Source organism: Hyperolius riggenbachi, chromosome 6 (assembly GCF_040937935.1).
Source record: "Hyperolius riggenbachi isolate aHypRig1 chromosome 6, aHypRig1.pri, whole genome shotgun sequence".
In the NCBI taxonomy this organism is placed as follows: Eukaryota; Metazoa; Chordata; class Amphibia; order Anura; family Hyperoliidae; genus Hyperolius; species Hyperolius riggenbachi.
The window spans coordinates 150,050,924-150,123,012 of NC_090651.1; positions in this window are offsets into that span (position 1 = coordinate 150,050,924).

A 72,089-nucleotide genomic window follows, 5' to 3' on the forward strand; every position below is an offset into this window, starting at 1 on the left:
ATAGTAAGATGGCAGCCAGCCAGCCACCATGATACAGAGAAAATACATACTGCAGCCCTGACCAACAAGGAAAGAGGAAACTGATTGTTAGTTAACCTCCCTGGCGGTACGCAGATGCATTGGCTGCGTCCGCGGAAGGGTTTTTTTTAATTCGAAGTGTTTTTTGTTAATGTTAGCTAGCACTAGGCTAGCTAACTAACTGTGGCCCCCAAGTCCCCCGACACCGGTCTCACCCCCCCCCCCCCCCCCCTCCGATCGCCTCCGGCAACACTCACCCGCCCGCGATCCCGCGAGAGCCGCAACTTCCCAATTCGCTTCACTCGTCGCTATGGCGACGATCGGACATGTCGCCATGACGTCATCGACGTCATGACGACGTGCGCAGTTCCGATCCTCCCCATAGCGAAGCCGAGTGCTGATTGGGAGGCTGCCTCATCGCGGGATCCCTGGGGGTACGTATACCGGCGGCGATCGGCGGCGATCAGAGGGGACCGGAGGCACTTGGGGGACATGGTTAGCTAGCCAAGTGCTAGCTTAACCAAATGAAGCCATTTTTATTTTTTTTTAAATCCTCCCGGGGCCATGCGATCCCCTACAGCGGCTAGCCCTACACTGTGTCGGGCTTATCGCCAGGGAGGTTAAACAGTATTATTAAAATATGTAGAACACGGCAGGAATTAGATCAGGGGAAGGAAAGTCCAAGGTTGCTTTAAATATACGTATCACCGTGATGTTGTGCTCAGTCTCTGATATCCTTATTCTCTTTTAATGCCGGCTGCTGACTATATATGAGGACAAGTCTCAGATAATTTTCAACCAGGTTAGCCGCGCCAGACGTCCATACACAGGCAATCCAAATGGAATGACCTGAAAAATAAAAACACAGCAAGAGTTATGCTCTCATAGTGAGCACTGCCTCCACAGTTCACCCTTGTGCAAGACACACACTGTCTGAGTGACTGGCAAGACCAGAATGTTTCTGGCCATGTTGGTGCCCCAGGCCACCATAATCTTGTTAATAAGAGAATCATATCCTTATTTGATTCATCTAACCAGTGTCCAGACCCATGTTTGGGTTCCAGAATCTGGCCACTGCACCAGTCCAAAATGTACACCCTCTGAGTTGATCTTTTGGAATGAACACCATCAGTTTGAAGTCCTTACTGTGGGCTTCACGCTAATACCTTGACACTTTGAGGTGTTGCCTGTGTGTGGTCTAACCTTGCTGTCACTGGCTTGGCGGTTCTTTTCACATACAATAGATCCAAGGTTTTCAAAACATAGTATGGTTACCCCTGAGGGTACTTTAGTTGGTATCAGGTGGTACTATAACATATCATACTCAATATGATATACCAAGTTTTGAGATCTAAATAATGATGAATCAAATATTAGTTAATTGTGTTTAAATGCTTTTCAAACATTTATTGACACATATGCTGCACATATAATCAATATGTATGTGTCCAGGGATGTTTGAGGGAGAAGATGGATGAGACAAGCAACAGAGTTTACGATGGACTAGAGGGATTCAACCTGGTTAACTGATAGGCCACAGAGGCTGATAAAATAGTCTGTTTGGAATATGATGAGGGCAGGGCATGCACTGATATTTCAGTTGCTTCATGAATCGGGAAGGAATGGATCTGTGAATTGTGTTGCACAAAAATATGTCATAGATTTATTTTCATTAAAGGTAAAATTTTACTTTAAATCTGAATTCTCTATTTAGTCTTAAGAATGTTGAAGAAACAAAATAATACACGTTTTACAGCATCTATTTGAATTTTATGTATGGTTGAGCTTGTTTATATAGATAAAACGCAGCAATTATGATTCTTATTGACTAAAGAATTTGAAAATAATGAGTAAATGTTAACATGTTATGTTAAACACATTCAAATTAGAGCATATCAAATGTAAGGAGCATAGAAAAAAGAGATGAGAAGAATATAACTAAAGGGATGATGATAATGCACACATTCAAAATCATACAACACAATGCTCAGCAAGATGAATAGAAACAAATATCGCCCTCTAGTGGATATTCTAAACACACGCAATTCCTTTCAAAACACATGGGTGGAAGAAAAGAAAGAGAGAAAGCCTCTCAATCAATGAGTCTACACAGAAAACATTCTAAAGCACTTTTTATATCCCAGTGAAAGCCCCTCCCCCCAAAAAAAAAAATTGGGGTGCGTCCATTATTATTAATTAATGCAATAAAATATTGCATTAAAGCTGTGAGTTAATGAAGAGTTGTTGAAGCCCCCGCAATTCCCTGAGGTGGACAGATTCACAGGCTGTTACCTTTGCCTAAGGACAAGCACACACTGAATCTTCAAGACGAACAGAAATCCCATGATATGCTAATTATTTGAAAGCCATTATACACGTGGACCTTACAGCTGTAAACTATAACAATATAGAATCATGATGAAAAATGAGAAAAAAACGCAGGTCAAACGTAATGCCATTAAAATAGATGTAAAGGTGGGCACTAATGATCGAATTTCTAGCGAAAAAATAATGGAGATTATTTACAAACAATTCAATCAGAATTTCTGATTGCTCAAACAATTTTTCGCTAGAAATTGGACTGTTATTGGGCACCGACTAACCAGCAAGCTCATGGTGACCCAGAACTCATTGGGGTGTGTAAGGGACTACAATGGTCCTAAAAGCCCCCTTACTAAGATGTTAAGAAAAACAAAAGTTTGCTTTCCTAAAACAGAAAGAATTTGCGATAATTCAGGTTGGAGTGAGCTCAAGATGTCTCCCAGGCACCACTGCTGAATATATGCAAATTAACCATTGTACCCTTAGAAGCTAAACACACCTCCAGAACCGCTGGAATGCAATGATGTGTCAGCTTGTTAATATGTACAGAGCCATAATAATCCAACATGCATACAGACTGTTTCGGATTGTTTGATCCTCATCAGTGCATGGCATGGATTAATTTGGCTCTATGGAGTAGGGCTTGTAAATCCGAGAGGCACAGACTAACCAGCAAGCTCATGGTGACCCAGAACTCATTGGGGTGTGTAAGGGACTACAATGGTCCTAAAAGCCCCCTTACTAAGATGTTAAGAAAAACACCTTAAGCCTTAAGACAAATGCAAAATCGCAATTCCACATGATGCACAAAAATTCAAAGAAGTCTGAATAGCCCCAATAGTTTGACAGAACATTAGAGATAAAAGAGGGATGAGGGATTGGGCTCCTAAAGACAAATAAGGGCTGGTTCACGTGGGTGATTGGGAGTCGCTTCCCACTAGTGTGGCACTTGTTGTTAAAGCAATGCCCATTAGAGTGAAGAGGCAGCACCTGTACCATAGTTTGCTGCCATTTACCGTTCTTTGCGCAAGCGCAGCATTCCGATTCCGATTTTTCCCGTCCTTTTAGCCGACCCTGGAAGCATGCAGGGTCACTTACCACCACACCTCTATGTCCTCCTGTGGGGAGGAAAACCGCGGAAACACACCGGCAGACACCAGTGTAAACCGGCCCTTAAGGCCCATTCCCACTACGAAATTTTTGAGACATTTTTTTTGATGACCGGCAATTTTTTGAGTGACAAGCAAATGTTTCCACGATCTTGCTACATGGGTACAGGTGCACAATTAGGTAAACAATATTAAGCGAGACATGGCAATAAGGAATGTCACGGCAGAGCGGGTCCTTTAAGATCCCCAACGACTCCACGCAAAGTACTGTGATTGCTTGACTTCTCAATCGCACGTGTTGTAAGCTGTTGCGTGACGTCGCGTGTACCTGCCAGCCGGAAGATGGACTGTGGAACACTCGTCGTCTGGGGGACGTTGCTGGATCCATCTTCCTCATTGGGTGGTGAATATTCAGCTTTAGAGAAATAATCAGGAACTATGTACAGTACATTAGGAAGTTAGTGACAGTTGTTAACGTATTTAATCATATGAATTTTCTCATTTCTTCCTGGTAATTGAGTAAGTATATTTTGACACCAGTTATATAAATCCGGTAAAGATCAGCAGCTACTATCAGAACAAACTGAATATGACCCTGTGTTTTCTACAGTGTTTGCAGTACTTATCATGAGTCAGAGGAAGCATTTAAGTCACATTCCAGCACAAGTTGCTCACGTTGTATGTGAATCTGTGGGTATAATGAGATGGATCTGAGACATACTGTATACTAGAAGTTTATATTGTTCTGAGATGAAATAACCCTGAGGCTTTTAAGTTCAAATCAGGACAGCCTGACCGAAATTGGAAACACACCCTGCCCTGTGAGTATGCTCATAGCTGTTGGTGTATGATGCATTATTTTACTATTTACTTTTCTGATTGGCTACAGATCATTTTATTGGCTTCTGAGTTACTCCTTTTCAGGTATACAGCAGATGAGCACACAGCATAAAAGTTACATCTAAACATACACACTGGGGGAAAGGGATGAGTGAAAAAGAATGAAATGCCAAGCAGTAGCTACTAGAGCTAGAAAAAAAAATCACAAATTCTTATTTATACATCAAACACAATTATAACCCTATAAGGCTGCTTCTAAAGCATAAGACATAACTTGTAGGGGCAGGACCTAGTGCATAAAAGGTCTCCTTGGCTGAGTGTGGATTTACCACTGAGACCTTGGTCGTTGTACCCTCGACTAACAAATGCTGATATTTAAATTAAAACAGCCCACCTACTCCGACCAATAATGTAAATATCAGCATTTGTTAGTCGAGGGTACAGTGACCAAGGCCTCAGTAGTAAATCCACACTCAGCCAAGGACACCTTTTACGTACTAGGTTTTGCCCCCGTTTTGTTATTGCAATCAATGAGTGTGTGTAGCTCTATTTTAATAAAGTCAATAAAAGTTATGTGTTATGCTTTAGGAGCTACTAGAGCTAGTAAGATACATTCTAATAGTAAAAGTTTAAGTGGCACAGGTTAAAATGGGGAGACATCTTATCTCTGTATAAAGCTATGATCCAATTTTGAAAAACAGAGTAACCAAGCTTTTGTTCATTTATAACTGAATTATTGCAAATTTCCTTCTGTTTTAAGAAGGCAATTACACCAAATTTTGAAAAAAACTGTTATATTTTGGACACAAAAACATGGAATTATAAAACATGAATTGATAGCAGCATACAGCAACCCTTTAGGGTTAAAAAGACATTGAGGAGTAAACAACAACAAAACGTTTGTAAAGCGCTTTTCTCCTGTGGGACCCAAAGTGTCTATAAATCAAAACTAATAACGCAGGCGTTTCCAGAACCCACACTTCTGCCTTAGGTGTTGCTATACGTCCATGCTTGACCTGTTACCAGGTCTTATTAGCTTGACCACATGGGGTTTCTTTCTATGCAAAAAGAGTATTTTGGGGAGAAGCATTTACTTATTAATCCAACACAAGTCGCAAACCAGCTTATGCACAGTGTAAGTGCATGGAAGGAGGCCTTCACCCAGGGCCATTTGTGTGTCCTTCCTTGTTAAGCTTTCCCTCCCTGTGTGCTCCTGGAACCTCCTTCCACACTGCGTCCCATCTGCTCCAATTCTACTAATGCCCTTAGCATCCTGTGCACATAATCATGGGACCAGAACAGAAAGATCAAAGTAAGGCTTTTTAGTGGCAGAAAAACAATTACTTTGCAGCGCTGTGCATTTCGCTACAGGGAATGCAAGGCAATCATTTTAGTGACAATAAATTAGCAACAGTAGTTCCACTTTAAAAGATGACGCAACACAAAAAATAATACTACGGGCAATAAGTTTGTGTTTCTATTGCACAATGCAGCAGCAGCAAGCTAAGCCATGAGATGTCTGAGGTTTGTACAGTCCACTCTAAATTGGATGTCCCTTTTTTCCTGTTTTTTTAAAAGAGACTATGGCCTCAATTCACTAAGCTTATCTCCTGTCTTTAATAACTCTTCTAGAGTTGTTACCATGGTGATAAGGCATGTAGTATTCAGGAAACATTTTACCTCAGGCAAACCTAAAGTTAACTCTTCTGTCTTTAAGTTAACTCTTCAATCCTTAAAATAACTCCAGAGTTAAAGACAGGCTGTTTATTAACTGCATGTGAAAATAACTACAGAGGAGGTAAACTAACTACAGAGGAGGTAAAATAACTACAGAGGAGGTAACTTAACTACAGAGGAGGTAACGTAAGGAATGAAGAGATAAGATAACTCTCTCTTATGTGGAGGTAAGTTTTCTCTTGCCTTATTATCTCCAGCATGATCTTAGTGAATTGAGGCCAATGGCTCCTTAGTTTTCTCTAAGTTGATATTTTCACACTTTGTCAATAAACTGCCAGCAAGCAAGAAAATGCAAAATATTAATATGATAGTACTTTTTTTTTACTATTTCTGGAATTTTTTAATTATGAAACGCTGAAGAGTCACTGTAAAGGGAGTCTGGAGGGAAAATAAAAATAAAAAACCAGATACTCACCTAAGTAGAGGGAAGGCTCTGGGTCCTATAGAGCCTTCCTGTTCTCCTCCCGGTTTTCACATTCCCCTGCAGACTCCCGTGTTAGCAGTCTAAGACCGTTCAGTTGTAGACTGCTGTCTTCCTGGTTGGGCTGGCTTTGGCAGTCTACGGAAGATGGGCTGCTCCATACTGAGCATGCACAAGCACCCTCTCTCATGCCCTCGTACATATGCAGTACAGAGCGCCGGTCTCCGGGAGCCTGAGTGCTTCCGAAGACTGGCAAAGTCTCCCCGGGCAGGAGATTGAGGAGCCTGCGGGGGAACAAGAAAAAAAGTGAATTGCGTATGGCCGACTGTAATGAGAGGGATATAGACACTGCCATATGTATTTCCTTTTAAAGGGAACCTGAGGTTAGAGGTATATGGAGACTGCCATATTTATTTCCTTTTAATCAATACCAGTTGTCTGGAAGTCCTCTTCCTGATCATATATCTCTAATACATTTAGCCATAGACCCTGAACAAGCATGCAGCAGATCAGGTACGTTGACTCAGCTGACTCAGGTTTTAGTGAATTAGCCAAATGCTTGTTCCAGGGTTTGACTCAGACACTACTTATGCCAGAAGATCAACAGGGCTGCCAAGCAACTGGCATTGTATACAAGGAAATAAATATGGAAGCCTCTGTATCCCTCTCATCTCGGGTTCCTTTAAAAAAAAAGCCAATTGCCTGGCCATCCTGCTGATCTATTTGGCTGCAGTAGTGTCTGAACCATATTCCTGAAATAAGCATGCGGCTAATATGGCCAGACTGTAATCGCAGCACCTGATGTACATCATTCTTCAGGATCTGTGGTTGAATGTATTAGAGATGGATGTATTGTATTGGAGATACAGGATCAGCAGGACAGCCAGGAATTGGCAGAGTTTAAAAGAAAAAAGGACAGCCTTCACATCGTTCTCACTACAATGTCCCTTTAAGCATGCAGCTATTGATACAGGAAGTGATAGGAAACTCTTTGAAGCTATTCTTTGTGTGTTGAATGTCTAACCTGTCTCATCCATCATCTTCATCTGAGTTCACCTGTTCTTAATATCCCAGCAGCCTCCTGGGTTTTTGTAGATCTGCTCTATCTATAAATGGCTGCTGGAACATTTTGTCTGCATTTAACATTTTGAACTTCTGATCCATTATCTTGTACCTTACCTAGTAGTGCTCATGACAGATCAGTTCATTCAATAGCACCAGGGAAAGGAAGTAGACATTTTTATGTCACATTCTCTGATGAGTTTAAAGGAAACCAGAGCTCACTAAAAGCAAAAGATTTATACATGCCTGGGGTTTCCTCCAGCCCCATCCGCTCAGATCACTCCCACGCCGCTGTCCTCCGATGTCTGCAGCTCCGGTACCAGGTCCTTGCACTTCTGTCAGTCTAAGCCAGTCTACGCAGGTGAAGTGCGCTCCAGCAGCTGCTGGAAAGAGACGTAGAGGTGCGTCTCTTACGCCAGACTGTCTCCAACTGACGGAAGTGCAGGGACCCGGTACCGGAGCTGCAGACATCGGAGGACAGCGGCGTGGGAGTGATCCGAGTGGATGGGGCTGGAGGAAACCCTAGGCATGTATAAATATTTTGCTTTTAGTGAGCTCTGGTACACTTTAAGCTTCTACGACTGAAGCATTCTTAGAAATCCCTTGAGCACCACCTATGGAAGAAATTTGTGGTCTGCATAAAGTGCTGCTGCCAGGTGCATAACTATAAATCCTGGAGCCTGCCTCCCAGTAAGACTTTGGTGGGGCCCAACCCCTTCCCGCTCATAACAAAATTTCCCCCAAATTGGTCTTAGATTATGTAAGAGATATTACACTATGGCTGTGGTAGGAACCTTTGATTGTAGGCTTCTAAGCGGATCTGAGATGAAAAACTAACTATAACAAGTAACATGTCTATATATCTTATCTAAAGTTTAGATCGTTTACACAGCAAATCTAACTGCAAACAGCTTCAATAGAATATGATTATTTCTTCCTGTGATACAAGGACAGCAGCCATGTTATTTGTAAACATTACACACAGGCAAGCTTATCTGCATCTTCAGCACTTAGCCTGTGAAAAAAAAACCTAATCCCCCCTCCTCCTCCCTCCTCCCCTCTGCCTCTGGAATCTCTGGCTAGTAATACCTCCCCCTATTCCTGCCAAGACTAAGCTCCCATGAGCCCTTGCTACTGTCTGAAAATGCCAAGGCTCTCTGAAAAACTGTGGGTGAGGCTTGTTTAGTTTATAGTGAAATAGAGTATTAAAAAAAAAGTATTTGGCTTGAGGAATGCCCTATAAACAATAGGAAAGGAACACAAATATGCAATGAGTAAAAGTTCATCTCGGATCCACTTTAAGGTAGGTACACAAAGTGCTCAATGAACTCTGTACGTGAGGTTGGTGGGGATGGGTTTGGGAGGGTTGTGGGAAAGTTGTACAATGGTTTATATACAGTACATGTGTAAGGTTGTATGAACAAAATAAAACTTATTTGTTAAAAAAAGAGCTCTGTAAAGCACAGAGAAAGTTAACTCTCTGTATATGCATAATAATAATAATTGAAAGAAGCCAAATGCCTGACATCAGAGGGGAAATGCCCACACCTATGATGTGTAATATAACAAGACCTATAAAGACACAGCTGGCTTACTTTATTAAACAGCTTTCACGGACATGTTTGTAAAGTCACAGCCAAAGCAGATTTTTTTTTTCCATTGTTCAAATGTGGATGTAAGGAACTTACCTTCTTTTCGAGCCCACGGTGAGTCTGTATCATCCAGGAGCCGTCCCGAGCAGCCAGCTTCTGTGTCGGACTGGCATGACATTCCCAGGAGCCGTGCACATGTGTCTGCCTACACGGCTCTGAGTGGCTATAGAGTGACACAGGTGTGTGGCTCTTACCTCTTCATATGGTCTCAGATGGAGCCATTAGTGGCCAAACAGGGGTACTGCAGGCACAATGATTATTGCTATTTATCAGCCAATTGGATGCTGGTATTTGTGGTTTCATTATGCTTTCTGCCTATTTAAGTCTGCTCTGTTCTTTGTGTCATTGCCAGGACCAGATTTACCATAAGGCACTGTAGGCGCCTGATGATGAAAAGACAGCTCACTCCCCTCCCCTCCCTTCTTCCTTATGCAGAGTCCTGATAAAAGTGTAAATGAGAGGTTAACCACCCAACTCTCGGCATTCCACTGACGAGATCTGCCTTCAGTCAGGGGCACATCTAGCTACTTAATACTGAGGTTCCTCTAGCTACCGAATACCTGGGGTATGTCTATTTACTTAATATTGAGGGTACTTCTGGTTACCTAATACTAAGGGGCACCTGTAGCTACCCTTGATAGGCAAGGGAAGTAAGGAAGAGGTGACAGCTGGGCCACCCAGCGCACTTGTGGTGCAGTTTAATGGGGGTTTGTAGGTCCATGGACGGCAAAGTCTAGGGTGCCAGGATATCTGTGCCTTTAGGCTCCTGTGATATAAATCCGGGCTTGGTCTTTGCCTGTGATAGTGATGGCCGCCTTATGGGTGCGATATTACCTGTGAAACTGCTGTGTATGACCTTGCTTGCCTCTTCTTGACCTTGTTATTGTAGTGCTGCTTGGACCAACCTTGGAACTGTATTGACCTGATAATGCCCGATCCTGTGGTGCCATGTTATTCTAGTTCCAAAAAGTTTTTATTGGCAGAATCTTAATATACAAATATGTATGCATATGTATCAAAACATATAATGTTATTCTGATCCACCGTGTATGACCCCTGGGGTGTTCCTGGATTGGCTTACGTTTTGAGAATCCGTACCATGCTATTCTGATTATCTGTTGCTGGCCTGGACTGTCTGAACTCCCTACCTGTACCTGTCTAGTGTGGTTCTTTTGGTACCTCTGTCTTGCTCGCTTTAGTTCCTATAACTTGCGCATATCAAGGCCTGGGTGTAACCGGGTGTTGGGACAATGCACTTGTCATCCCTCGGCTGACCAGGGATGTGCCACACAAGGTGAAGACTGCGGAGGAGATTGGGGCATAGGAACTGAAATAAAAGAGTAGATTCAGCAGGCTTCACAGTAAATTTATATCAATGCTTCCACATTATGCAACAAGGAAACTGGAAAGGTAAGGAGAAGATTTAGGGCTGGTTCAGACGGACGCTTGCAGAGCGTTTACTGCCAGCGTTCGGGGCTTGGCGTTAAACGCTCCCATTCAAGTGAATGGGAGAGTTTGTACCAAGCTTTTACGCGCGTTTGCACGAACGCGGCGTTCGGGTCCCGATTTTCACTGGCGTTCAAGGAGCCCCTGGAAGCTACATGTTGCTTCCAGGGGCGGTTAACCGCGACGGGTAATGTCCCCCTAGGGGAAGAAAAAACGCGACCGCATCCGAACGCAATGCAAACGCTGCTGAAAGCCCGAACGCATTGCCGCCGCGACGCCAATGAACGCTACGCCTCCAAACGTCCGTCTGAACCAGCCCTTAGCCACTCAGCAAGCACCTTGTTACATTAATACTAACTGACCAACAAGATGTTGTTGCAACAAGATGGAATGTGCCCTCCCAACAATCAGTAACACATTGAGTTACCAGAAGATCTTTGTGTAAGATGGCAGCATCTGTTATCCAGAGAGCAGTACTATTAAGCCTGAAATGTCAAAATATTAAGAAGAAAATATTAACACCTTGGGACCTTTCAAATGTGTGATATAATAAAAAATACAAAGAGAAGAATTAATAGGATCAGAAACCACTAAAGAAAACATTGTGGGATGACATATCCAAGTTGTAGTATAAAATAATCCACCCTAAGTGCTGTATAAGTGACTGACGTTCCCAGAAGTGTAATAAAAGAATATTTTTATTTAAATAAGTTATCTGTGCCAATTATACTGAAATCTATGTGAAAAACATGCATCCTGCCAGCAAAATATGTCACATTTAATTGCCTCTGATGGTTCTCCTTAATTTCTAGACATTCCCCAGCCTGACTCACTGATTGCCATAGATGAGTGAGAATGCATTCTGCTGCAGTGCCATCAAGATTGTACAGCATTATACAGATTTTAATGTCCTCCTGTGGTGCCTAATATTACCTGGAAGGTAATGTTTGGCACTGATAGAATGCCTGATGACTTAGGGAGTGTTGACATCGCTAGAGGTCAAGGAGCTGAAGAGCACCAGAGAAGACATTTGGCATAGCCAAAAGCCAAAGGGCAAAAGGGCAGGCAATATACCTTGCTCCCCCACTTTCTTGTTCTAGTACTGGTGCACTGTTTTCCTCGTAGTGATAAGTGAAGATCGTAATGTGCTAATTACGATCACACGAAATTTCACATAATTTATAAATTCATAAAATATGGTACAACTTCTACGCCATATCTCAAGTTGCATGATATTTTGGCCCATGATAAAGTTGCCATGTGCATGGAGTGCACTGTAATTTTTCTGTTAATTACAGTGGCAAGGGAGTTTGCATTGCACAATTAGCCTCCACAGTATGCAACAAGGAAGCTGTAAAGGTAACAAGACATTTTAGACAATTAGTAGGCACCTTGTTACACTACCTACTTAACACAAACTGGACATACTGTATATACACATATGTATATACACATCCAGTTTGTGCCTCTGTCATGCAAACAGCACATAGAGGTTTATCCTGTCAATCCACTTGTTCACAGCGGGACTTATTCGGCAGGAATTGGTGAATGGGAACATCTGTTCCCAAAGCTAATCAAAATGCCTTTGAATACATAAATTCAATTGATCAAAACCAAAGTTAGAGGGGAAAAACACTACTCTTTTTAAGAACACAGGATTAAGTTTGTATTGCTATCTAGTGGACAAAAAGAAAAATTTAAATAAAAATACATTACAGAATACATCCCACCTATTTTTATTAACCCATTCTTCTCCCTTTTCCTCCCCCATAAATACCAAAATAAAACACTTAAAAAGCCAAAGTGACAGCATTTAAAGATATTAAAAAAAATAGTTATCTTTGGGACTCAACTTTTTTTAATATGTATGTCATGGGGGTATTTTAGTATTAGTATAGCAAATAAGGGTTTGTAACTATTGATAGGATACAGAAAACACAAAACAGAAAAAAATGCACCTTTATTTCCAAATAATATATTGTCACCATACATTTTACTGGGAACATAATTTAAATGTTGTGATAGCTGGGGCAAAAGGGCACATAAAATGTGGGGGGTTTTATCTATAGTAGCGATGTTTACTTTAAAACTATAGGTGATAGAATTGGAGAAATTGTGTATTTTTTCATTTTTTTCCTTGTTTTTACCTTTAAAATGCATGGAAAATAAATTAATTACTGAAAGCAAGTGTCACCCACTAATAGACTCATTTGTTTCGTGTGTACTGTTTGTACTAAACAATTATTTGTACAAGAATGCATTTTAGCTCTATACAGAAATTACAACCTTACAAAGAGAGGATTCAGCAGTGGCAGCCTGCAGATGAATCCAAGCTCCTGATCGTTTGTCAGATATGGCCACCATCACTTATCTTTTGGTGCAGTAAGTGCCATGTTAAGATGCCCTTCAGTGATACCATCTCAATTGTACTATCTTTTTTATCGCATCTATTTGGTAGCTTTCAACATTCACCACACTTACAACGGGAATGGATTCATAAGTCAATAAAAGTTATTGTGCCTATACCTAACCCAATCTGTATATATTAATGAAGTCTTTGAAGAAGCGAAGTCTCAAAATATATGTCAGCCTTTTTTAATTGTTAATCATATCATGGCAATGTCAACGTGACAACTGCTAAAATATTGTGCAAGCAAGTAGAGAGGCAGCCGGCATCTTTTCTACAGATCCTTTCCATTTTCCTTTGTTTATAAAGAATAAAGTAGATACTGAAAAACTCCTGTGAGGAGATGGACTAGTCCAAAACCTGTCAGATTTTAACTGTGTATTGTAAGTGACAGCAACATAGGAGAAAAATGATTTATGGTGCATATTACTCTGGGAGAAATGTGCTTCTTATAAATATGTATTTTCCATTTTAGCAATAGTGGTCCTTTAATTTAGCAGGACCTTTGAGAAAAAGGAGGTACAATGGGCAGTGCAGCAGCTGTCGAGAGCAACAATCCGATTTCAGCTTTAAGATAGTTTTCTACTATCAGCAAAATAAGAATTCTGATTGGCGGTGCTACTGGTCCAGTTTTGCTTCAGCTTGAAATGAACTAGACTTTGATAAATCACTCAAACTAAAACATAGCAAGGATTTCCTGTTGAACAGTAAGTCAGCAGGCAACGTGTTAACATATAATCAGTACAGGCTGCCTCCCCCAGACTGACCGCTTTGAACACATCGTTCTGTGCATTCGCTCATGCAGACATAACTTAGGAAGTACTTTCTGGTTATTCCCTGCGGAAGTCACAAGATTTTTATCTTCTCGTACGTGAAAAATGAAATGAACTGAAATAGGTCAGCCAGAAAGAGAAGTGTCCTGATACACTCACTTTAGTGTTTGTCTTTGTCTGTCCTGATATTTGCTTGCCTGTCCTGATACGACCTGATTTGTCCTGATAAACCTGTTTGTCTTTTTTATCATTTGGCACATTTTAATCTGTATAATGTTTAGTGGGTCTCAGTGAACAGCGATGCATTGTTTCTAGTGTTCTGGGAATAAGTAGCCCTTTCAATCATTTCTTATGTTTGATATTTTATTGACATTATCTGGGGAAGATGGTCAGTAGAACTCTTTGGTATAGCTAATGTAAACCTCTCAGATATCTGCTGTAAAATGAAGAAGTGTGAATGACGCACATCTATTCTTGTCACCATCAGTACTGGGTTTAGACCGCTGCATCCCAAAATAAGGTTTAATGATGGAAATAATGTAGAATGTCAATGTTATTCCTAGCAATGAATAAAAACAATCTCCTAATATTCTAATTATGCCCACCCAGGAGGTTGAAAAAATTGAAATTAGCAGATGAAAGCATCATCTATTTAACCATCTGCTGTATATCTCATTCAGTAGATTAATAGCCATGAGTTCTTTTTAAGTGATGCTGACTAGTATTTTAGGACATTTTTCTCATTCTTATTAAAATAATGACTACTGATGGGATGATCTTTTGGGTGAAATTGATTTTGCAATATAAAATGTGATTTCTCCTTCATGAAATTGTGGAAATACACCACTTATAATTTGGGTACGGGAGAGTGTGATCATCTACAAGATAGCCTGGGGAGATGCCTAGAGTACCCCTTTAGTATTAGAAGTCTGGCCGTTTCTTCCTGCGGTAATCCTCTATAGATGCTTTCCGTACCAAAAAATGTCATCAGGCAAGCAGGTTGAGCCTTAGCTGGCACCTTGCCTAGGGTCTCATTTCACCTCAATGAATCACTACAGCAGAGATAGGTATAATGGTGGCCATACATGGTACAATTTTTAATCCAATCTTACCATTTCTATGTAATATAAGGGAACTGCCTAAATTATCCTTTCAGTATCTTCACTTAATTTACCCTTATACTACATAGAAATGGTAAGATTGGATGAAAAAATTGTACCATGTATGGCCACCATAAGGGTAGTCTGAAGTAAACCAACCTTCTATTCATCAGTACAGTTTTAAAAATGGTAGGCAGTGTCCGGGATTCTCTGGACAGGTCATTGTCTTTTTTAACCTCCTTAGCGGTAATCCTGAGTCAGGCTCGGGATGGAAATCCGCAGCTCAGAGCGGTAATCACGTGCCTGAGTAAATTTTCTGAATTTGCCACCAGACCTTCCTATTGGTCAGAAGCAGGAAAAAAAGGGCGCCGGCGGCTAGTGGATGAAAAGGGCACTGCCTTAGACTCTAATGCAATTATCGTTAATACAGTAAAAAAAAAGCAGAAAAAAGGGTGCCCAGTAAATACTGTTAACAACATTAGAATATTAAAGTTTTTAAAATATATTATTGTTTTAGAAGCTTGCTACAATATAGTTTTTGTCATATTATTTTGTTTGTATGTACAGAATTCGCATGATCAAAGATATTATGATTTCTATGTGTAAAATGGTGTTTCTGCAGGGGGAGTGGTTAGGGTTAGGCACCACCCAGGGGGCAGTTAGGGTTAGGCAGCACCGGGAGGAGTGGTTAGGGTTAGGCACCACCAGGGGGTGGTTAGGGTTAGGCACCACCGGGGGGTGGTTAGGGTTAAGCACCAACAGGTGGTGATTAGGGTTAGGCACCACCAGGGGAGTGTTTAGTTTTAGGCACCACCAGGGGAGGGTTCTGTGTGAGAGTAGGGTTGGGCTAAGCTGTATTTTTGAATTACATTACGATTTTTAACGTTAATATATTTTCGTTATCAACTCCCGTCTGTTTTAAAACCATATTTATCGTTTACCAATTTCGTTAACTATGTTTATTGTTACTGAGATTTCGTTATCCATAGAGTTGGGCCGAACCTCCGATTTTAGGTTCGCGAACCGGGTTCGCGAACTTTCGCGGAAGGTTCGGTTCGCGTTAAAGTTCGCGAACCGCAATAGACTTCAATGGGGATGCGAACTTTGAAAAAAAAAAAAAATTATGCTGGCCACAAAAGTGATGGAAAAGATGTTTCAAGGGGTCTAACACCTGGAGGGGGGCATGGCGGAGTGGGATACACGCCAAAAGTCACCGGGAAAAATCTGGATTTGACGCAAAGCAGCGTTTTAAGGGCAGAAATCACATTGAATGCTAAATGACAGGCCTAAAGTGCTTTAAAACATCTTGCATGTGTATACATCAATCAGGGAGTGTAATTAAGGTACTGCTTCACACTGACACACCAAACTCCACTGAACAGAACAGGTATGCAGTGGCGGGTTCACTGAACAGAACAGGTATGCAGTGGCGGGTCCACTGAACAGGTATACAGTGGCGGGTCCACTGAACAGAACAGGTATGCAGTGGCGGGTTCACTAAACAGGTATACAGTGGCGGGTCCACTGAACAGAACAGGTATGCAGTGGTGGGTTCACAGAACAGGTATGCAGTGGCAGGATCAATGAACAGGTATGCAGTGGCAGGATCACTGAACAGGTATGCAGTGGCAGGATCAATGAACAGGTATGCAGTGGCAGGATCAATGAACAGGTATGCAGTGGCAGGATCAATGAACAGGTATGCAGTGGCAGGATCAATGAACAGGTATGCAGTGGCAGGATCAATGAACAGGTATGCAGTGGCAGGATCAATGAACAGGTATGCAGTGGCAGGATCAATGAACAGGTATGCAGCCAGGGACAAGCTAAGGCTAACTAATCTTTCCCTATGAGAGACTGCAGTAGCTCGCCCTACTCTAACTAATGCAGGCACACGAGTGGCCACGGCCGCCGCTGCCTGCCTATATAAGGGGGGGTGGGGCTCCAGGGGCTAGTGTAGCCTAATTGGCTACACTGGGCCTGCTGACTGTGATGTAGAGGGTCAAAGTTGACCCTCAGTGCATTATGGGGCGAACCGCAATGGGGCGAACTTTTCCGCAATAAAGTTCGCGTGCGGTACCCGCACGCGAACCACCTAGGTTCGCGCGAACCAGGTTCGCCGGCGAACCGTTCGGCCCAACTCTAGTTATCCACTGGCGCCATTTCGTTATCCAGATGGGCCCTTTTATCCTGGTGCCCTTTTTTCATGCACGCCTGTTGGTCTATGCACTCACCAATGCGACTCCTTCCTGTGAGGGACCCCATTAATCAATGAATGGTCCAATAGAAAACCTTAGCAGCAAGTTTAAGAAAGCCTTTTCTGGTAAATTTAACCACTTCAGAATCACAAGTTTTTCCCTTAAAAACCAAAACAATTTTCACATTTCAGTGCTCCTACCATTCATTCAACGAGAACTTTATTGTTACTTATCACACTCAAATGATCTATATAGTTCTTTTTCACCACAAATTAGGCTTTCTTTGGGTGGTACGTTTTATTAAGAATTATTTTATTTTATATGCATTGTAAAGGGAATAATAAGAATTAAAAAAAAAATCATTATTTCTCAGTTTTCAGCCATTATAATTTGAAAATAAAATGTGCCTCGATACATAAAACCCACATGTTTTCTTTGCCCATTTGTCCCGGTTATTACAACGTTTAAATTGTATCCCTAGTACAATGTATGATGATAATATATCATCTGGAATTAAAGGTGTATTTTTTTCGTTTAGCGATTCTTAACCTCTTGAGGACTGCAGGACTAAATCCCCCTAGTGACCAGGCCATTTTTAGTACAATTGGCCACTGCAGCTTTAAGGCCAAGCTGCAGTGGCCGCACAACACAGCACATAAGTGATTCCCCCCCCCCCCCCTTTTCTCCCCACCAACAGAGCTCTCTGTTGGTGGGGTCTGATCGCTCCACCCATGTTTATTTTTTTTTAAATAAATATTATTGTTCGTGTTTTGTTTGTTTTTTACCCCGTCTCTTTAAAACCCTTCCCTCCCTCCCCACAGCCGGCCAATTACGGCGATCGGCTGTCATAGGCTTCTGCCTATGAGAGCCGATCGCTCTCTTGTCCCCAGTGCAGCGCTGCTGCTGATTGCAGCACTGCACAGTGTAAATAGACGGCGATCACGCCATCTATTAGTCTCCCGAGCGGAAATAGCCGCTCAGAGACTGAAGAGGGGGCAGAGCTCCGCCCTCCGAGCATGAGATGCGCGCGCAGCGTGCGCGCGATCTCATGCAAATTACAGCCCCAGGACTTTACGCCAATCGGCGTTAGGTGGTCCTGGGGCTGCCGTCACGGCCATGCCCATCCCCGTGACGTGGCCGGAAACAGGTTAATACTATTTCACTTATTACAAGACTTTATTTGTAAAATTAACAGTAATATACGCTCATGACATACATATTAAAAAAGTCCCTAAGGTAACAATTTATGTAAAACATTTTTAAATGATGTAATTTTTTTCATTTTTTGTAACAAGTGCTTTATTTTGGTAACGCTGGAGCAGGGTTGGAAGGGGTTAAAAATGATAAAATACAAAAACTAATAATACATTTTCTATGTAAAATAGTATAGTGGCATAATTGGGTGTATTTTTACTTTTTGACCACAAGATGGTGTTACTGAGACTGTGTTCTATTAATAGAAACATGGAAGTGTCGGGTCTGTTTGGAATGAGAGCTTGTGTCTCATTTCTGTAAGCTCTCTGAAGTCACAGGCATGGTGATCGGGGTTGAGAATAGATGATTCTCATATCCCGATCACAGAGAGAAGGGGCTGCAATGGTAAAGCGAATGACAATGGCGTAAGGATTGTAAACGCGGCGTTAAGTTAGCAGTATGCATATCTACACCCCTGATCCGCATGTGAAGTATACATGGATGTAGATATGCGTACCAGGGATCCTGAAGTGGTTAACACTGTGGCAATAGCAGATAGAAGAGGGCCCTGATATGACGCATCACTGAATTTGCTGCCAAGACCCCACACTGAATTTTGAAGAATACTCAGGGAATATTCTTCCAATCAATTGACCAATCAGGATCCCTAATAAGAGATTTAATGCTTTTGCAGGGTTCCTCTCTCAGTATTGTGGTGCTGTTTGGCTGTCTGACTAGAGTTGGGCCGAACCTCCGATTTTAGGTTCGCGAACCGGGTTCGCGAACTTTCGCGGAACGTTCGGTTCGCGTTAAAGTTCGCGAACCGCAATAGACTTCAATGGGGATGCGAACTTTGAAAAAAAAAAATAATTATGCTGGCCACAAAAGTGATGGAAACGATGTTTCAAGGGGTCTAACACCTGGAGGGGGGCATGGCGGAGTAGGATACACGCCAAAAGTCCCCGGGAAAAATCTGGATTTGACGCAAAGCAGCGTTTTAAGGGCAGAAATCACATTGAATGCTAAATGACAGGCCTAAAGTGCTTTAAAACATCTTGCATGTGTATACATCAATCAGGTAGTGTAATTAAGGTACTGCTTCACACTGACACACCAAACTCACCGTGTAACGCACCGCAAACAGCTGTTTGTACTAGTGACGGCCGTGCTGGACTGGTGCGCACCATGGCGAGAGTGCAGGTTTTGGTGGCTTTACAGCCCATATGGTCGGCCTGGCTGATGTAGCTGAATGACAGAACAGTGACTGTCCAGCTGATCAAATTTGGTCTGACCACAATGAAGCAACGACCTTATTATCTTTTGTGTGCCCCCCGAGACACTCATCTAGGCGCCGGTCATTGCTTCATTGTGATACGCAAGCCCCTTCACCACGGCAAGGTAATGATCACGAAGGGGAATGGGCGCATGTACATGCCTTTTCTTTTGTTGTTGCAGCTGCCCTCAGTGCAGCCAGAAAAATTAGGCAGTCATGTACACGCACCATAAAAATTATTACAGCGGCCGCTGCTAGCAGCGGCCTAAAAAATTCAGCAATCCGCCTGGAGTCCCGGACCCTGTTGGTGGTGGCGGAGAAGGTAGTGAAGCGGCCTGCAGGCAGACATGCTGTGTGGAGGGACTGGGAGCGACTTAGTCTTTTTGGGGCAGGCCAGGCAGCCAGTCACACGGCGTGCAGGCAGAGATGCTGTGTGTGCGGGGACTGACTTAGTCTTGGGGCGGGCAGCAGCCCTCCGGGATCCATGCCTCATTCATTTTGATAAAGGTGAGGTACTTAACACTTTTGTGACTTAGGCGACTTCTCTTCTCTGTGACAATGCCTCCAGCTGCGCTGAAGGTCCTTTCTGAGAGGACGCTTGCGGCAGGGCAGGAGAGAAGTTGGATGGCAAATTGGGACAGCTCTGGCCACAGGTCAAGCCTGCGCACCCAGTAGTTCAAGGGTTCCTCATCGCTGTTCACAGCAGTGTCTACATCCACACTTAAGGCCAGGTAGTCGGCTACCTGCCGGTCGAGGCGTTGGTGGAGGGTGGATCCGGAAGGGCTACGGCGAGGCGTTGGACTAAAGAACGTCCGCATGTCCGACATCACCATGAGATCGCTGGAGCGTCCTGTCTTTGACTGCGTGGACACGGGAGGAGGATTAGTGGCAGTGGTACCTTGCTGGCGTTGTGCTGTCACATCACCCTTAAAGGCATTGTAAAGCATAGTTGACAGCTGGTTCTGCATGTGCTGCATCCTTTCCACCTTCCGGTGAGTTGGTAACAGGTCCGCCACTTTGTGCCTGTACCGAGGGTCTAGTAGTGTGGCCACCCAGTACAGCTCATTCCCCTTGAGGTTTTTTATACGGGGGTCCCTCAACAGGCAGGACAGCATAAAAGACGACATCTGCACAAAGTCGGATCCAGTACCCTCCATCTCCTCTTGCTCTTCCTCAGTGACGTCAGGTAAGTCAACCTCCTCCCCCCAGCCGCGAACAATACCACGGGAAGGTTGAGCAGCACAAGCCCCCTGCGACGTCTGCTGCGGTTGTTCTCCTGCCGCTGTCCCCTCCTCCTCCTCCTCCTCCTCCCCCAAAGAAACACCTTGCTCATCATCCTCTGAGTCTGACTCGTCTTCTGCACACGACCTCTCTTCTTCCTCCTCCTCCCCCCTCTGTGCTGCCGCAGGTGTTGAGGAAACAGCTGGGTCTGATGAAAATTGGTCACATGCCTGTTCCTGCCGTAACGGTTCCTGGTCACGCTCATTCGCAGCTTCATCCGCCACTCTACGCACAGCACGCTCCAAGAAGTACGCGTAGGGAATTAAGTCGCTGATGGTGCCCTCACTGCGGCTCACCAGGTTGGTCACCTCCTCAAACGGCCGCATGAGCCTGCATGCATTTTTCATCAGTGTCCAGTTGTCGGGCCAGAACATCCCCATCTTCCCAGACTGTTTCGTTCTACTCCAGTTGTAGAGGTACTGGGTGACGGCTTTCTTCTGTTCTAGCAGGCGGGAGAACATGAGCAGGGTCGAGTTCCAGCGAGTGGGGCTATCGCAAATGAGGCGTCTCACCGGCATGTTGTTTTTACGCTGAATTTCTGCAAATCGTGCCATGGCTGTGTAAGAGCGCCTCAAATGCCCACAGAACTTCCTGGCCTGCTTCAGGACATCCGCTAAGCCAGGGTACTTTGCCACAAATCTTCGAACCACTAGATTCATGACATGTGCCATGCAGGGTATGTGTGTCAGCTTCCCCATATGCAAAGCGGCAAGCAGATTGCTGCCGTTGTCGCACACCACGTTGCCTATCTCCAGGTGGTGCGGGGTCAGCCACTCATCCACCTGTTTCTTAAGAGCAGCCAGGAGAGCTGCTCCAGTGTGACTCTCCGCTTTGAGACAAGCCATGTCTAAGATGGCGTGACACCGTCGTACCTGGCATGTAGCATAGGCCCTGCGGAGCTGGGGCTGTGTAGCTGGAGAGGAGAACTGCCACTCAGCCAAGGAGGAGGAGGAGGACAGCGAAGAGCATGTAGCAGGAGGAGAGGAGGTGGCAGGAGGCCTGCCTGCAAGCCGTGGAGGTGTCACAATTTGGTCCGCCGCTTTCTGCTTGCCATCGTTCACCACCAGGTTCACCCAATGGGCTGTGTAGGTAATGTAGCGGCCCTGCCCGTGCTTGGCAGACCAGCCATCCGTGGTCAGGTGTACCCTTGACCCAACGCTCTTCGCAAGAGATGACACCACTTGCCTCTCAACTTCACGGTGCAGTTGGGGTATGGCCTTTCTCGAAAAATAAGTGCGGCCTGGCATCTTCCACTGCGGTGTTCCGATGGCCACAAATTTACGGAAGGCCTCAGAGTCCACCAGCCGGTATGGTAACAGCTGGCGAGCTAACAGTTCCGCCACGCCAGCTGTCAGACGCCGGGCAAGGGGGTGACTGGCCAAAAGTGGCTTCTTCCGCTCAAACATTTCCTTCACGGACACCTGACTGCTGCTGTGGGCAGAGGAGCAGGAACCGCTCAAGGGCAGAGGCGGAGTGGAGGAGGGTGCCTGTGAAGGTGCAAGGGAGAAAGCGGCAGAAGCAGATGATGCACCTGAAGGAGGAAGAGGAGAAGGAGGGTGACTTTTCTTTTGTGTGCTGCTGCTGCTTTTGCTCAGGTGGCCATCCCATTGCTGTTTGTGCCTTTTCTCCAGGTGCCTTCGTAAGGCACTTGTCCCTACGTGAGTGTTGGCCTTTCCACGGCTCAATTTTTGTTGGCAGAGCGAACAGATGGCTTTGGTCCGATCTGAGGCACACACATTAAAAAATTTCCACACCGCTGAGCCACCCTGGGATGTGGGCACTATGGGGACCTCAGCAGCTGATGCTGAAGGGCAAGTTGGCTGGCTGTACATAGGTGGCGATACATGGTGCCGGACTCTGCCACCAGCTGTTTCTGACGAAGAGCTGCCCCAGCTTCTTTCAGCAACTTCTCTCCTCCTACTACTCTCTGACTCCCCCTCTGAACTGTCCCCCTCTTCATCTCCTCTATTGGGAACATACAGAGGATCCCTATTACCGTCATCATCGTAGTCATCCTGCCCAGCTTCGCTTGCCTCAGACAAATCCAAACTTGCACCATCAGTAGGTCCTTCATCCTCCTGACACGTTACATCCATAGTGTTGCCGCGTAACTCAGACATATTAGCTGGTGAAAATTCATCTGGCTGTAACAACAATGGCTGTGCATCAGTGATTTCAACACTAAATAATTCTTGCGAAGTGTCAAATGCAGCGGAAGTGGTGCTAGTAGTAGCGCTGGTGGCTGAGCAAGATGAGGTGTTCTGTGTCGCTAAATACTCAACCACGTCCTGACAATCTTGGGAGGTGATGGGACGTGCCTTCTTCCGAGCACTGTACTGTGGGCCAGGTCCACACGAAATTACATTTACACGACCTCGCGCAGACCTGCCGGGTGGCCTTCCTCTGCCTCTGCCACTACCTCTTCCTCTTCCTCTACCTGTTTTGTCCATATTGGGTATGCACGGAGTGGTATATCACACTGCGTGCACTCACGTAGGTAGGTGGGTTCACTTAACTGCACAGGTATGCGCACTGATGCGGTGGATTCACTGAACAGTACAGGTATACAGTGGCAGGTTCACTGAACACAACAGGTATGCAGTGGCGGGTTCACTGAACAGGTATACAGTGGCGGGTCCACTGAACAGAACAGGTATACAGTGGCGGGTTCACAGAACAGGTATGCAGTGGCAGGATCACTGAACACAATAGGTATGCAGTGGCGTGTTCACTAAACAGGTATACAGTGGCGGGTCCACTGAAGTGAACAGGTATACAGTGGTGGGTCCACTGAACAGAACAGGTATACAGTGGCGGGTCCACTGAACAGAACAGGTATACAGTGGCGGGTCCACTGAACAGGTATACAGTGGCGGGTCCACTGAACAGAACAGGTATACAGTGGCGGGTCCACTGAACAGAACAGGTATACAGTGGCGGGTTCACAGAACAGGTATGCAGTGGCAGGATCACTGAACACAATAGGTATGCAGTGGCGTGTTCACTAAACAGGTATACAGTGGCGGGTCCACTGAACAGAACAGGTATACAGTGGCGGGTTCACAGAACAGGTATGCAGTGGCAGGATCACTGAACACAATAGGTATGCAGTGGCGTGTTCACTAAACAGGTATACATTGGCGGGTCCACTGAACAGAACAGGTATACAGTGGCGGGTCCACTGAACAGAACAGGTATACAGTGGCGGGTCCACTGAACAGAACAGGTATACAGTGGCGGGTTCACAGAACAGGTATACAGTGGCGGGTCCACTGAACAGAACAGGTATACAGTGGCGGGTTCACAGAACAGGTATGCAGTGGCAGGATCACTGAACACAATAGGTATGCAGTGGCGTGTTCACTAAACAGGTATACAGTGGCGGGTCCACTGAACAGAACAGGTATACAGTGGCGGGTCCACTGAACAGAACAGGTATACAGTGGCGGGTCCACTGAACAGAACAGGTATACAGTGGCGGGTCCACTGAACAGAACAGGTATACAGTGGCGGGTTCACAGAACAGGTATGCAGTGGCAGGATCACTGAACACAATAGGTATGCAGTGGCCTGTTCACTAAACAGGTATACAGTGGCGGGTCCACTGAACAGAACAGGTATACAGTGGCGGGTCCACTGAACAGAACAGGTATACAGTGGCGGGTCCACTGAACAGAACAGGTATACAGTGGCGGGTTCACAGAACAGGTATACAGTGGCGGGTCCACTGAACAGAACAGGTATACAGTGGCGGGTTCACAGAACAGGTATGCAGTGGCAGGATCACTGAACACAATAGGTATGCAGTGGCGTGTTCACTAAACAGGTATACAGTGGCGGGTCCACTGAACAGAACAGGTATACAGTGGCGGTTCACTGAACAGGTATACAGTGGCGGGTCCACTGAACAGAACAGGTATACAGTGGCGGGTTCACAGAACAGGTATGCAGTGGCAGGTTCACTGAACACAACAGGTATGCAGTGGCGGGTTCACTGAACAGGTATACAGTGGCGGGTCCACTAAACAGAACAGGTATACAGTGGCGGGTCCACTGAACAGAACAGGTATACAGTGGCGGGTCCACTGAACAGAACAGGTATACAGTGGCGGGTTCACAGAACAGGTATACAGTGGTGGGTCCACTGAACAGAACAGGTATACAGTGGCGGGTTCACAGAACAGGTATGCAGTGGCAGGATCACTGAACAGGTATGCAGTGGCAGGATCACTGAACAGGTATGGAGTGGCAGGATCACAGTACAGGTATGCAGTGGGCTGAGGGCTCACTGAACAGAACAGGTATGCAGTGGCAGGATCACTGAACGGGTATGCAGTGGCAGGATCACTGAACAGGTATGCAGTGGCAGGATCACAGTACAGGTATGCAGTGGGCTGAGGGCTCACTGAACAGAACAGGTATGCAGCCAGGAAGAAGTTAAGCCTAACTAATCTTTCCCTATATGAGAGACTGCAGCAGCTCGCCCTACTCTCACTAATGCAGGCACACGAGTGGCCGTAATGGCCGCCGCTGCCTGCCTTATATAAGGGGGGGTGGGGCTCCAGGGGCTAGTGTAGCCTAATTGGCTACACTGGGCCTGCTGACTGTGATGTAGAGGGTCAAAGTTGACCCTCAGTGCATTATGGGGCGAACCGAACTTCTTCGCCGGCGAACCACGTTCGCCGGCGAACCGTTCGGCCCAACTCTATGTCTGACTACTTATATTTCAACTATTGGTTGTCTCTGTCTGTATGTATCCACAAATCAATTGATTGCACATGTGGCCCAGACATTGGAATCCATAGGTATTATGACACTAGGGCACTTTACCTCAACCTAGTCATTTTTTTTTTCAGCCACAGATGTGTGAAGCATCTGAAATTTTGGACAGTAGGGCTACTTTGGTCAGTCTGGTCCTGGAACGGGATCTAATAGATACACCTTATTACTTAATAATCAGGATACAGAAATGGTGCTGAATAGAGATGGCCCGAACCTCCGATTTTAGGTTCGTGAACTGGGTTAGCGAACCTCCCACGAAAGTTCAGTTTGTGCAAACTTTCGCAAACCGCAATAGACTTCAATGGGGAGGCGAACTTTGAAAACTAGAAAAATGTATGCTGGCCACAAAAGTGATGGAAAAGATGTTTCAACAGGTCTAACACCAGGAGGGGGGCATGGCGGAGTGGGATACACACCAAAAATCCCAGAGAAAAATCTGGATTGGACGCAAAGCAGTGTTTTAAGGGCAGAAATCACATTGAATGCTAAATTGAAGGCTTAAAGTGCTTTAAAACATCTTGCGTGTGTGTACATGCATCAGGGAGTGTAATTAGAGTACTGCTTCACACTGACACACCAAACTCGCTGTGTAACGCACCGCAAACAGCTGTTTGCGTAGTGACGGCCGTGCTGGACTGGTGCGCACCCTGGCGAGATTGCTCTTCCTCACTCAGTGATGTCAGGTAATGTCTGACTGCCTTATCAACTTTCGATAGTTTTTACCATTGTTAAAGCTTGCATCTATTTTTTTAAATACTTGTTCTGCTTGCTGTTCAGTACCTGCATCAAGAATCCTTTATGGAGGGCAAGTCTGCCATTGCGAGTGACCACGGGTAATGGCCGGGGAATCCTGGTTCGATTCCGGTCCGGAGTGGGAGCCTAAGAAACGGCTACCACCACACATCCTGATTATTACCACCACCACCACACATCTAAGGAAGGCAGCAGGCATGCTGTGGGCAAAGGAGCAGGAACGGCTACCCCCACACATCCAAGGAAGGCAGCAGGAATGGCATGCACGTCCCGAGGTAGTGACTAAAAATAACAATACAGGAAGGCTTTCGAGGCCCTGCTGTATATGTGAGATATAGTTGTCTCTCCACTGAATGTCCGCAAAGCATGCCATGGCCGTGTAAGACCGCCTGAAATGCCCACACAACTTCCTGGCCTGCTTGAGGACATCCTCTAAGCCTGAGTGCTTTGACACAAATCTTTGAATGACTAGATTCAGCACATGTGCCATGCAGGGTACATGTGTGAAAGGAGATTGCTGCCATTGTCACACACCACATTGCCGATCTCCAGCTGGTGCGGGGTCAGCCACTGATCCACCTGTTTGTTAAGAGCAGCCAGGAGAGCTGCTCCAGTGTGACTCTCCACTTTGGGGCAATACATGTCTAAGATGGCGTGACACTGTTGTACCTGGTATGCAGCATAGGCCCTGGGGAGCTAGGTCTGTGTAGCTGGAGAGGCGATCACAGCACCAGTAGAGTTGAACTGCCACTCAGCCAAGGAGGAGGAGGAGGACGACAGCGAAGAGGATGTAGCAGGAGGAGAGAAGGTGGCAGGATGCCTGCCTGCAAGCCGTGGAGGTGTCACAAGTTGGTCCGCTGCACAGCCACATACTCCCTGCTTGCCATCGGTCACCAGGTTGACCCAATGGGCTGTGTAAGTAATGCAGCAGCCCTGACCGTGCTTGGCAGACCAGGCATCCGTGGTCAGGTGGACCCTTGACCCAACTCTGTGTGCCAGAGATGACACCACTTGCCTCTCTACTTCACGGTACAGTTTGGGTATCGCCTCTTTAGAGAAATAATTGCGGCCTGGTATCTTCCACTGCGGTGTCCCAATGGCCACAAATTTATGGAAGGCCCCAGAGTCCACCAGCTTGTATGGTAACAGCTGGCGAGCTAACAGTTCCGACACGCCAGCTGTCAGATGCCGGGCAAGGGGGTGACTGGCAGAAATTGGCTTCTTCCGCTCAAAGATTTCCTTCACAGACACCTGGCTGCTGTGGGCAGAGGAGCAGTAACCGCTCAAGGGCAGAGGCGGAGTGGAGGAGGGTGGCTGTGAAGGTGCAAGGGAGAAAGTGGCTGAAGATGCTGCACCTGAAGGAGGAAGAGGAGAAGGAGGGTGGCTTTTCTTTTGTGTGCTGCTTTTTCTCAGGTGCTCTTCCCATTGCAGTTTGTGCCTTTTCTCCATGTGCTTTCGTAAGGCACTTGTCCCTATGTGAGTGTTGGCCTTTCCACGGCTCAATTTTTGGAGGCAGAGACAACAGATGGCATTGCTCCGATCTGAGGCAGACACATTAAAAAATTTCCAAACCGCTGAGCCCCCCTAGGGTGATGGCACTATGGTGGCATCAGCAGCTGACATTGAAGGGCATGTTGGCTGGCTGTACATAGGCGGCAATACATGGTGCCGGACACTGCCGCCAGCTGTTTCTGACAACGAGCTCCCCCTGCTTCTTTCAGCAACTCGTCTCCTCCTACTCCTCTCTGACTCCCCCTCTGAACTGTTCCCCTGTTCATCTCCTCTATTGGGAATATAGCATCATCGGCATCATCATAATCATCCTGCCCAGCTTCGCTTGCCTCAGACACCTCCAAACCTTCACCAACAGCAGGTACTTCATCATCTTCACACGTTACGTCCAAAGTGTCGGCATCTAACTCAGACATATGAGGTGGTGTAACTTGCTTAGCGCCTTCATCTGGTTGTAACAATAATGGATGTGAATCAGTTAATTCCCCCTCCAATTAACTCCTGCGAAGTGTCAAATGCAAAGGATGTGGTGCTTGTAGTAGCTCTGGTGGTTGCGGAAGATGAGGTGTTCTGTGTTAAATAGTCAACCACGTCCTGACAATCTTGGGAGTTGATGGTATGTGCCTTCTTCTGAGCACTGTACTTTGGTCGAGTGCCGCACAAAATCACATCAGCACGACCTTGCACAGACCTGCCGGGTGGCCTTCCTCTGGGTCTGCCTCTACCTCTGCCTGTTTTGTCCGTTGTGTCTATATCGGGGGGGGGGGGGGTGAAGTGAAAGGTATGCACTGACTTGACTAATACAATGTGCAGTCACACAGGTGCAGTGAACAGGTATGCACGCAGTGGTATATCACACTGCGTGCACTCACATAGGTAGGTGGGTGCACTGAATACAGTGATGGGTATTACAATGTGCACCTGTCACACACAGACAGGTAGCGGACAGGCACAGTGACACTGCGTGTGCTCACATAGGTAGGTGGGTGCACTGTGAACAACAGGTAGGTAGGTAGTTATATGCAGTACTAGGTATTACAATGTGCACCTGTCACACACAGACAGGTAGCGGACAGGCACAGTGACACTGCGTGCGCTCACATAGGTAGGTGGGTGCACTGTGAACAACAGGTAGGTAGGTATATGCAGTAATGGGTATTACAATGTGTACCTGTCACGCACACAGGTAGTCACTGAATGTGCTGGGCCTGGCAGTGGCACACACACTCTGGTTGAACTCGATGGACGTTTGTCTTTTTTCAACCCAAATAACTATGTAACTATGTAAAAGTATGAATTATCAAGGGTGTCTATGCAACACAAGTGTCAGTGGGACACACATGAAAAAAAGAAATAGATCACAAGAACAAGATTAGCTCTCAAAAGAGCTGTTGTGGGGTGCTATTTTAGCAATGAAAATAAGCAAGGAGCAAGCTAACAAGCGAACAAGCCTACAAGAGCCTAATTTTCCCCTATGAGAGTCTGCAGCAGTCCCTTCTCTATAAGGAGGGGGGGGGGGGTGGCTCCAGGAGGGAGTGGAACCTGATACAATGTGCCTGCTGACTGTGATGTAGAGAGTCAAAGTTGACCCTAATGGTGCATTATGGGGGCGAACCGAACTTGTGGAAAAGTTTGCGGTTCTCCGCGATCGCGAACCACTGGAAGTTCCCTGGGAACCGTTCGCCGGCAAACCGTTCGGGCCATCTCTAGTGCTGACAGCCACTAATAAATAAAAAAAAGTATCCCAATGAAACTGCCAAACAAGAGCATGTGACTTAGTGGTTAACACTTTCGCAGCATCGAGGACCCAGGTTCACATCTTGGCCAGGACACTATCTGTACTGTCTTTGGATGTTCTACACTTTTTACTTTAGGTCGCTTCCCATATCCCAAATCATACTAGTAAGTGGTAGCTACAATGGCTCTTCACCAAAATCTGCTACATGCTAGGAACGCTCAATGCATTTTTTTTTTTGGTGGGGGGGGGGTACATTTTCCATTCGATCGAATTTCGATTCGTTTTTCCGCTCAATTTCTAGCTCAATTCTCTTATCTTTTCTTTTCAATTTCCATTCACTTCTATGAGAAATCAACCAGAAAAATTAGATTGGACACGACGGAAATTATCTATCGAACCATCTATCTAACACAAAATTGTATGGTGTGTTTCTAGCATTAGACTATGGAAGGAAGATTACACTGAGGCTACGATCAGGGCCGGATTTGTACTTTTTACCGCCCTAGGCCCATTGTCACCAACCGCCCCCCCCCAACCATATCAATACACAAATGCAAAACACAACAACCCCCCTCTTATATCCCACCACTTAGCAGTGGGTCCCTCTCTGGTCGAATAGGTTTCTTTATTGTGCAAGCGTGGCTGAGGACAAGTATGTCCGCACTGGGTATGCGTGAGTTCGGTGCATGCCCAGTAGAACTAAGGCACGTAGCTGTTTTCCTCCATGCACAAGCATTTTACTGGGCATGTGCGGACCTTATTTGCACATGCCCAGTACAGATACGGTCTCGCTTGTGTACTGAAGATACCTATTCGTCCAGAGAGGGATACAGCACTAGAATAGTGGGGTATAGGGAGGTATGGCTCTAGAGAATGTCCAGAGGCTCCCCACTACTAAGGGGAGTTTACAGGGAAGATGTCTGCCAGGGTAGGGTAAGAATAAAATGGTCTAGCCAGGGTCAGTGTCTCCATAGGGGCAAACTGCAAACAGCCCCCAGCATGCCCCCCCCCCCTATAGAGACACTTTAGCTTCCAGCATGTCCCCTCTATAGGAGGTACCACAACTCCCAGCATGCCCCTACCCCTCCATAAAGGCATTACCGTTCTCATCATACGCCTCCCCTCCATATAGGCACCACAGCTCCCAGCATGCTCCTCCCCTTCCAGAGGCACCACAGTTCCTAGCATGCCCCTCCGTCTCCTTATAGTATCAGGTTGTCCCCCAGGGCCCCGGAGCTGGCTGCCAGGCCTCCTCCAATGTGAATTGAGACCAGGGGGTTACGCCAGTCAGCCCTAGGGGACAAGCCAATACTACATGGAGGAGGAGCATGCTTGGAACTGCAGTACCTCTATTGGGGGGGGGGGGAAGCACAGTGGTGCCTAAATGGAGTGAAGGGTGAAGCATGATGGGAACAGTGGTACCTCTTTGGAGAGAAGGAGCATGCTGGGAGCAAGGGTACCTCTACAGGGGGGGGGGGACATGCTGGAAGTAGTGGTGCCTCTATGGAGTGGGGGCATGCTGGTAGGAGTGGTGCCTCTATGGAGTGGGGGCATGCTGGAACCACTGGTGCCTCTATGGAGTGGGGAGGGGGGGAATGCTGGGAGCAGTGGTGCCTCTATGGAGTGTGGGTGGGTATGCTGGAACCACTGGTGCCTCTATGGAGTGGGGAGGGGGGGGGAACGCTGGGAGCAGTGGTGCCTCTATGGAGTGGGGGTGGGTATGCTGGGAGCACTGGTGCCTCTGTGGAGTGGGGAGGGGGGCATGCTGGGAGCAGTGGTGCCTCTATGGAGTGAGGGTGGGTATGCTGGGAGCACTGGTGCCTCTGTGGAGTGGGGGGGACATGCTGGGAGCAGTGGTGCCCTTGTGGAGTGGGGGGGCATGCTGGGAGCAGTGGTGCCTCTGTGGAGTGGGGGGACATGCTGGGAGCAGCGGTGCCTTTGTGGAGTGGGGGGACATGCTGGGAGCAGCGGTGCCTTTGTGGAGTGGGGGGGGATTTCTGGGCACAGTAGTGCCTCTATGGAGTATGGGGGAGCATGATAGGAGTACTGGTGCCTCTATGGAGTGGGAGTGGGCATGCTTGAACCACTGTAGCCTCTAAGGAGTTGGAGGGCATGCTGGGAACAGTGGTGACTCTGTAGAGTGGGAGGGGGGGGGGCATGATGGGAGCATGATATGGAGTGGTGCTGGGAGCAGTGGTTAGAGGGGTATCGGACAAGCATGCAGTCACAGAAGCTACTTACAAGCAAGGCCGGATTTGTACTTTTTACAACCCAAGGTCCACTTTCACCAACTGCCCCTCCCGCGTCGCAATAGAGCCTGTACATGTAAAATAGCCCCGTATATGATTATCTACAACACAGAACAAAAAATGGTCATATGGTGGGTTGGGGTATTTATATATTTCTCCATGTATCTGTGTGGGTTTCCTCCAGGAATTCTGAGTCCTCACACGCCCCCCCAAAAAAACATACAGATAAGTAAATTGGCTCCCCCTAAATTGGCCCTAGACTATGATACATGCACTACACAATACATACTGTACATAGACATATGACTATGGTAGGGATTAGATTGTGAGCTCCTCTGAGGGACAGTACAGTGACCAGACAATATACTCTGTACATCGCCGCGGAAGATGTTGGCGCTATATAAATACTAAATAATAATTTATTATTAGTATCTGTAAATCGCTATATCAATTAAGAGGATAGAAACAAATTTCAAGTCTCATAAACCCATTCCAGTAGAAGGGTACATACTGTATATTGTCAGTAAATAGATCAGTACATCAGTCCCAAGGTGAAAAGGGACAAAGGAATTTGGCACCAAAAGACCTGTGCCTCTGTAAAAAGAGCTAGTACCCAGTTTTTACAAACCTTTTAAAGTGATACAAAGGGCTCATTCTTCACACTAGGCAAAGCATGCATGAACGCAATTTCATACATGCATCGCAGTGTGCTAAATTGCATAGTTCGGCGGCTTCCATGCTATTTTTAAAAAAATGAATGCGTCATGTGCTAGGATATTCCCAGCTACGTTACAACGCAGCACATAGGAACGAAAACTGTAGTGTAAATGGCAACATGAAAGTCTATAGACTTTCACGCTACTTGCATTGCAGGCATTATGTGTGGTGCTGTCCGTCATAATGCACCGCACATGGGGCTTGATTCACAAAGCTGTGATAACTGTTATCACAGCCGCGCTATGAGCTTGCGCTCGTTTTGCCAGTTTTTCGCATGGAAACGTTTGCACACGCAAAATTTAATGTTCACAAAGGTTAACACGCAATAAACCTCGCGTTAGCATGGGAAAGCAAAATTTTGCACACGCAAACCTTTACGTGCGAAAAAAACAGCAAAACTTGCCAAAGCTCATAGCGCGGCTGTGATAACAGTTATCACAGCTTTGTGAATCAAGCCCACGGTGTGAATGAGCCCTAAAGCAATAGCAACTGCCATCTAAATAGTATATTCAGCAATAAATGTACAAACAAACCACTGCAACTACCTTTACACAGCATAGAAAGAAAACATATCTCCACATTTAATGTTCATGTGCTTAGTGTGCTTAATAGCAGCACAGACGACCACTAATCAACTCTGCAAGTTTCTGCAGACACAGTCAGCTCTCACTTTCCTTCCCCCGCGCTTTACATTACACATTACACTGCAATGATGGGCAATGTTTCTGCTATCTGCTATCCTTGCTAGCCTGCTAAGGAATTCCGAGTATGCAGGAGGGAGACACTTTGCAGGGCAAGGTTCTGCTGAAAATGATTATACCATTCACGGATGTCTGGACGGACTGACAGTCTGACACTAGCACAAAGTGTGAAGAGGAACTCGGCAAAACTAGCACAGAAGCTGGAAGCAGATGCGCCATTGTATAATTACCAGTCTGTCTGAACAGCCCTGTCCTCCTTCATCTCCAATTTCCCGGGTGCCCTCTGACTTGCTCAGCCACTCCCTTCAGTGTCAAAATGAAGGGGAGGGGCGGGAGGGGAGAGAGTTCAGTGCGTGCATGGGAGATGCAAGTAGGAAGAAAAACCTCCATTCAGAGAAGCAATTACGGAACAACTGATCTACGGATAGTTGCCGGTAACTCCGCCCCTGCCCTTGCCCCGCCCTAGTCCTCAGCCTCTGTGGCCTGCCCACAAATCCGGCCCTGGCTACGATTAGATTGTGAGCTCCTCTGAGAGACAGTTAGTGACATGAATTGTTCAATGCACTACATAGAGCACTGCATAAAAGGCCATCACTATCTAAATATATTACAATAGTAATAATAATTAGATAAACAGTTACAGACATGCAAAATATACAAATAATGAGGGGAAACTCCAGTAAGTAGGATGCTATTATTTACAAAATATGTGTGGTTTGTTAAGACCACATTAATATTATGAGAATATTTATTGAATTCTGGGTTTTATGGTGGCCAGTTGATCTCCAAAAGCCTGAATGTTGACCACAAGAACATCTTAGTTATTTTATTTCCTTTGCAATGTAATTATTTTTTTACATCAACTTCCTCATGTCTTATTAATAGAACCAATCCAGAATTTGAAGGTGTCTTCCACATATTAATTATATCTATTTAATTAGGGTGACCAGGCGTCCTCTTTTGCCCGGACAGGTCCACTTTTTCTGACCTGTCCAGGGCGTCCTGGCGGGTTTTTGAAATGTCCAGGTAGGTAGTGAAGAGAGCCGTTTGGGAGCCAAACACGAGCCGGCTCTTTGGGAGCCGAGCGGCCAAGCCAGAAGAGCCGATGCTTAAAGAGATGTAATTCCTATCACTAGACTGAGACTCAGTCTAGTGATGGGAGTTCCGGCTCTTTAAGCATTGGCTCTTCTGGCTCGGCCGCTCGCGGCTCATGGAACTACTGAAAGAGTGGCTCGTGCAGCGACTCACTCACTCGGGGCACTCAGGACGGCTCAGGGCAGTTGATTCATTGAACGGCTCGCAATCCAGCTCAAGATCCAGCTCATGATCAGTAGCTCATGACTCAGAACCGACGGCCAACAGCATCCCAGGCACGCAGATCACGTAAAGTAAAGCAGTAAAGCAGGGCAGCAAGTAACAACAAGTAACAGCAAGCGGCAACAGAACGACAGGTAGACAGAACAAGACAGAGCACCGAGTGAGCAACGAGCAGGCGGCAAACAGAGCGAAACACCAAGGCAGAGCACCAAGCGGGTGGCACTAAGCGGGCGGCAAGTGGCAGCTGGGGAGACCTTCTGAAACGTCTTACAGGTACGGCTCAGAGCATCAGAGCGTCATGCCTGCACACGCCAGCACTCCCACACTCCTGTGAACCTGCGACCTCTGTCCCGCCCCCTTACTCCTCCCTTCCTATCACGGCTCGGATCAATCAACCATCACCCCTGTGTGCCAATCTCATAGCATTTGTGGGGAAATCTGCTGCCAATCTCATAGCATGTGTGGGGAAATCTGCTGTCAATCTCATTGCATTTGTGGGGAAATCTGCTGCCAATCTCATTGCATTTGTGGGGAAATCTGCTGCCAATCTCATTGCATTTGTGGGGAAATCTGCTGCCAATCTCATTGCATTTGTGGGGAAATCGGCTGCCAATAAGATTGCATTTGTGGAGAAATGTGCTGCCAATCTCATAGCATTTGTGGGGAAATAAATCAGCCATCACCCCTGTGTGCCAATCTCATAGCATTTGTGGGGAAATCTGCTGCCAATCTCATAGCATTTGTGGGGAAATCTGCTGCCAATCTCATTGCATTTGTTGGGAAATATGCTGCCTATCTGTTTCCATTTGTGGGGAAATATGCTGCCAATCTCATTGCATTTGTAGAGAAATATGCTGCCAATCTGTTTCCATTTGTGGGGAAATATGCTGCCAATCTCATTGCATTTGTAGAGAAATATGCTGCCAATCTGATTCCATTTGTGGGGAAATCTGTTGCCAATCTCATTGCATTTTGTGGGGAAATCTTCTGCGAATCTGATTGCATTTTGTGGTCGGCCGGCCCTCCACCATGTGGTCTGGGGAAAAAATGTCCCTTCATGCCCGCGAAGTTGGACAGCACACTGCTAAGGTCTTGTATATTTGGTCCCTCCCATGACCATACCCACATGCTGTTGTTATCGTCCTCTTTTTTGGATCAATATATGGTCACCCTAATTAAATGAACACTATCAATACCCAAGGGTTCTAAAAGGACAATGTACAAATAATGTCTAAGTAGCAGTGTAAACATTTTCCTCCTTTTCATATTAAATATTAGAAGCAAAAGCTTTAATTTATTGAGTGTAGGATTGAGCTATATTGGTACAAATAAATTGCAGAAGGGGTGTCTGCTTCAATGCACTGCCAGTGTTTACAGACTACAGAGTATTTTTCTCTGAAAGAAAAAAAAATGAAAAGCTGTGGTGACACAGACAATTACAAATGTTTATAACAAATTACATTTCCTCCGCTCTCTTCAGACACTTCAGTCAGAGACACAGGACACAGCAGCTTTCTCTCAGAGATAGGATTAAACACAGGGGGCCATATGCAATTCCCTTTTTCACCTGAGTTTTCTCCTAGGTGATATTTTTTCAACTTGTAAATAAAATGCCTTTTACACCTCCAGCAAGCAAGCAAATACTCAAAGTAATTTTGGCAGACCTTTTCCACCTATTTTTGATACTTTTTCCATTGCAAAGGGCTAAAAAGTTAATTTAAATTGAACATGAAAAGTTATCACCTAGGAGAAAACTAAGGAAAAAAATTGAATTGCATATGGGCCAAAGTGTGAGGGGAATTCCCCCTCCCCTCATGGTTCATTCTGCCCTCAGTTTTGACATCAGTAAACTGTGAAAGTATTTTGATAACAGTAAACAAAGAGGTTACCAGTGAAATGTATACACCAGTACTTAGCAGTACTTAGCAGCACTTCCCAAACAATTTCTATCGCAATTGAAAGAAATATTGTAATCAATAGTGTTCCTTTAATTTATCTAGAAGTATCAGGAACATCTTAGGCATCTTAGGTTAGGCTTCCACTCTTAGGGGTCATAGCCATGGCTATGGCAGTCCATGGTACAGGGCCTGAATGTACAGAAACACAGAGGGCCTTTCTTTCAATACCATACTGAGCTTGGGTATTCATGTCACTGTGTTTTCTACCTAGTTTACATGAATTTGTCTGAAGACTTTGTAATGTGTTCCTATTACACCATGGTCCATTTGCAATTAACTTTTTCACTCGAGTTTTCTCCTAGGAGATAACTTTTCAGCATTTTGTAATCGAAAAAGTGGGAGAAAGTAGTAGTAAGTACTATCAAAATTATTTTGAGTATTTTCTTGCTTGCTGGTGGCTTAAAAGGGATTTTATGACAAAGTGTGAATATAACATCTAGGAGAAAACTCAGGAGAAAAAGTGAATTGCATACGGGCCCACGTGTGAAAAGTCAGTTCTTTATAACCAGAGCTGTCAGCCAATCCTGGCATCATTTAAATGTTGTATAATGAGATAGGAGTATCTACCACATGCATGTTCAGAAGTTGAGTACAAGGTTGTGGTGCACGTTCAATGTTTTGATGAACATTGGAGAGCAGATGACACAATACAGCATGGTAAGAAAAAAATACAAAAATAATCAGGGAGGCATAGATGTTGGTTGAGCCACAGGAAATAAATTACTGCAGACAGTGTGACAAAGAGAATAAAGGTGTCAGTGGTATATAATGAGGGTAAGTGGAAAGAAAGAAATGCATCATTAAAGAGTAAACAGAAAGGGTAACAAGGAAGTGAACAATGGGTAAAAATATGGCAGTGGTGAAATATGTAAAGGTAATGAAGCATGACTTAATAAGAAATAGAAAGTTCCTCTCTTCCCCAGTAAGGTCCCTGAAACTCTAGGGCAGGCCATACTTACTATTAGAGGCCACAGAAAACAAAGAAAATATCCAGAGCATGCTGATTGCTGATATCATCAAGGAATTAAAGTGTAACCGAGGCGATATGTGACATGATGAGATAAACATGTGTATGTACAGTACACAGCATATTAATAACCAGGCTGTTTTACTTGTTTTATTTTGCTGTCTGAAACAATTGATTCCTAGGTATGGAAGTTACAGCTTCTCTGTCTTGTCGGTACCTTGTCGGGAATACAGTAAACACTGATAATCAAAGTACAGCCATAAAAGTTTTCCTAGCAGAATACGACTTCTGAAGACAAGGAGAGATGCAGTAAAATACATGAACTGATGATCTTTTTCTTACTCTGGGACACATAATAGGCTGCAACTGATAAGAGACAGTAAAACATTAAACCTACTTTGTAATTTGTGTAAATATGAAAAAAATACTGGGATACTGTAAAAAGTCATTTTTAGAAGGGGGGGGGGGGGGGTTAAATATAATAGTTTATCTCATCAGTTTATTTTCACCTCGGCTTCATTTTAAAGTCCTTTATGATTAAGATCTATACCGGTTCAAACACGGCAACCTGTATGTACCTGATGCCTGGGGTATGAAATGACTGTCCAACATTTTAACTAAAGACCTTTATTTCTGGATGATAGCAGCATACAGTAGACATTTTCTTAGTAAGTAGGCATGATTACTGGGATAGCAGTGCAGCATGATTATGAGAGAGGGTAAGCATGGGATCATTGTTAGGGATGGTCGGAAATGCCAATTTCCGATTCCGAGGTAATTCTGCATTCCACATTGCCAAATACCGATTCTGCTTTCCGCTACCAATTTCCGCATTCCAATGCGGAATTTCTGCCGGAAATCGCGGAAATTCCGCCCGACTTTAACATCGATTTTCTCAAAAACTATAAGGTCTTTTTGAAAACTTTGGTGTTTCTAGCACGTACGGGGGCTATTAACCGTTAAAGTCGGCGGATTTTTACTGTAATGTAAATGCAGAAAATAGGCAGAAGCAGATTTTCTGCATTTTACATTACAGTAAAAATCCGCCGACTTTAACGGTTAATAGCAAAGCCCCCTTAAGTCCTAGAAACCAAATGTTCAGGGTTTATTAAACTGAATCTTGTGAACAAGATGCAAAAAAAAGTTTTCAAAAAGACCTTATAGTTTTTGAGAAAATCGATGTTAAACTCGGGCAGAATTTCCGCGATTTCCAGCAGAAATCCGCCTAACGCACTTGCATTACCGATTTCCACATTCCGATGCGGAAATGCAATTTCCGATCGGAATTTCGGAAATTGCATTTCCGAGGAATCCGAATGAGCATCCCTAATCATTGTAATATAACCAAAACAAAGTGTGGAAAATGGTTCATCATACAGTAGAAGATACAAAACACGAGCAGTGTGCAATGCTTTTACTGTAGCCATCCTACACAGAGTGGACCTGCCTTTAACTTCCTGAGCAAGCAAGAAAAAAAGTGTCAACAGCTGCATTATACAATCCTGCAGCAAAAATGGGAACATCCTTCTTTGATCCTAGAAAGCAGAACAAGCGCATGTGATGCCTGCTGTGATCTTTCAAAGAGATGACCATGTTCATTAATAAGCAGAACTGCTGCGTCGGCAGTGTCATTTGCCTTTCCTATATTAAACAGCAGACACCTTAGTATTGAAAGGCAAACAAGGATGCTAATATTCATTAACCAAGTGTGGGTTGCTGCACAGCAGGAAGCAAAGAGTGAATAGAGTTTACACATTTATATAGCAGTAGTAGAGTGCAAAATGTTGGATGAAGATGATGCGCCATCTATCAAATGACATTGACCATTGTAATGACAAAAACAGTGAAGGGTTGCAGTAGTAGACAGTGTCAGGCCACAGTTCCTGGGAACCCACTAGGCCAATGGATGATGTGATTAGAATCTATAGTTTTATTTCAGGTATCACACTTTGAGCTTGATTCACTAACTGGCGCTAAGCCGGTTAGTGAGCCTTGAGACATAGTGGGCCTTATTGGTGCCTTAGCAGAGTTAAGGGGTCTTAGCAGAGTTAAGGGGCCTTATCAGAGTAGCATAGCGATCGCTACGAACATATGCCTGCTAATTGGCAATGACAAGAGCTCCACTCATCCTACCCTGAGCCCCTGCGGGTCCAATCACTTTAAAGGCCATTATCCCCGCACTTTGATTGGCCCAATAGGCTGACAGTCACTTGACATGCACAAACAACCTCAAGAATCACAATTCCTCACTGACTTGCCTATTTATTATTAGTCTGTATACAGACTTATGGATGTCATGCGACCATGCCTTATTTTTAACATTGTTTTTAATCATGCACATTTGATACACTAAAAAGTTTCTGAACAGTGAAGCAGTGATTCATTTTGATTTCATAAATTAGGATTTCAGAGTGGGAATTCCGATTCTTGAGGTTGTTTGTGCATATCAAGTGACAGGCAGCCTATTGGGCAAATCAAAGTGTGGGGATAATGTCCTTTAATGTGACTGGACCCGCAGGGGCTCAGGGTAGGACGAGTGGAGCTCTTGTCATTGCCAGTTAACAGGCATAAGTTTGTGGCGCTCGCTATGCTACTCTGATAAGGCACCTTAACTCTGATAAGGCCCCTTAACTCTGCTAAGGCACCAATAAGGCCCCTTAACTCTGATAAGGCCCCTTAATTCTGATAAGGCACCAATAAGGCCCCTTAATTTTGATAAGGCACCAATAAGGCCCCTTAACTCTGATAAGGCACAGTATGGCTCACTAACCCAGTATTAAGGCTCACTAATCAGCTTAGTGCCGGTTAGTGAATCAAGGCCTTTATGTGTCACAGCAAATAATGGATCTTGGTTTGGAATTCGGAGTTCGTATTTTAAGAAGCCAACATGCTTACACAAATGAAAAAAAGATGGAGGTTAAGGCAGGTACAGAGATAATCCTGAGCAGCAAAATGTGCTTGGCAAAGGATAAAGAGGGCCCACTTTAATAAGGGTATATACACTCAAATATCCCATATTTACCTTAGAAGAGGGAAACTTCTGGATCCTATAGAGCTGAGCTCTCCAACCCTGTCCTCAAGGCCCACCAACTGCATGTTTTGCAGAAAGCCACAAACATGCACAGGTGGGGTAATTAGTGTTTTAGCAGAGCTGATTAACTACCTCTGTGGATTTCCATAAAACATTCACTGTTGGTGGGCCTTGAGGACAGGGTTGGGGAACACTGCGGAGGCTTCCTATGGCTTCCTCTGGTCCCCCATTACTGCTTGCGGACTCCCCAAAGAGGGCTTGTTGGTAATCTGATCAGGTTTGCGCTCCTCTCCAAGTACCAGCTTGACTGTGCTGCACTTGCATGAGTTCGGCCACATCTGCAAAATAAGCCATGCAAGCAGCTCGACCAGAAGAGGCGGGGCCTTGAAGATAAGGAGGGTATTAAGTAGGGGCGGAGGAATGGAGGACAGAGTGGGAAGACGCTAGATAAAGGATCCAGAGGCTTACCTTTCCTTAGGTAAGTATGTAAATTTATTAATCGTTGTTTTGTTCTGTTTTCTAACAAGGACAGGAAATTACGAGCAGCAACACATTTCACAATAACCACTGGTCAGTAATAAAAAATGTAGAGTTTCTGACCTCTGCCTTTGCTCATAAACACATGGCACACCATTTTCCTGCTAAGGCTTTGCAAAGCACAGATAGCTTTCTTAGCAATGAAAATGTAAATGTCAGCCCTTAGGTATACAGTAGCCTTTTTACATAACTCAACACATTTGGACACTTGGTTCTTCCTAAAAATATGTAATCCTCAATACAATGTGGACAGAAAGTCATTAGAGCACTTATGTAGCTACAATCCTCTGGGCCCCAATGCAGTATTTGGACCTGCCCTCCAAACTTTGCTCCCCATCTCCTTCTGACAGAGCTCAGCACCCACACACAAATAAACAAATAGTTAGTTAGGTCCTGCTCAGATAGCAGTAAAATAGAAATGCAAAAGGAAAGCAAACCGAAAAAAACTATTGTAAAATTGATGCTGATGATCACGTTACAGCTTCCAACTGTCCTTTTTTTGCAGGAGCAGTCCCCATTCACACTCATATATTTTTGTCCCTCTTTAGATGTTCTTTTACACCTTAAGTACAGTTCTGTATATATAAAACTAGTATTATAACTGTTAAATGTGCAAACCCTTATGTCGAAATGATTATGTTGTTTACCATCATATGCAAAGATAAAGGAAAAATAGCAATGACATAAAACACCAGTGCCATCTGAGAAATGAAATGTGTTTTGCTAATGAGTTTCTTATTATCTGCCTGACTGAAGGCGAAATGGGGACATGATGACTGGAGATGCTGCAGTGAGCTTGTCTTTTAACCAAAACTTTTTAAGATTAACTTATCAGCTACTGTACAGTATATGTTTGTGAAAGGAAAAGCAATCCTTCTCCCTGCTTAGTGTCACCAAGCTTTGTACTATTACTGCAATAGGCTTCTGGTGCAGTTCCAAAAACCTTTATTCGAAAATGTGTGGGTTAGACGTCCAATGAACTCTAACTCAACTAGCCCCCCAAGTTAACTTGGGGAGTGGGGATATGACTGGGAGGTAAAAGGTGCCCCAAAAGGAAGATATCTCAAATGGGTGGAGGTAAATTAGGAATGAAAAGGGCTTACCTGAAGGCAGTAAACCACTAATTGTGATACATTCAATTCTCTTTATTAACACTGAAAACAACAGCTTTCATGGGCCATTGCCCACTTCATCGGGTTAATGCAGTGTCTTTGCAAATGGTCAACGGAATACCCAAGCAGCTTGGGGTGACCCAAAACCACTAGGAAAGTATCGGGGACTAAAACAGACCAAAAAGCCCTCCAACTAAAAAGCAACACTCAGTGTAATTTGCCTTCCTAAAACAGAAGGTATTTGCAATAATTCAGCCTAAATCCAACATAAATTCAGTCACAAAAAAAAAAAAAAATCAGCAGGGACAGTGTTTGGCAAAAAATCTAACTGTATTAGTAGAAAAGGCACACAGCAATTTTCATTACTCTGGCTCTGTCCTTGCGATGGGCACTTGCTTGCGCTCCAAAAGTCAGATGGATGCATATATAATGGAAAAGGGCTCTTATGTATGCCAGTGTTGAATTTTTGGCATAACTTAAATGGTGCCCATACACGGTACAATAAAGACTTTACATTTTCCTGTTTATTTGACCAAAACAATCAAATGGAATGAAAGCCAAAAAAAAAAACTTTTTTCCATCAATCAAGAAAAACAACCAATCATCCTGTTTTTTAAAAATCCGATCGGATATGTTGGAAAAATCTTTATATTCAACCTAATGGAATAATCAAATTAAAATGTCTAATCAAAAGAAAAAACAAAAAAATTGTACCATGTATGGGCACCATTAGATGGTCCAATAAAACTAACAATAGATATAGGGGCTTGTTAGAAGTTTAACCAAGAAGCAATATGGTATGTATCCAGGTCAGTCCAGACCTGAAATAGTTAAAAATCTGCACCTTTTGTAAAATCAAAATGTGGTTTGTTTTTTAATTATTTATCCTCCACACTGTTAATTTATGAGTGCAAAGATTCATTTCTCTCTGTGCATCAAATATTTATAGTGACAAGATAATGCCATTAAATCCTACAACACCCTTTTAAAATAATTTTCTTCCCTGGTTTTTGAAAGTTTTAAACCCAAAGGGAAGGAGGTCTCTTGTTGTACAGTAATTCCAATTGGCATGGATTTCCAGATAGCATTCTTCCATACTGTTCACAATAATGCTCAATCTCCAAAATTCTTACTTAAAAACTTCTCAACATGAAATAAATATGACATTCGGTTAAAAAAAAGGGAGGCAAAAAGCAGATTTGTGAAAGCAACAGCTTTTCTGAGTAAACTAAGAGGTCACATAATGCCACCAAGCACATTACAAGTATAAAGAATTTATCAACCATAGAAGAAATAAGGATATGTGCAGTGTTGATCGGATACCTCATTATCCTATTCGAGTTTGGTCGAATTCGGAGAGTAAACTATCCGAATTCACTCGAAGTTCGATATTCGAGTTACTCGAATATCCGATTCGAACTCGGATATCCGACGTCACTATCCGAGTCTGTATTCGAGTAAAATATTCGAGCTGGCCTTAAATAGCTTTTAAAACTTGTATTGGAGGTCAATGATGCATGAAACCACATTTTTTATGAAGAAAAACATCAAGTGAGTATGTGGTGATGTAGTAGTTATAAAAAAGGTATCAAAAATAGTAAATTAACTTCATGAAAAGTGTTTGCATGAGAAGGTGTGTCCAAAATGGTTGTAAGTTGTAAGTCTTCATTTACGTCGTCTTCATCTTCTTCTTCTATATCTTCTTCTTCTTCTATTTCTTCTTTTTCTTCTTCTTCTATATCTTCTTCTACTCAAATCTTCTTCATCTTCTACTTCTTGTATCTTCTTCAATTATCTTTTACTTCTTCTATATCTTCTTCTTCTATATCTTCTTCTTCTTCGTCTTCTTCTTCTTCTTCTTCTATATCTTCTTCTATATCTTCTTCTTCTTCTTCTTCTTCTTCTTCTTCTTCTTCTTCTTCTTCTTCTTCTTCTTCTTCTTCTTCTCTATCATTATATTATGTGTCTTGGTTTTCTTTTCTTTTGTAATATTTTTTCTTACTTCATTTGTGGAAATATTTTATTTTAATAACACCATAGTTATATTTGTGTTGATGGCATAATAGGTACTAGTGGCACATTGCAAGCCACAGCGCCTTTTTCTGTGTACCCTGGCGGTGGTAAAACACAGACATCAGCAGGAGGAGGAAGTAGTTGCAGCTATTGTAGTGTGGTAATAGCTGGTAGGAGAGTGGGTGGCAGCAGAAAATAGTTCTTCTTCTGTTCTCCCTGGCAGTGGTAGCAGCACACAGACAGCAGAAGCTCAATGCAGCTACAGGAGGAGGAGTAGTGTGTGTCAGGCAGTGTGATGTGACTGACATAATAGGCCCTGGTTCCTAGCGGTGGTACCAGGGCCAAAATGAACAACATGAGGTTCCAGACAGCGGTCGTGAAGCCCACATTGTGTCCAATACACAATTTGGACAGCACAGTTTTCAACCCGGACACCTCTAAAATAATTTAATTTTTTTTTCAAAATAATGCAGCTATTTGTGAGCGTAAATAGCTGGTGGTGCATGGGCAGCAGCACCTTGTAATGTGTTCCCTGGCAGTGGAGACACAGACAGCAGGAAGAAATACAGCAGCAGCAGCAGGTGTAATGTGTGTGTGGCTGTGTGCCACTTCCTGTCCCTCTCTCGCCGACAACAGGGGCCAGGAATTCGCCTTCCACCCAAGCCTGGTTCATTTTGAGAACCGTCAGTCTGTCCACAGACTTGTGAGACAGACGAGATCGCTTCTCAGTGACGACTCCACCGGCTGCACTGAAGCAACGCTCTGACAGAACGCTGGAAGGGGGGGCAGGATAGCACTTCCAGGGCGTACTGCGCAAGCTCACTCCAGATCGGCAGGTGCTTGACCCAATACTCCATGGAATGAACAGGGGCAATGCTGTCAAGCCCGCTAAAGGACCCCATGTAGTCAGCCACCATGCGGGTCAAGCGCTGTCTGTGACTGGAGAAGGATGCTTCTGCACGCACCTCCTCTCTAGTCCCTGGCAGCTCTACACTCATGTAGAGCTCTTTGGTCAGAGACAGCAGGTCTGTGGTGCGCGTGCGCTTGCTGCTGGTGGATGCAGGCACCTGCTGCTGCCTCTGTGCTGGCTGGACAGTGGGGGTGGATGTCTGAGGGAAGGCTTCCTCCAAGCGCTCAACAAGGGACAGCTGCAAATCCCTCATTTGTTGCGCACAGTCTCCTCCTAAAGGCAGGAACTGGCTGAGCTTCCCCTTCAGACGTGGGTCCAGCATCATGCAGATCCAGATGTCCTCCCTCTGCTTCATCTGGATGACCCTTGGGTCCTTGCGCAGGCACCTCAGCATGTGCGCTGCCATTGGGAAGAGTCTGGCCATGTCTGCTGGCACATCATCGGCAGCCCCAGAGCCGACAGTGCTGTCCTCCTCATCCTCTGCCCCCTCCACCTCATCCTCTCTCCATCCCGCACCAGTCCAGCTGCGCTCTGCTGCTCCCCCTCATCAGCAGCAAGGTCAGGGACCTCCACCAACTCCAAGCCCTCCTCCTCAGAAGTGTCCTGTGAAGCTGCCTGCAGCTCCTGCTGGTCCAAGGCTGCCGCTCCCTCTTCCAGCAGTGCATACAGGGCCCTGTCCAGCACACACACCATGGGGACCCACTCGCACACCATTGCATGGTCCCTGCTTACCATGTTGGTGGCCTGCAGGAAGGGTGCCAGCACTGAGCACACCTGCTGCATGTGCCCCCAGTCCTCCGTGGAGATGATGGACGGGAGGTTGGTGGCGGCACGCCCAGTTGCAGTGATGGTGGCAACTGTTGCTCGTGCAATGTACTGGCTGACAGCCTGCCTCTGTTCAACCAGACGCTCCAACATCGCCAGGGTGGAGTTCCAGCGAGTTGGAACAACGATCATGAGCCGGTGCTGTGGCAGGTGCAGCTCCTTCTGCACCTCTTCCAGGCTCGCTACGGCTGCAGCTGAGTGCCGGAAATGACACACAACCTTCCTTGCCACCTCAAGGAGTCGGTCCATCCCCTGGTAGGTCCGCAGGAACTTTTGGACTACCAGGTTCAGGACGTGTGCCAGGCAGGGGATGTGGGTCAGGTCTCCCCTGTTGATTGCAGCAACCAGGTTTGCCCCATTGTCGGACACCACCTCTCCAACTCTGAGGCCTCTGGGGGTCAACCAATTCCTCTCCTGCTCTCGGAGTTTGGTCAGGACATGGTTCACTGTCAGTTTGGTCTTCCCCAGGCTGACCAATTCCAGCAGCATTTGGCAGTGGCGGGGCTTCACGCTGCTGCTGAGGTGGGGGGTTTGGGCTGGTGTGCCGGAGGATGGAAGCGGATCAGAGGAACCTGCTGCAATTCCGCTGACCCTGCATGGTGGCACCACCCACTGCGTTGTTGCTGCTGCTGCTGCTCTGACAGTGCCCGATGCTGCTCCCCCCTCCTCACCCCCCTCCACCAAGCTGACCCAATGCGCGGTGAAGGACAGATAGCGGCCTGTCCCAAACCGGCTGCTCCACGAGTCCATGGTGACGTGGACCCGTTGACCCACCGCGTGATCCAGCCCTCTCCCGACATTGGCCATCACAGAGCGGTGACGTGCAGGGATGGCCGTGCGTGCAAAAAAATGTCGGCTGGGGATTGGCCAATCGGGGGCTGCACACATCAGGAGCGCACGCATGTCGCTCCCCTCCTGCACAAGGGAATAAGGCAGGAGTTGGGAGCACATGGCCCGTCCCAGCAAGCCATTCAGCTGACGCACGTGACGGCTGCTGGGAGGCAGAAACCTGATCACCCCCTGGAAGGTGTCGCTGAGCAGGGACTGGCGACGCCTTTTTCCTGGCACGGGAATCACTGGAGGGAGCAGAGGAGGCCACTGAGGACTGGCTGCCAGAACAGGCCTCAGTGTCAGCGGCAGGAGTTGCAGAGGGAGGAGGAGCAGTGCGTTTCTGACGCACTCCTGCTGGTGATGCTGGAGGAGGTGGAGGAGGGCGGGTGGCTGCTGCCGATGGCTTAGCAGTGGTGGCGGGTCTGCCACTGCCAACTTCCTTCAACTTCATGAACTCCTCATGCTCATGTATGTAAAGGCGGGTGGGACAAGTGGGGTACTTTAATGGGGTGGGACTGGTGGTGGTGGGTGTGTGAGGTGACGGACAGGTGTACTCTACAGCAGAGATCGGTGTAGCGCTAACGAGAGAGTGCGCAGTGCGCACACAAAGACCCTAGCTGATGCTGACTAACGGTGTCCCTATACACAGACTACAGTATAGTACAATTCAGCGAATACACAATACAAGTAATATAAACAATAGGACGGGTGTCGCACTAACGAGAGGGTGCGGACAGCGCAGACGTGCACTGCGCACACAAAAAGCCTAGGTAACGCGGTGACGGACGGTCCCTATACACAGACTAGAGTACACTACAGTACTACTAACTAAACAATAGAAGAATCTAGCTAAACAATAGAACAGGTGTGACTAGATTACAGAGAGCAGATACAGGACAGGTATAGCAGTAAAGCTGGGCCTTGCTAACTACAAAATAGTACAATAATCTATCTAACACAGAAGTAGTACAGTAGAGTAGGACAGGACAGGTGAGAGCACAGGTAACTAGAGACTAGAGCACAGAGCAGGGCAGGCTGCCTTGCCTAGGCACAGGGCCTAGCTGCTGCAGCTGCAGCAGCACCAGTGACAGTCTCCCTCCCTAGTCCCTAATCACACAAACTAAACTGCCTAAAATACAATCTATCTACAATACAAAGCAATACAGGTGAATATCAAGTGTTGGAGTGTAAAAACGCTTGGTGTATTGAACAATACATGCACTACTTGCACAGACAAAAAGCACAGGAGCAGTCTCTCAGTACAGTCAGTCAGTAAGTCACAAGCAGGACGAGTGGGGAAACATGGCGCCCGCTATTTATAGAGGGGGGCTTGGCCAGGCTCCCCCTCTGTGATTGGCTGCAGTCAGAGGGCTGGGAGCTAGTGTTGGGCGAACACCTAGATGTTCGGGTTCGCGAACGTTCGCCGAACATCGCCGCGATGTTCGGGTGTTCGCGCCGAACTCCGAACATAATGGAAGTCAATGGGGACCCAAACTTTCGTGCTTTGTAAAGCTTCCTTACATGCTACATACCCCAAATTTGTGTATGGGTATGTGCACCTTGGGAGTGGGTACAAGAGGAAAAAAAAATATTTGAAAAAGAGCTTATAGTTTTTGAGAAAATTGATTGTAAAGTTTCAAAGTAAAAACTGTCTTTTAAATGTGGAAAATGTCATGTTTCTTTGCACAGGTAACATGCTTTTTGTCGCCATGCAGTCATAAATGTAATACAGAGAAGAGGTTCCAGGAAAAGGGACCGGTAACGCTAACCCAGCACCAGCAGCAGCACACGTGATGGAACAGAAGGAGGAGGCGCAGGAGGAGAAGGCCACGCTTTTTGAGACACAACAACACAGGCCTTGCATGAGGACAAGAAGCGTGCGGATAGCATGCTTTTTACCGCCATGCAGTCATAAATGTAATAAAGATGAGAGGTTCCATAAACAGGGACCGGTAACGTTAACCCAGCACCAGCAGCAGCACACGTGATGGAACAGGAGGAGGCGCAGGAGGAGAAGGCCACGCTTTTTGAGACACAACAACCCAGGCCTTGCATGAGGACAAGAAGCGTGCGGATAGCATGCTTTGTACCGCCATGCAGTCATAAATGTAATAAAGATGAGAGGTTCCATAAACAGGGACCGGCAACGCTAACCCAGCAGCAGCAGCAGCACACGTGATAGAACAGGAGGAGGCGCAGGAGGAGAAGGCCACGCTTTGAGACACAACAACCCAGGCCTTGCATGAGGACAAGAAGCGTGCGAATAGCATGCTTTGTACCGCCATGCAGTCATAAATGTAATAAAGATGAGAGGTTCCATAAACATGGACCGGCAACGCTAACCCAGCAGCAGCAGCAGCACACGTGATGGAACAGGAGGAGGCGCAGGAGGAGAAGGCCACGCTTTGAGACACAACAACCCAGGCCTTGCATGAGGACAAGAAGCGTGCGGATAGCATGCTTTGTACCGCCATGCAGTCATAAATGTAATAAAGATAAGAGGTTCAATAAACAGGGACCGGACGGCAACGCTAACCCAGCAGCAGCAGACGTGATGGAACAGGAGGAGGCGCAGTAGGAGAAGGCCACGCTTTCAGGCGCAACTCAGGCCTTGCATGAGGACAAAAAAATGTGTGCGCAAAGAAATGCAATGAGTAGTTTTCAGGACACAATGGGCTATTCGGAGGAGCTATTCCCACCCCCACAATCTTCTACCTGTGAAAGGTCAATGGAACAGCCACAAATGTTGTGCCCGGATTCACAACCTTTTTCTGTGGAAAATGCACCTCGCACTGAAATGCAAGGCAAGGCCGAGGATGAACATGACGTCAACAACTCAACATGACGCAAAATGGGGGCGGAACAGAAAGCTGCTTTCAATGTTTTGAAGGCCTTAATTGCCTCCGGTGGCCAGTTAGATGCATCATTCATCACACCCAAATCCCAGAGCAATGTGTGCAGGAATTTGAATCGCAGGAGGTGTACCGAGATTATCTGGACAAGTGACCAAGTGACCAAGTGACAAGTGACCAAGTGACAAAGTGAAAAGTGACAAAGTGACCAGTGACAAAGTGACAAAGTGACTGACAAAGTGACAAAATGACAAAGTGACAAATGACAAAGTGACAAGTGACAAAGTGACAAGTGACAAGTGACAAAGTGACAAGTGACAAGTGACAAAGTGACAAGTGACAAAGTGACAACGTGACAAAATGACAAAGTGACAAAGTGACAAAGTGACCAGTGACAAAGTGACAAGTGAGAGGTTGTTCTGGGGAGCTCTACTCCACTGCACACAGTCACGTATGAGAAGAGGTCTCGTCGGGACTGCTGATCCTCCTCAGCTTGCTCAAAGCCTTGAGGGTTCCTGAAGATCCTCTGCTTGGAGTTCGCCGGGGTTCAGCTTGGTGTCGGGGTCGGCGGCGTCCTCCTCACTCCAACGTGGCAGATCTTCTGTTGAAGGAAAAAAAAAACATTTTTTAAAGTCCAGTACCGCCTCTGAAGGACTCACCAAGAGATGCAGGAGCGATTCAATCTAGCGCACCATCGCTCGCTGGGTGATGTCCCTCCCTACGCGCTGGAATTCTACGCTGCACATGCTAGCACGCTTTTGCGCAGTGCCGAGGCGCATTCCAGCAGCTAGCTACCAAGCTTCTGTGGATCTGATTGGGCCACCATGTTGGATCTCTGCCAAGTCCTCCAAAATTTTGAGCAATCCACGTTGCTTGTGACTGAGCAGTGACAACTCTACAGTCAGCATTACAATACCACTGCTGTGTTTACTGAAGAAATCAATGTTGAAGATGGAAACCGCTGGCATGATGCAAGTGGGGGGAATCTGAAGATGAAAACGATCAGCGTGATGATACCAACATCAGGCAACCTGCCTCAGGAAACGCTGGTCCCAGCTATGACAAAGAACAGGACGAGGAACAGCTGGAGTTGGAGCAGGAATTGGATGCCCCCACTGCCGAGGGACAGAGCGGTGCACGTTGGACTTCCACAATTTAGCGGGAATGGACAGCAGAAGAGGAAGAAAGTGATGCTGGTGACGAATATGGTGCATCACAACAATCACAACGCTCACAAGAACATGAAGACAGAGGAGTCTGGCAGGATTCTCTGGCACACATGGCTCAATTCATGCTAAACTGCATTGAACGCGGCCCGCGCATTATTCACTATTCATTATTATTCATTATTCTGGACAACACCAATTACTGGGTTTATACCCAGTTTATACAAACACAATGTTACAAAACTGATTGAAGAAAGTGTCAGACAGGTCAAAAATGGAACAATTCCAGCAGGCCCTTGAGGATGGAGACTTTAGAGAGGAGATTGACATCCTCCTCCTTCTCTAGCCAGTTGTACGCCGACAGACTGACTTCAGCAAACCCAGGAGGACCAGGAGGGCAGCAAAGAACACAAGCTGCTGCTAGTGCCCAAAAGGGAATGGTATTGGCAGTGTCCTTGGAGTGGGAACATTTTCGGGCAGTTCCACGTCCTCCAACACCAATCGCCTGGAGAAGATGGTCAAGGACTACATGTCAGATGGCGTAGCTGTGTTGAACAATCCATCTGCAGACAGACGGTGAGTGTGACAGCACAGAAGGACCATGGCAACTCACACATAGTACCACAGTTTGATAGTGCTGCCCAAAAAATTATATGGATCCGTGGACCCGGGCAGTACTGGGAACGCAGATTTTAGTACCTAAACACACGATACAACATGTTTTCCGGAGTCGGACTCTGAGGCACATACAGATGGTCCCGATCATCATCCTCATCATACAACTCTTCTCCTGAGTCTGACCCACCCACCACCTCTGCCACCCCAACATCCCCAGACACAAACCCCTTATCGTCCTCAACATTAACTTGGGATGCTGGCCTGAGCCCGACCTCCTCCTCCACATCAGGCCCCATCATCTCCTCAATGGCAGCCCTCAATAATCGCTCTGGCGCCGGACCGATGGACACAACGTTCTCCTCCGGGGAGGGCTGCTGCTGACCACTGGCTGCTGGGGTGGATGTTATAGCTTGCGTGGGGCGTTGGCTGTTGCTGTTGTTGGGAGTGCTGCTCACAGCGGCGGTCTCTGAGGAACTCATGGCGAGCTCATATAGTGGTTGACGTTGAGTGGAGTATTACTGATCCCAGCAATATACACACTGACTGGCAGAGTACACAATGCTATATAGTGGTTGACGGTGAGTGAAGTACTACAGATCCCAGCAATATACACAGTGACTGGCAGTACAATGGTATGGGTGGGTGAGCAGAGTACTACAGATCCCAGCAATGCTATATAGTAATGGGGTGACTGAGTGATCGGCAGTGTACTACTGTTCCCAGCAGACACAGAGTGGCAGTAAACACAATGCTATATAGTGTGCTGGGTGAGCGGTGTACACAGAGTGGCAGTAAACACAATGCTATATAGTGTGCTGGGTGAGCGGTGTACACAGAGTGGCAGTAAACACAATGCTATATAGTGTGGCTGAGCGAGCGGTGTACTACTGTTCCCAGCAGACACAGAGTGGCAGTAAACACAATGCTATATAGTGTGCTGGGTGAGCGGTGTACACAGAGTGGCAGTAAACACAATGCTATATAGTGTGGCTGAGTGAGCGGTGTTCTACTGTTCCCAGCAGACACAGAGTGGCAGTAAACACAATGCTATATAGTGTGGCTGAGCGAGCGGTGTACTACTGTTCCCAGCAGACACAGAGTGGCAGTAAACACAATGCTATATAGTGTGGCTGAGCAAGGTACACAGAGTGGCAGTAAACACAATGCTATATAGTGTGGCTGAGCGAGCGGTGTACTACTATTCCCAGCAGACACAGAGTGGCAGTAAACACAATGCTATATAGTGTGGCTGAGCGAGGTACACAGAGTGGCAGTAAACACAATGCTATATAGTGTGGCTGAGCGAGTGGTGTACTACTATTCCCAGCAGACACAGAGTGGCAGTAAACAGAATGCTATATAGTGTGGCTGAGCGAGGTACACAGAGTGGCAGTAAACACAATGCTATATAGTGTGGCTGAGCGAGCGGTGTACTACTATTCCCAGCAGACACAGAGTGGCAGTAAACACAATGCTATATAGTGTGGCTGAGCGAGGTACACAGAGTGGCAGTAAACACAATGCTATATAGTGTGGCTGAGCGAGTGGTGTACTACTATTCCCCGCAGACACAGAGTGGCAGTAAACAGAATGCTATATAGTGTGGCTGAGCGAGGTACACAGAGTGGCAGTAAACACAATGCTATATAGTGTTGCTGAGCGAGCGGTGTACTACTATTCCCAGCAGACACAAAGTGGCAGTAAACACAATGCTATATAATGTGGCTGAGCGAGGTACACAGAGTGGCAGTAAACACAATGCTATATAGTGTGGCTGAGCGAGCGGTGTACTACTATTCCCAGCAGACACAGAGTGGCAGTAAACACAATGCTATATAGTGTGGCTGAGCGAGCGGTGTACTACTATTCCCAGCAGACACAGAGTGGCAGTAAACAGAATGCTATATAGTGTGGCTGAGCGAGGTACACACAGTGGCAGTAAACACAATGCTATATAGTGTGGCTGAGCGAGCGGTGTACTACTATTCCCAGCAGACACAGAGTGGCAGTAAACAGAATGCTATATAGTGTGGCTGAGCGAGGTACACAGAGTGGCAGTAAACAGAATGCTATATAGTGTGGCTGAGCGAGCGGTGTACTACTATTCCCAGCAGACACAGAGTGGCAGTAAACAGAATGCTATATAGTGTGGCTGAGCGAGGTACACAGAGTGGCAGTAAACAGAATGCTATATAGTGTGGCTGAGCGAGCGGTGTACTACTATTCCCAGCAGCGACACAATGACTGGGGGGACCCTGGCTAGCGTGGCTGGAGCGCGAACTACCCTGCCTGCCTACCCAAAGCTAAACCCACAGACAAATGGCGGAGATATGACGTGGTTTGGGTATTTATTTACCCGAACCACATGACAGTTCGGCCAATCAGAGCGCGTTCGGGTCCGAACCACGTGACCCGTTCGGCCAATCACAGCGCTAGCCGAACGTTCGGGGAACGTTTGGCCATGCGCTCTTAGTTCGGCCATGTGGCCGAACGGTTTGGCCGAACACCATCAGGTGTTCGGCCGAACTCGAACATCACCCGAACAGGGTGATGTTCTGCAGAACCCGAACAGTGGTGAACACTGTTCGCCCAACACTACTGGGAGCCCTCTGGTTCGCTTGTGAGGACTCGAGGTGACGTCACCCGCTGATGACGCTATCCGAGCTCCGTATTCGAGCTTGGATAGCTCGGATATCTCCGGATAGCTGATTGCTATCCGAATGCGCTCGGATAGCACAGCCAGGATAGCTAATACTATTCGAGCTCGGTATTCGAGCTCGAATAGTAAAAAAGCAGAGTTAGTACCTGCTAACGATGTTTTCAACAATCCTTCAGGGCAAAGGTGAGACGTAGCTCCTCCCAGGAACAGGAACAGACAGCACTTCCCCTATAAAAAAGTCACATGGTTAGTCCACCCTCAGTGCGTTTAGCCAAGTACCCGACAGGTGAACATTCCACTAACCCATAACCGTGCAACTATCAGACACAGACAATTAACACCCGGGTGGGATCGTTGCCCTGAAGGATTGTTGAAAACATCGTTAGCAAGTACTAACTCTGCTTTTTCCCCACAATCCTTCAGGGCAAAGGTGAGACGATTAACAAGTAATACAACCTCAGGGTGGGACCACTGCTTGGAGAATGTTTCTACCAACCGCCTGGTCGTGTGCAGACATTGCATCAATTCGGTAATGACAGATGAACGTAGAAAAGCTTGACCACGTTGCTGCTTTACATATTTTCTCAGGCGAAGTCCCTGCATTATTAGCCCAAGAAGCTGCCCTAGCTCTAGAAAAGTAATCTTTAAATGAGGCAGGAGCCTCACTTCCCATAACTCTGAAAGCTTCTATAATAGCTAACCTAATCCAATTAGCTATAGTAGATTTAGAAGCTCTCTGACCTACAGTTTTCCCTGAAATAAAACAGAGAAAGAATCTGTCTTCCGGACATCTGCAGTTCTGTTCAAGTATTCCAGAACACATCTTCTAACATCTAATGAGTGAAAAATCCTCTCTTTTCCACAACTTGGATTCACACAGAAGGTAGGCAAAATAATATCCTGCGACCTGTGAAACCTAGACATAACTTTTGGACAAAACTTTGGATCCGTCTGTAATACTAACCTATCCTGAAAATAAGGGCTTTTCATAGACAAGGCCTGTAGCTCACTAACCATTCTGGCTGTAGTGATGGCTACTAAAAATACCATCTTTAATGTAAGAAATTTTTAAAGAACTGTCCCCTAGCGGCTCAAAAGGACCTTTGGACAGCCCCTCTAATACGAACGATAAATCCCAAGGAGAAATGTATGGCTTGTAAACTGGCAGTTTCCTAGATAGAGCCTTCCGAAATCTCAGTATCGGAGAGGAAGACAAGGGGATACCTGAAAAGGCAGCAATCTGCACCTTAAGCGTACTCCCAGAAATATTTTTATCCCATCCGTCCTGGAGAAACCAGGACTGCTGGGACTGACAAGCTATCAAACTTAGAGCCAGATAACCAAAGATGGAAAGTCTTCCAGTATTTCAGATAGATCCTCCTAGTAACTTCCTTACAGCTAGTAACCAATGTAGAGGCCGCCTTCTCAGATACTCCCAACTTTTTGAGTAAGGCTAATTCAAGATCCAGACTAACAGATTCAATCTGCCTGGATGCGGATGCCACAGGTTCCCTTGTAGCAGTAGATCCGGCCTGCAAGGAAGTCTCCAAGGGTCTTCTGATGCTAACCTCCTGAAAGCTGAAAACCAGCTCCTTCTCGGTCACCAAGGTGCTATCAAAATCATCCAATTTTGACAACCTCTACATTTGATGACCACCGGAATCAAATTGAGAGGAGGAAATGCATACAGAAGTGGAAAGTTCTACTCTTGAATGAACGCATTCACCCCCCGGCCTTGATCTCTTGTATTGAGAGAGAAAAAAGTCTGAATCTGGGTATTGTCTTTGTTGCAAACAGATCGATTGACGGTGTTCCCCATCGTTTTATGATGTCTTGCGAAAACACCTCCTTGTTTAGAGACCATTCTGATGACAGAATCCTGCTTCTGTTCAGTTGGTCTGCCTCTATATTGAGTGTTTCCTTGAGACGACACATTCTTTTCTGCCCAAGACAAGATGTCCTCCGCTTCCTCCTGCAACAACAGGGATCGCGTGCCTCTCTGTTTGTTGATAAACGCTACTGCCGTAACGTTGTTCGACTGGATCAGAACCTTGGACTGCAACAGTATCGGTTGCGCCTGAAATAAAGCCAGCCTTACTACTGTTAATTCCCTTCAATTGGATAACCTTTGAGACTCCGATTTTGTCCATTTTCCCTGAAAAGCTCTGTGAGCTATATGAGCTCCCCAGCCCCAGGCGCTTACATCCGTAGTCATTATGTTGTCTACAGGCTCCTTCCAAGGCCTGCCCTTCGCAAGGTTGGATTCCTCCAACCACCATTGCAGAGACAACACACAGTTTGAGGGATTTTGACTTTGAAATCTAATGTTTGTGGACGACCGCTAATGCCCAGGGAACTGGATGACATTAACCCAAACACCGACAAAATCGTTCTTAGGGAAACTGTCTTCCCCTTGTAATGATTTCACTGCCAAACTTATCTTCAGAATCTTCTCGGGAGGAAGGAAAATCATCTGTTTTACTGAATCCACTAACATGCCAAGAAACAGTTCTCTGACTTGGAATTAGAGAGAACTTCTCCAGGTTGATGATCCAACCTAGGGATCGGAGATGTTCCGATACCAGATTCAAATGGCTTTTCAGCTGTTCTGCTGAACTTCCTAGAATAAGCAAGTCGTCTAAATACGGAATGGTTAAAATCGATTGTTCCCTTACGGAATTAATGCTTCTCCCAGAATTTTTGTGAACATTTTTGGGGCAGAAGTGATCTCAAACAGGAGGCAAACAAACTGGTTGTGTTCTACCATCCCATTTATTCTCACTGCAAAACTTAGGAATTTTTGTGATTTTTGGTGAATCGGGACATGCCAATATGCATCTCTTAGATCCAGAGATGCCATAAAGGCCTCTGGAAACAATAACTCCCTTACTAATTCCATCCGAAAAATTTTCATAAACCGACTCAGGTTTATTAGGTTCAGAATCAGGCGAAACTTGCCCGACTGCTTTTTTACTAGAAAATAGTTGAATAAAAACTTTTTTTTTTTTTCTCTTTTTACTGGCACAGGATGAATTCCATTACTTTGTACAGCTCCACGGAATATGTTGGCGCTTTATAAATCAATAATAATAATAATAATAATAATGATTCTGTCTTAGCATGTTCTGCAATATGCTCAAAATCTCTGGAACCAGAGTGGGATCTCTTAGGGCCTTTGAGATCACTAATCTTGATGGTGGAGGAAGGGCAAACTATTTGGAAACCAAACATTATTGTCTGGCGAATAAATGGATTTTTTGCCACTTTTGCCCACCTTTCCTGGACTTGTCAAAAGTCCACCTCCTTCCTTTACTTTGATCCTTAGAGGGATCCTTTTGATCACTCCTTGGCTTACGAAAAAATTGTTACCACAGTCTTCTGTTTCTTAAAGGGACTCCGAGCAGTGCAAAAACTATGGAAAGATGCATATCATTTTAAAGCTTTCTTTCTCCTCTTTACAATTATATATAAACCGCCACCCTACGCCTTTTAGTTTTCGCTATTTTCGCGATTGAATTTGCCGCGGCCACGATTTCGATCGCAAAAATAGAGAAAACTAAAAGGCGTAGGGCGACGATTTAGGGGATGTCAGAAAGAGGAGAAAGAGAGCTTTAAAATGATATCCATCTTTCCATAGTTATATTGTATTACACAGGGTGACTTTTTTCTCAAAGTCAGCAGCTCCATTCAGCAGAAAAAGTCGGCCTGTGTAATAGAATGTAACTATGGAAAGATGGATATAATTTTAAAGCTCTCTTTCTTCTCTTTCTGACGACCCCTAAATCGTCGCCCTACGCCTTTTAGTTTTCTCTATTTTCGTGAAATTGCCGCAGCTGCGATTTCACAAAAATAGCGAAAACTAAAAGGCGTAAGGCGGCGATTTATATATCATTGGAAAGAGGAGAAAGAGAGCTTTAAAATGATATGCATCTTTCCATAGTGTCTGCACTGCCCGGAGTCCCTTTAAGCAAAACTTTCCTTTTATTCGATGTTCTTTCCAAAGCTGAATCCAGCTCTGGACCAAAACAACAATTCACCTAAAAAAGGGACACCACACTGCCTGTTTTTGGATGAGATATTACCATCCCATATTTTAAACCACAAGGCTCTAAGAGAAACATTAGAGCAATGGACCTGGCTGTAAACCTAATTGCTTCAGCAGAAGCATCTGCTAAATATGCAGCAGTTTAAATGAGAATAGCAATAGAACTCAACAATTGCTAAACAGGTGCACCAGCCAGTATGTTGGCTTTGAGCTGATTAATCCACAGCTCCAAAGTTGTGGCCACACATGTAGAGGTAAAAGCCGGCCTAAACATAGCCGCACTAGCCTCCCACACCTTTTCAAATAAACATCCACCTTTTAATCAAGTGGATTCTTCAGCTTTGTATAATTGATTATGAATAGACAAAACAGCTACCACATCCTCAATACAGAATTTAAACTTTGAAACAGATTCAGATTCTATTTCTCTAGCGTCTGAATCCTCAAAACTAGCTGCAAACTCAGCCTGACTAATATCAACTTCAGTCACAGATACTCCAGATACAGCAACCTGAGATGTGCATGGATTAGCATTCAATAATGAGGACTTAATTGATTGCAATGAAGCATTAATCACCCCTCTAAAGGATTCAATGTATCCTGAACAGAGTGACCCGGCTCCTCCCCTACAACCCTCTGTATGCACAACTGACAGAGTTTTTGCATAGGGCAACATAAAATTGCACAAAGGGCATGTTTTATCATTAGGAGGATGCCTATGCTTATCTGCAGCAGCAGCAGCAGCAGCAGATTTAGCAGAAGCCTTAGTATTGGCATAAATAACAAAACAACAAGGCATGTAACTCTGCTCATAGCTATAGCACAATCAGCCCAGAAAGAGAAACCATTATCTCACCTTTTGGGCGGCCTGGTTGCTCTCAATCCTCTCAGCGTCTGACATGCTTCCAGCTGACACATCCAGCGCAGGACAAACTCTCTCTGAGCAACAGTGCTACAGGCCCGTGCAGCTTCCCCTTTAAACATATCTGGTCTGCCGCGAATGGATGAGTGGCGGACCGGAAGCTGCAGAGAGAGTAATGAGCCGGCACTACAAATTGCTACCTTCGGCATACCCGCCGGAAAGTACGCATCCTAATGGCCGCAATGCGCTCCACGCTGCACATGGCCGCCGGCTTACCTCCGTCCTGCTCACTCCGCCGCAAGGCCGCCAAGGGGAACCCACGCCTTCCACTCTTGCTCTCCCTGGAAGCGGGAGAGAAAGGTAGGCAAACCCCAGGAAAGCTCCAGCCTGGGGCGCATGGCCAGACTGCCTCAGTACCACAGTCTCAGCCACCCAGAGAGATCCACCTGCAGCCCAGCACACAGGCTTCACCCAAAGGGGAGATGCCGACCTGCCTGGACACAGGAACAAACAGCACTGAGGGTGGACTAACCATGTGACTTTTTTTATAGGGGAAGTGCTGTCTGTTCCTGTTCCTGGGAGGAGCTACGTCTCACCTTTGCCCTGAAGGATTGTGAGGAAAAAAGAGCTAGGATATCCGAGGATCTCGGATATCCTAGCTCGGATGAGCATCACTAGATATGTGTGTATAGATATATATATATATATATATATATAAAAGAATACTTTAATTTACTTCACCTCAATGCATTTTGCCACCTAAAAGACTATGATGTTAGGCTTACAGGTCAAAACATGCTATAGGGTACTAGCGTTTTGATAAATAGGATGCAGTGATCTTTCTGAATTAAGGATGCAAACATTTATACAGCAAATAGGTCTCCATATGATTCAGAATTGGTGGAGTACGTTATGATGTTGTAGGCAAATAACTGCAGTTCAGGAAGATGATGACTTAAAGGGATACTGTAGGGAGGTCGGGGGAAAATGAGCTGAACTTACCCGGGGCTTCTAACGGTCCCCCGCAGACATCCTGTGTTGGCGCAGCCACTCCCCAATGCTCCGGCCCCGCCTCCAGTTCACTTCTGGAATTTCTGACTTTAAAGTCAGAAAACCACTGCGCCTGCGTTGCCGTGTCCTCGCCCCCGCTGATGTCACCAGGAGTGTACTGCGCAGACACAGACCATACTGGGCCTGCGCTGTGCGCTCTTGATGACATCAGCGGGATCGAGGACACGGCAACGCAGGCGCAGTGGTTTTCAGACTTTAAAGTCTGAAATTCCAGAAGTGAACCCGGAGGCGGGGCCGGAGCATCGGTGAGTGGCTGCGCCAACACAGGATGTCTGCGGGGGACCGTTAGAAGCCCCGGGTAAGTTCAACTCATTTTCCCCTGACCCCCCTACAGTATCCCTTTCATTGGTAGCCATAGCCACAGGATTCTGTCTTTTCCTTGTTTTTTCTTCCTCCCTTTTCCCTATCAGTTCACCTAGTTCCCCCCTCTAGAGGTGTGTAGTGTGGTCTGGTGTAGCCTGGGACATTGGTGTGGGCTGTGGGGAGTTTGGGACCTTGAGTTTTTTCCACCTAGTCGCTTCCTGGGTCCATTGTCTGTGCTGGTACAGGCCTTGTGAAGTCCACCACTGCTACCCAGGAGCTCAGAGCTCCACTGAGGTAGGAAGAAACCACGCTGATCAGGAAACCTTTGGCCTCGCTGGATGCCGGCTCCATCCATTAGCTGCTGCTGCTCCACCACAGTTGGGACACCTCTGGTTCAGCCCCTCATGATGTCAGCCACTAAACCGGAAGTAAGGGCCGCCAAGGCTGAACGTTTCTTTGAAAGCCAGATTATCTTGACCAGCCCTGCTGAATGCAACACCTTGGCCAGCACTGCCAGATACCAGATGCCAGCAATCAGGATCCTCAGCAGCATCAACCATCACCACAGGTTTCTTTCATGAAGAACTGGCTCTTCACTGCTGAATTCTCACCTCCCTCTGCCCCCCTTCCCCCTTCCCCCTTAGGGATGACAGATGATAACCAAGTGCGACTGGTGGTGCCGTAGTATGGCAGCCTTGACTCTTGGCTTTCAGACATTATCTCCCGCATACTTCCAGAACCTGTATGAGCCAAAACCTATTCCAGATACAAACCCCTGTTTGTAATTGGTGAAATAAATGATTCTGATTCTGAAATACCAGAAGCCACTACCTAGTGGCTATTAGGCAGCAAAATAGTTTGTAGCTCACTAGGGGTAGGAGACCATCATCACTTGCAGGGTACTCAGGTGTAGACCCATAGCCACTGAGATTCCATGCTTTGGGGAAGCCCATGTCTACTTCTGGTGCCAGGGTCAACAGTGTGTCAGCAGACCATAATACATGTATAGAAGCATGCACACCAGATGTCATCGGGGACATTCTGCAATTCAAGGTGGTTGGAGTGTTTTGTGTGATATTACCAACTGTTGTATGCTGGTAATAACTGTGACTAGTAGCTGTTCCTTGCCAAAACAGAAAGTTTAGTGCCCACAATTTAAAAAAGCATAATTATCCTACAGTTAGCAAGGTGTTTTGCTTTTTGACTCACTGCTTTCTGATTTGAAATTATGCACTTTGCTATAGCTATGAAAATAGAGTTTGGAAAAACTCCCAAATTTAATTATACTAAAAGGCTTCCAAAAGTCCAGTACCCTTCTCTTTTTTATTCAAACACACCCTCTGCCCAGGGGATGTTTTGAAAGTGCAGAAAGTGACCAAAGGTTTTCCTGCCTTTTCAGTGGTTACCCCCTCTCTCCCCCATAATGTCAGGGCTGGATTTAGGCCAAGGCCACCTAGGCCATGGCCTAGGGCACCAGAGGAGCAGGGGCACCAAAGCAGCAGGCTAAACTGGTGCAGCATTTGTAAGCTTGCAAAGAAAGCTTTCAAATGCTGCACCAAGCTACATGAATTTTGATTAACATAGTAGTTTGCTTGTGTGTGAAATTAGCTTAGGTCATATAGAAAATCATGTAGCAAATGTGGTGCTATGCAATTTGCTTTGTATTCTCCCATTTAAAAAGCTTCCCACGGCTTTTTTTACATGTCAGGAAACACAATCACGTCTGTCAATTGCACCCTTACACGAAACACGCACTCAATATGAAGTATCTCCTTCTGCAACAGTTGGTGTTCCTCTGTCTCTTTAGAATTTGAGGCACCCATACTCTATGCGCACTGTGCATTAAACGCGTTGTCTGTGTTTTGAATACATTTTTTTCCAGTAGAACTGGTATCCTATTTTCTATAGAGGTAAGAGAACGCCTCTCTTTTTTAGTGAAAAAAGAAAAAGAAGCTGCTACAGCTCATATTACTGTGCTGTGTGTAGAAGGGTGCAGGAGACAGAAACACCACTCCTAGTCCTAACGACCATATGAAGCAAAGTTGTCCGCACTCCTTCATCGTATTAAAATCCATATCTTTATTCGATCATCATTAAAATGACAGCGCAAGAGCTGACACGTTTCTGACCCTCCTGGGTCCTTAGTCATAGCTAAACCTCTTTTTTTTAATTTTATGATTTTTATGCCCATAGAAAACTATTATTTAATACTCTGGGTGACTCTATCCCTACAAATTTCTCTAGAAGTTGGTCTCACTTCTTCAGTATTCTAAAATTACATGATTATGTTTTCTAAAATCGCCATTGGTGTTGTGTCACTGTGTTTTTCAGGTCAGGTGGGTGGAAACAGCCCAGTGTATACACTATGTGCTCATTGGATAAGATAGTTTGATCTTAAAGAGGAACTCCAGTGAAAATAATGTAATAAAAAGTGCTTCATTTTTACAGTAATTATGTATAAATGATTTGGTCAGTGTTTGCCCATTGTAAAAGCTTTACGCTCATGATTTACATTCTGACATTTATCACAAGGTGACATTTTTACTGCTGGTAGGTGATGTCACTGGAAGTAGCTGGTGCTTGCTTTTTTGGCAGTTGGAAACAGCTGTAAACAGCTATTTCCCACAATGCAATGAGGTTCACAGACAGGAAACTGCCAGGACCATGGTCCTCACAGTTTCCTGTGGGAGGGGTTTCACCACAATATTAGCCATACAGAGCCCCCTGATGATCTGTTTGTGAAAAGGAATACAGTAGATTTCTCATGTAAAAGTGGGTATCAGCTACTGATTGGGATGAAGTTCAATTCTTGGTCACAGTTTCTCTTTAATGGCTTGTGATGTTTGACGCGGAGTTCAATTCCATCAATGTACTGGAATCATTTTGAAATGAGTTTAGCATTGGTCCATATGAGTAGACGGAGTTGGAGAATATAAAAAGATGATACAGTATAGGATATTAGTTCAAATGTAAATCCTGGTTGAGAAATGTGCATTTTTTTCTAAATGTGGCTTAAAGGATACCTTAATGCTGGTAAAATTTTAAAGATGGGGGAAGTAGGCATGTGTAGGAAGCACTCCTCATGTCCACTGCTCTCCCGACGTTCCCCTTCGTTAGTATCTAAAGGCCCCCCAAAGCTAATTCCAGGTTGGCCAGGTCGGTGAGTAGTGGGTAGGCACTGCCCAGTGATGTACGTACTTGATCACCCACGTCCGGGAGCGCTCTGCGCATGAACACTACGTTGTTGTGACGTCATGAGCATGCGTTGCCGGGCTGTGCCTGCACACTACTCAAAGATCTGGCTGACCTGGAAGTAGCTTCGGGGGCCTTTAGAAGATAATGGAGGGGGACGGAGGAAAAAGAGGGGAGCGGTGGGCATGAGGAGTACTTCCTACACATTCTTGCTCTCCCGTTTTTTAAATTATACCAGCGCTAAGGTATCCTTTAATGCCTGTATGACCTATTATCAGTGTTTTAAGGACTTCTCAATAAATAATTACTGTAAAGCAAATGATGTTGTGCTATTTGGCTGACACACAGGACTTGGTATAGCGATACATTTGTTACATTAATATGTACAATACAAATTCTAAAAAACACAACATGCTCTAAAGAACAATAATGAATATAAAATGCAGAATATGCAACTGTGTTTATGGGATGAGCCATAGGCAAATAACGTGTGATGTCTGCATTCACATGACTGCTACACACAGACATTTCTCTGATCTGAGGGTTAGCACAGATCTGGGGATTACGTCAGCTGTGTATAGAAAGTGAAATATTCCAGAATGTAATTCAGTTCAGTGTTGCAGCAGTACTCACACCATTCCAGCTCCCAGCTGTGCATGAAACTACTGGAGCATCTCACAGGCATAGATACGTTGTATACCCAAAGAAACCATCTTTTGTGCCGCTAATCGTTTCATCATCAGAGATTTATCACCCACAACTGAATGGCTGTACTGAGAAGTGAATATTTCTAATGCTTCCTCATTAGTCTGACATACCAAAATGACTTTTTTAATGTAAATACTGTCAGGAATTTGAACAAAATACCTTATCATTAACTTCTCAATGATAATAGCCTCTTTTGTCTTCAGAGAGGTAATGTTTTTGTAACCCAGAGAAGCCTTGAGATGTTCCCGGTGAAGAGAGTTGAAAGGTGGAAATCTCTTATTAAGACGTGTTATTAATGTAACTAGGCAGGAACAAAGATAGGAATTATCTAGAGACAGTTTCTGGAGAAGTTCATAAAATGCAGAAAGTCTCCAGCTTTTAAAGCAGAAGAAAGGCTACATTTATTTCACCTTCTCATTTCATTGTCGGTGGCAGGAAACACAATGCAAGTGATCGGCTGTTGTGGAGACTTTAAAGTAAACCTGTCAAAAACAGGCTGTAATAATCTCAATCTATGCTCTGAAACGGCTGCTACAGTCTATAGCTGCTTCTCATGTTATTAAATTGCATTGTCCCATTCAGACAGCTCACATGTTCCTCCAGACTGCATCATTGACCCCATAAGTATCAGGTGATCTTCCTGTGGGCTCTTAACCTTGGAGAATCAGCACTAGAGACAAAATCAGCCAAAAGTTAGTTTGTGTGGTCAACAAAATAACTAATTGTATACAAAGAAAGAACAAGTAGGTGACTAATAAAGATTGCCAATAGGATTCTAAAAATGAAGGCTTGAAAGCAAATTGAATGCAAATTATATGCATGCATGTATTGGGCCAATCATTCACAATAGACAGGAAGTGCATCTGATTGGCCTGTAAACTGTATACAATTTGTATAAAATATGCATGCACCTCAGAATTATAGGTATCCCATTTGACCAAAAAAAAATCACTAATATCTTAAAGAAGGATTGACAGCCATAAAATTACTCACTGCTCTGTGTTTATTAAGTAATCTACATCATGATCCTGCATTGTAGTGACTAGATGGTGTAATGGAAAGGGCTCCACCTCTGACACAGGTTACCTGGTTTCAAATCTCAGCTCTTCCTGTTCAGTAAGCTGCACCTATGCAGGAAGGAGTCCTTGGGCTAGACTCCTTAACACTGCTACTGCCTACTGAGCAGGATCTTTTCTCCTACATTGCCGCAGAGAGGAAAGCTAAAAAGAGACTTGTTATCTCCCCTTTGTCCCCTCCCACATTCCTGCTCCTTGCTGATTGGCATGGGGGCAGTTCACAGAGATTGTGTGAAACGAGGCTGAGAAGCAAAACAGAAGCTAAATTACCACACCCTTCTGCAGAAGCTGCTGAAATCTGATGTACAGTGGGATGCAAAAGTTTGGACAACCTTGTTAATCATTATGAGTTTCTTATATAAATCTTTGGTTGTTACGATAAAAAAAATGTCAGTTAAATCCTATTAATATAATAAATGGGAAAGTTCGGATGTTTGGATGTTTGGATGTTTGTTACTCGATCACGCAAAAATGGCTGAATGGATTTGAATGAAATTTAGCACACACATAGTACATTACCTGGAATAAAGTATAGGATACTTTTTATTCTCATTACTAAAAATGGGACGGAGACAAATACACATTTCACTGGAAAATGTAAACTGCAGCCATTCTTACACTGTTAATGGCAGGGTTCTCAAACTTTGCACAGTTGGTCATTGGGTGACTGGGATTAATATTCAGAAAGGTGGGAGGAGCCTACAAAAGCCAATCATAATTCACCTATTGATTTTCAAGGGGAATATTTACATTGCTGCCATTCTTGCACTGTTAATGGCACAAGCCTCAAACCTGGTACAGTTGATCACTGGGTGACTGGGGCTCAATTTCAGAAAGGGGGTGGAGCCACAAACAGCCAATTAGATTAGTTTAATTTCAATGCAAATTATTTATGCCAAACACCGCAAAGTTTACAAACTTGGTAATTGAGTAATTGATTAATTGTGTGTGAGGGTTAGAAAAGTGGGCACAGCCAACACCAGCCAAATACATAAGCGGGCAACGCCGGGTCATAAGTGGGTGGAGACAAATACAAATTTTACTGGGAAAATGTAAACTGCAGCCATTCTTACACTGTTAATTGTAGGGTTCTCAAACTTTGCACAGTTAATTACTGGGTGACTGGGATTAATATTCAGAAAAGTAGGTGGAGCCTACAAAAGCCAATCAAAAATTACCTATTGATTTTTCAGGGGAATATTTCATTGCTGCCATCATTGCACTGTTAATGGCACAAGCCTCAAACCTGGTACAGTTGATCATTGGGTGACTTGGGTTTGAATTGATAAAAGGGGGTGGAGCCACAAACAGCCAATCTAATTTGTTTCATTTTATTGATCCCAAAAATCGCAAAGCTCACAAACTTGGTCATTGAGTAACTGAGTAATTGTTTATTAGGGTTAGAAAAAGTGGGCGCAGCCAACACCAGCCAAATACATAATCGGGCAATACCAGGTCATCAGTGGGTGGAGACAAATACACATTTCACTGAGAAAATGTAAACTGCAGCCATTCTTACACTGTTAATGGTAGGGTTCTCAAACTTTGCACAATTGGTCACTGGGTGACTGGGATTAATATTCAGAAAAGTGGGTGGAGCCTACAAAAGCTAATCAAAATTCACCTATTGAGTTTCAAGGGGAATATGTAATTGCTGCCATTCTTGCACTGTTAATGGCACAAGCCTTAAACCTGGTACAGTTGGTCCTTGGGTGACTGGGGTTCAAATTTAGACAAAGGGGTGGAGCCACAAACAGCCCATCAGATTTGTTTAATCTCAATTCAAATTATTGATGCCAAAGACCTCAAAGCACACAAACTTGGTCATTGAGTAATTGTGTGTTAGGGTTAAAAAAAGTAGGCAGAGCCAACACCAGCCAAATACATACCCGAACAATGTCAGGAAATCAGTGGGCAGAGAGAAATAAAAATTTCATTAGGAAAATGTAAACTGCAGCCATTCTTACACTGTTAGTGGTAGGGTTCTCAAACTTTGCACAGTTGGTCACTGGGTGACTGGGATAAATATTCAGAAAGGTGAGTGGAGCCTACAAAAACCAATTAAAATCCACCGATTGATTTTTAAGGGGAATATTTAATTGCTGCCATTCTTGCACTGTTAATGGCACAAGCCTCTTGCACTGTTAATCACCTGTACCTGGTACACTTGGCCATTGGGTGATTGGGGTTCAAATTCAGAAAAGGAGTGGAGCCACAGCCAATCAGATTTATTTTATTTCAATGCAAATTATTGATGCCAAAGATCGCAAAGCTCACAAACTTGGTCATTAAGTAATTAACCACCCTGGCGTTCTGATTAAATCGCCAGGGTGGCTGCGGGAGGGTTTTTTTTTAATTAAAAAAAAACTATTTCATGCAGCCAACTGAAAGTTGGCTGCATGAAAGCCCACTAGAGGGCGCTCCAGAGGCGATCTTCTGATCGCCTCCGGCAGCAAGAAATAACACGGAAGGCCGCAATGAGCGGCCCTCCGTGTTTCGCTTCCCTCGTCGCCATGGCGACGAGCGGAGTGACGTCATGGACGTCAGCCGACGTCCTGACGTCTGCCGCCTCCGATCCAGCCCTTAGCGCTGGCCGGAACTGTTTGTTCCGGCTACGCTGGGCTCGGGCGGCTGGGGGGACCCTCTTTCGCCGCTGCACGCGGCGGATCGCCGCGCTGCAGCGGCGATCAGGCAGCACACACGGCTGGCAAAGTGCCGGCTGCGTGTGCTGCACTTTATTTGGTGAAAATCGGCCCAGCAGGGCCTGAGCGGCAGCCTCTGGCGGTGTTGGACGAGCTGAGCTCGTCCAGACCGCTCAGCAGGTTAAGTAATTGTGTGTTAGGGTTAGGAAAAGTGGGTGAGGCCAACACCAGCCAAATACATACCCGGGCAACGCCGGGCGTCCAGCTAGTATATCATATAGGAGGCACACACAGTGATATTTGAGAAGTGAAATGAAGTTTATTGAATTTACAGAAAGTGTGCAATAACTGTTTAAACAAACTTAGGCAGGTGCATACATTTGGGCACCACAAAAAAGAAATGAAATCAATATTTAGTAGATTCTCCTTTTGCAGAAATTACAGCCTCTAAATGCTTACTGTAGGTTCCAATGAGAGTCTGGATTCTGGTTGAAGGTATTTTGGACCATTCCTCTTTACAAAACATCTCTAGTTCATTCAGGTTTGATGGTTTCTGAGCATGGACAGCTCTCTTTAACTCACATCACAGATTTTCAATTATATTCGGGTCTGGGTACTGAGCTGGCCATTTCAGAACGTTGTACTTGTTCCTCTGCATGAATGCCTTAGTGGATTTTGAGCAATATTTAGGGTCGTTGTCTTGTTGAAAGATACAGCCCCAGCCGGGCAGCTTAAGCTTTTTCACTGATTCCTGGACATTGGCCTCCAGAATCTGCTGATAATGAGTGGATTCTATGTGTCCATCAACTTTGACAAGATTCCCAGTCCCTGCACTGGCCACACAGCCCCACAGCATGATGGAACCACCATGTAACGATTGGTGTAGCAAACAGAAGTCTGGTTATTGTGTGATCTGCAGTATCACCAATAAATCAGACACTATACCTGATTGTATGGTGATCTGAAGAATCACCAATAATGCAAGTATAGCTAACAAGGTAATTGCAAGTATATAGTGCTTGGTGCAACTGTAATACTGATTAGTTTTGGCAGAACCTCACCAGAGGAGCTGGTGGGTACTATCAGTAATGAACCTCACCAGTGACAAGTGCTCACTGGTGAGTGGAGTGGTCAGACAGATCGGTTCGGCAACAGACAGGAGGATACAGTACAAAATCGGCAGGCAAAAGGATAGAGATAATTCAGGCAGAGTCAGCAACAGGATCAGATGGGGTAAAGTACAGAATAGTTTAGCGGAAGAGAATTCAGAAGAGAGCCAGAGTCATACACAGGTAATCAAGCAATAATAACAATAGTAATAATAATTCCTAGTCTTGTGTGAAATCCCTAGTTTCCTCTCAGATCAAAGCACACCAGAACTATCTAAGGTCTGAGTGCTCACACGAAGCATTCGCAACAGCAGACAGTTTGCAAGTGATTCTCGGAGGCTTAAGAAGCAGAGGAGACCCCTCGGCCACGCCCACACCCATCAGCCAATCAGAACTGCCGAGAGTCTCCTCTGACGTCAGCCGACCGGCAGGTCAGCTGACGCGCCTCCTCCCCGCATAAAGGTCCTGTCTATGCGCACGCGCGTGACAAAGCCACCCTATGAACCACTGACAATCCCCTCCTCGGCGTGCTAGACGCCGGAGGCACAGGAGAAACGCCCGTCAGGGAAACCGAAGCAGCTGCGGGGGCATCCTGACTGCCCGCAGCTGCATCTCCAGAGAATGTTAGAGTACCCCCCCTTGAGGCGTGGACTCCGGACACGGTCTACCTGGTTTCTCAGGATGTAATTCATGAAACCTTTCCTTAAGTTCCTCTGCATGCATGCGATGCCCTGATACCCAAGATCTCTCCTCAGGCCCATACCCCTTCCAGTGAACAAGGTACTGTATGGAGTTTTGCACCCACCGAGAGTCCAAAATTTGCTCTATCTCAAACTCAGGTTCCCCATCAATCACCACAGGGGGGGAGGGGGAAGAGGAATCCACATGCACAGCAGGTTTCAACAGAGACACATGGAATGACTTCACACCTCTCATACTGGAAGGTAGAGAAATGACATATGTGACACTATTGATCTTTGTGGACACTGGGTATTGACCTATAAATCTGGGACCCAATTTCGCAGAAGGCTGTTTTAAAGCCAAATGCCAGGTAGAAACCCACACCATATCACCTGGTGCAAAATCCCACTCCACAGAGCATCTCTTATCTGCCTGTTTTTTCTGGGTCTGAAAGGCCTTTCCTAGGTTTCTTTTGACCATACTCCAAATCTTCTTCAAAGCTCCCTGCCACTCTTCCAGGGCAGGAAAAGGAGATGACACTACTGGCAGTGGAGAGAACTTGGGCGATCTCCCCGTTACTACCTGGAATGGGGAGAAACCTGAAGAGGTGCTCTTTAAGTTATTATGAGCAAACTCTGCGAATGGCAAAAATTTCACCCAGTCCAACTGAGCATCTGCCACATAGCACCTCAGGAACTGCTCAAGGGACTGGTTAACCCTTTCCGTTTGCCCATTAGTCTGTGGGTGGTAGCCGGAGGAAAATGATAGGTTCATACCTAAGTGATGACAGAACGCCCTCCAGAACTTGGAGACGAACTGGACTCCCTTGTCTGACACCACATTCTCCCGGATACCGTGCAACCGGAAAATGTGGTGAATGAAGAGTCCTGCCAGTTCTTGAGCGGAGGGGAGTCCGTCCAGCGGGATAAAATGGGCCATCTTACTGAATCCATCGACTACCACCCAGATGACTGTTTTCCCCTCAGATCTGGGCAGCTCACCCACAAAGTCCATGGACAGATGGGTCCATGGTTGTTCAGGCACTGGTAGCGACTGTAGAGTACCCACAGGAGCACGCCTGGACGGCTTACTCCTGGCACACACAGAACAATCTCCGACAAACTCTTTACAATCAGACACAATGGATGGCCACCAAACATATCTGTCTAGCAGCTCTGGCAACCCCTGAATGACCTGCATTCTTATGAGAATGGAAAACATGAAGAATCTTTAATCGGAACTGTAGTGGTACAAAGAGAACTCCATCTGGTTTCCCTTCGGGAACCTCCTGCTGATAAGGTTTCAGAGTAGATGCCCAATCCTCCCAAGTCTCAGTAGCAGCAAGAATCACTTTCTCAGGGAGGATGCTTTCGGGAGTCGATGGCTGTATTGTCTCGGGCTCAAAACATCTGGATAATGCATCAGTCTTGACGTTCTTACTACCAGGTTTGTAGGTAATAATGAATCTGAATCTCGTGAAAAACAGGCACCAACGGGCTTGTCTGGGACTGAGACGTTTAGCCCCTTCAATATACTCTAAGTTTTTGTGATCGGTATAGACTGTGATAGTATGTTCAGCCCCCTCGAGCCAATGTTGCCATTCCTCAAACGCAAGTTTGATGGCCAACAGTTCTCGATTCCCAATATCATAATTTCTCTCGGCGGGGGAAAACTTCCTACTAGAGAAAAAAGCACAAGGGTGCAACCTGCCCTGCAGACCGGAGTGCTAAGACAATACAGCCCCAACACCGATCTCTGAAGCATCCATCTCAACAATGAATGGGAGAGTAATGTCCACATGTCTCAAAATGGGGGCGGAGCAGAACAATTTTTTAAGTGATAAGAATGCAGGCTGTGCTTCTGCTGACCAATTGTAGGTATCTGCCCCCTTTTTGGTAAGCTCAGTGAGAGGTGAGACCACAGAAGAAAATTCTTTGATAAACTTTCTGTAGTAGTTGGCGAAGCCAAGGAATCGCTGGAGTGCCTTCAACCCTAAAGGTTGAGGCCACTCCAGGACAGCAGAAACCTTCTTGGGGTCCATAGAGAGTCCTGTGGTGGAGATTATGTACCCCAGGAAGGGAACTTCAGAAACTTCGAAAAGACACTTCTCGTGTTTAGCATACAAGGAATTCTGTCGTAGGTTTCCTTAAAACATACTTCACGTGTTCCCTGTGTTCAGCAATGTTAGATGAAAAAATTAGTATGTCATCTAAATAGACTAGGACGAACCGCCCCAGAACCTCCCTAAAGACTTAACCCTATGAGCCACTGACAATCCCCTCCTCAGCATGCAAGACGCCGGAGGGACAGGAGAAATGC